The following is a 72089-nucleotide window of genomic DNA, read 5'->3' as shown; positions in this document are numbered from 1 at the left end:
GCCGGTCGATTGAGCTGTTCATTGAATTAATTTGAAGAATGGAGTTAAACATTGTTGAAATAATGTTTTAAATAACATTAACATTCAAGTACAACATGAGATCAAACTGCAGCGCAATTACATACCGTCTGCCAGTGAACGAATTCTGAATTCAATGACTGCGTTCTTCAGGTCATAGAGGGAGAGGATACAGTGTTGAAAAATTTGAGATGGATTACAATGGATCTTACAACAGTTTGATGATGTGATTTCAAACAGGCTCATCGTCGTATACCTTTATGAGTGTTTTGTAGGAATGGAATACACATGGTCAATTTCATTAATTTTTTCTTCTGTTTGCAACTATTTCCAATTCAAGAATAATTGTCATTATTAAGGAAAAGGAAACTAAAACAAAACAACATAAAGGCATTTCATCCATATCAAAGGCATTATTTACCTTTAATTTTGCGGATGAAACCAAAACCCAGCATCAGTGGTTCAAAATAGTTCTGAAATGTGAATTAGGAATAGAACATACTAATGTAAAGATTTGAATCAGTATAATCGCTGTTAAGTACTGTTAAATATACAAAATGTGAACAACAGTTATTATAAAAATGCTTCCAGACTAAACGGTCTACAGTTATGGTTTAATGAGAAAAATAGTGATATCTCCATACATTTTATACTTTATTGCAAAAATGTTATATGGTAGGAAGATAGTGATACAACAGACCTACACATACGCATCAAAAGTATCTTGAACATTATCAAAATCACTGCTCCCAAAGGTAAACAGGACCTTTAAATACAAACACACGTAGTTATACCGTACAGAAAGGGAAACAACGATATGCCTTAAAATGTAGATTTTTAACACGGGCCGAGGAACGATTCTTTTTAGTGGAGAGAAGGGTCCGCCCCGGGGGTCAGCAGGCCCGTAGCCAGGACCTTCGGTACCAATACCAATGATGACACACACACACACACACACACACACACACACACACACACACAATTATATATATATATATATATATATATATATATATATGTTATATTCTTTGGACGACCGAACTACAAAAGTTGTATAAGAATTTGCGCGCGAAGCGCGCCGCAAATTGTGAATTTTGACTGTTTTAATGACGTTTTAGAGTCTCGAGGAAATTTGTATGTTTGTCTGTTGCATGCAATCGCGTTACGGTATTTCATCTAGGAAATAGTAAACACTCATTTTGCCAGGAAGTTGCAAAGTTTAATTGTGTTCGAGACTCTGCGCGCGTAGCGCGCCGCAAAATTGAGAATAGTGATTTTCCTGGCGTTGTTTTAACTTTTATTTTTTCTATTGTATACCCGCGTTAGCAGGCCTGAAGCCTGGTATGCGAGTTTGTCAAAAACGAAAATAAATAAGAAAATTTTTAAAACAAAATGAATTGTAAATGTAAACCATTTATATTTTGCCTCCTTGTGGTAGGACAACTGCATTTCCGAATTTTCAAATAATCATTTTAGATTTAATAATATTAAAGGTAGTAGATCCGATTCGCAAACATCTCCAGTATCAGTCAAATGTTGATATTCAAATCAGTTAAGCCTCTCTGTTTGCGCTCTTAAATTCCTTCACACCAGTACCCCTTTTGGTACCCTAAGACTTCGGAACGCGTGAACAGCTGGCTTGCTGTATTCCCCTTAGTGCTATACTGGCTGGTAATTCTAATTAATTCCAAATTTTCTTTGAATGTTAGTACTTGTATGTTCACTCTTTAGGTTTCCCGTATCTCCTCCGAGGACTCGCATGTCGAGTTGTTCTCTTTTCACCGTTATTCAAATCATACTACTACACTATTGTCAACATTGTTAAATCAACTGTTCATACATCTGCAGAATGTGGTTGTCTGTATAACACTATTAATGTATTGAGAAGATTCTGTTAGTGCACCAGGTATTTTTGCCTTTCATTTCTGTTTCTCCTTATTTTGGTCCTACGTTGCATCAGTGCTCCTCATCTTTACACTCTGTTCAGAATTTGGGACTTACGCTTAACAAGCTCGCTTTTAAGTAGGTTCCGTCATATTTCTTTAGCGTTATACTTAGAACCAAACGTACGATGATTGACCACTATATGTTTTTTATATTCTTACATTAATTTACTGTACATCCAAGCCGGATATTATGATTCACTATGTTTTTATTATATTTGATGTACATTCCTTCATTGAGAAGTATGAAAATAAATTGAAATTGAATTGAAATTGAAATGTCATATTAACCATCATGCTAAGAAGGTTTTCTTTGTGAAATTTGGAGGTCAGTGAAATTCAAAAATTAAACATCCGTTAGCCATTGGAAGAAGTTGAGTGCAAATTCAAACCTCAGGCTTAGTGCTCAGATGTTTTCCTATTTGATTTGATCTGTCTTACTGTGCACACTAAGATACATACTGGAATGGTTATTTCTTATTTATTAAATTATAGTAGCATATTTGGTTACTAGCTGTCTCTAGGCATTTTCGAATTTGGGCTGCAAAGAGATCCACTACATTCAAGTTAGAAGAGAGATAAGTTAATAATGATAAAATAAACAAACAAAAAAGAATGAGTTTCTTTTGTAATACTATCTGACAAACTTTTTACTTCACCATTTTACTTCATAGCTCAGCACTTTCCATTCTCTCTCATACCCTCTTACCCATTACATTTAAATGAAATACAACTAAAATGAGTTTGCGTGCCTGCATAATACTCTTTGGAAATTATAAGTGAAAATGTTCTTAGGTTTTGGCTCACTTTAAAATGAGAACCAATAGAACTGTCACAACATGATAAAATGTATAAGTACACTGTAAAAACATCGGTGTTAGATTTAACACCACGGGTGTTAAATCTAACACCGATCAAACTTCAATAAAGGACCACACCCACAGGTGTTAAAAATGCACTGTGATGGTGTTGAAAAGTGTTCACCTGACACTTCTTGGTGTTAATTTGACACTGTACCTGGTGTTATTTTGACACTGTACTGGTGTTAATTCAAAAATGACACCACATGGTGTTGATTTGATATTTGTTGGTGTTAATATCAATGGTTTAACACCCGTCCAGCTTCAATAAGGGACCACACCAGCTGGTGTTACTTTGGTGTAAATTTATTTTCACATTTTTTCAAAAATCTATTATTTTAATGTAAAATTCTTGATCGTCTTGTTTAAATTAAAAATCAACAAGAAGTGTAGTTACTAAGAAACTCTTCAAAAAACAGTTTAAAATTTGGAAATAACACCCGGAGGTGTTAATTTAACACCATAAATGAGCACCGAAAATTTAACACCAGCTCGGTGTTCACTATTTTACTCCGGACTTTTTGCAGTGTAATAATCAACAGTACATTTCCGAATTTGGCCTGCAAAGAAATCCGCTACCTGTAAGTTAGAAAAGAGATTAGTAAATAATGATAAAATAAACAACAAAAAAGAATGAGTTTCTACCGCCGTATCCAGAACAGAGCCTGAAACGGTGCAGGCTCAAGAAATCGTTTGTACTAATACGTCTTGAAGTACTGTGTGATACTGTTGACTCAGACTTCTACAAAGCTGTAAGTGAGAATTTTAACCCAATCCGGCTCATTACCTGTGTTTCTTATGAAAAATATGAATAAAGAATGTAAATTAAATAACGACGCGTCACAATGCAGTCTAACGCTCTCACATTAATACGCATGATGATCCTTGAATTTGGCAATATTTAGCTCTGAAAGAAGTGGTAATACACTCTGCAGGATTGTCAGATTAGACTAATCTGTTATAATGTGGACGAAAGACGATTCAAAAGGCATGATATCCATATCCGAAAATTGTGAATAACTTGAACTCTCCCACCTTCGTTTCACAGCACAAACACAATTGTTTGTTTACGCACACTCGTCCGTTAGTAGTATATACATGTACCCGTTCGCACCTCGTGGAGCAGTGGAGCTGTGGAGCGGTGGAGCTCCACAGCTAATGAATATTAATGAGCTCATGAATAGTAATGATCATGAATATGTATGAATATGTATTTATGTAAATGTACATGCATTATGTATGAGTGTGAGATATAATAGTCTGTGAATGGGTGTGGCAATAGCAATAATGAATTGTGGAGCAGTGGAGCTCTATGACCTAGCATATCATATTAGTGAGCTTAATTTATGAATATGTATGATTATGCAATTATGTTAACATTGTATAAACTATGCGTACGCGGTGGAGCTATGGAGTTGTGGAGTTGTGGAGCGGGAGTGACTCTCTTGCAACATGGCTAGTGTGGAGTGTATGTTGTGGAGTCTATGATTTTTTGCACGTATACAGTTGATGCGAATATAATTATGCAAATGCGTATAACAGTAAGGTGCGAAGAAATGAACATTATCAATAATAAATTGTGGAGCTGTGGAGCTTCAAGATGACCTAACGTATGAATATTAATGAGCTTAACAATGAATATGTATGATTATGTATTTATGTAAATACACATGAATTATGTATAAGCTGTGGAGCTATGGAGCTGTGGAGCTGTGGAGCTGTGGAGAGTGACTCTTTGCAACTGATGGTATGCCTGCGTGTGGAGTGTAACTTTGTTGTGGAGTCGTATGATTTTACACGATGATATGAAAGGGTAAATTAAATCAGCATCATATGCAAAGATTAAATGTATGACACAGATACGTTTAGCTTGTGAATGGGCGTGACAGTAACGCAAGTGGGCTTAAGTACATTTCATACTACTGTGGAGCTGTGGAGACTTACTTTTTTTTTTTGCAACGGATTGTATGGCTTACAGTGTGGAGTGCATATTGTGGAGTCTAGTTTTTTGTTTTTTGGGGGGTTTTTTTGCTATTTTTTTTGTGTGTGTGTGTTTGTTTGTTTGTTTTTTTTCTGGCACGATGATACGAAAGGTTGATACAAAGTAAATGCAAATGCATTATATACCGGTAACGTATGAAGGATTAAGCATCATCTACAGTGAATTGTGGAGTAGTGGAGCTCCAAGACGACTAATATATGAATACTGATATGCTTTATTCATGAATATGTAAATATATAAATTATGTTTGGGCTAAGGGGCTGTGGAGCTGTGAAGGGGTCTCTTTTTTTCCAATTGATTGTATGGCTGGTGTTGAGTGTATGTTGTGGAGTCGTATGATCTTGAGCGATGATACGAAAGGTTGATATGAATATAGCTATGCAAATTCGTAGGATAAGGATAAGTCATCACCAAAAGCGAATTATGGAGCAGCGGAGCTCCAACAAGATGACCTAGCATATGAATATTAATGTATGCAAATGCGTATCAATGATGTATGATTGTAAGATTAAGCACGCTCAGGTGAGACTTGTGGAGCTGTGGAGAGCGAGCCTCTTGAAATGATTTCTATGGTTATTGCGAAGTTAGGTTGTAGAGTCGTTTGCTTGCACGATAATACATACAGAAAATTTCATATCATTACCGGTATTCGTGTAAATGTGTAAACACGACGTAGGATCATAAGTCGTGAAGCAGTGAAGTTCCAAGATGATGCAAAATGTATGAATATTCATGAGTTGACATCGCATGAACTTGAGGGTTTATGTGGAGTTTATGGTGTGATGGGGTTGTACGCGTTTATATATGATGCAAGATTTTATATGAATTTGCATGACGTAATCTCATGGTGTGAATAAATGACATCAAAGGTGAGAATGGATTAGGATAGCAATATTCCTTTTTTCGTCGTTTCATCGTTTTATCGTTTCATCATTTCATCGTTTCATCTATTATTTCATCGTTTCATCATTTCATCGTTTCATCATTTCATCGTTTCATCGTTTCATCATTTCATCATTTCATCATTTCATCATTTCATCATTTCATCATTTCATCATTTCATCGTTTCATCATTTCATCGTTTCATCATTTCATCGTTTCATCATTCATCATTTCATCGTGTAATCATTTTGTCATTTCATCATTTCGTTAGTTCATCACGTTCATCATTTTATCGTACTAAATTGTGAAAGAGATTTAAGTCAGTTTTCTACACAATGTTGGAAAAGCAAACATGTTGAAACACAAACTTGTATATAGTGTTTACAAGTGTGAAGTAACAGATAGTGTTTTGAACAATAATTGCGGAGTCGTATGTTTACCCGATAATACGGAAATGTGATATCATTGAAGGTATATTCATGTTTAAATGTGTACACACGATTTTCGCAAGATAACGATCGAGTACCCACTGAGCAGTGGAGTTCCATCATGGTGGATGACGCATGAAAGAGTGCTCATAGATGCGACTGTGACATGTGGGTTCTTTATCATGGTCACGACATCGTACATTGACCCAATGAGGTTTATATGCATGGTGTGATCAATAACTTATCTATTTCTTAATATAACGAATAGGGGTTCAAACAACTCGAAGTCTTTCAAATATATTCGTGAAAGAATACGCGGGAAAAAAATTACAAGAACAAAAATGAGTGATTGATGTAATCGACGTTTTGATATTTCCCATGTTCATGATACAATTTCTTTCTTTTGTTTCACTCTAATTACAAGTCGCACCTAGCTTCAATAGTTTACAAAAAAATGTATCTTTTAATATCGTGTTATGTATAGTTGAACTTGATGAACAAAAAGATATTTCACAACAACATTTTGACATCGTAGTGTTTTCTCTCATGCATAACAAGCTGGTACTTGTATCTTGTACAATTTTCTCTCTCCCTCTCTCGTTGTCTTTCTTTCTTTCTCTCTCTCTCTCTCTCTCTCTCTCAAAAAAAAAAAGAAATCCGCAAATCACACGGTCATTAACATGCAATCATGATAATGATATTGAAGACGTAAAAATTATTTGTTGATTTTGTTTAAGAATGTGTTGTACAAATTTAAATTTGTTTTCGGTTTCGTTAAAGTTCAGCATGTTGAATAAACAACAACAACAACAACAGAAGTCGCACACTAGTACATAGATTTAAACAAAATGGCTAAATGACGAATATGAGTACATTCTTGCCTTTAGAGGAACACGATTGAATTTTACTCTCTTAATCGTCCATACACGCATAATGTATACAGCTACGCAAGGAGAAAAAATAAACACATTTAGTCTTTCGGTATTATACACACTTAAAGGCTTTTTAACAAAAAAAAAGTTAGTACAAACTATTTACACATTGAATAGTAGAAATGTTGAAATGAAGAATATTGATAAATAAGTAACATATTTCGATGTCAATATTAATTTTGTCACAAATACAACTTAGAGAACCGTTAATCAAGAAAATGAACATTCGCTGACCATATGGCGTATATATTCGCTATATATACAACCGTCGAAGCTATGTATACTGTAGCTAAAGAACCTCCAAGGGAAAAGAAATACGCAAAACATAGTCATGAAATGGTAACACAAAAATATTAGTCTGGTTTTGCGCAGCATTATCGACTATTAAAAGAGAGACCCTGACCATGAACCGACAAACAGATTTCACCTGTTGAGACTCGTCTGCATGAGTCATAACTCTTACGTAAGAATGACCGATTGCGGAATTCCCCAGTCTAATGACGTCATTGTTAATTTAAGTATCGCTGGCGGGTGATTAGCAATAGCTTGTGTTATGCGGGCATAATATTCTTTGACAAAGAATGTATAGTGAATTAAGTATGTGCAGTAGACCAAAAGTCAGAAACAATCGCGTTCAACGGACTTGTTTTGTTTTGTATTGTTTTTCATCTTGTCATTTTCTAGTTTTGTTCTGTTGTTGTTGTTGTTTTCGCTGTTGAGACTGTGATTCTGCACGTAATTTAGTGCTGTGGAATAAAACGATATTTCATCACATCGAATGGAAAGCAAACGACAAAAGCGATTGATATCCTACAGAAACATCCAAAAATTTTAAGGTATACTCGTTCAAGTTTAAATATAAACTCATAACATTTGCCCACTTTCCGTCAAGGACTTTCAGTGAACACAATGTCAAATGAAGTATAGTCCATTGTGTTCAATCGAAATGAGGTTTAACACAGTCTTCTTTTACAATGGAATCACCTTTTTCGTATTTTTTAGGCTAAATATACCCCCTCTGTTTCCACGTCTATATAGCATGATAGAAATTACAATGTACGTACTTACGTATTTTGAAATATCCCAATGATAATCTGTAACATTGCGTAGAAATAAAAGAACAGTAAAAGCAATTCTCATTTCAGAATTATATTCTACATAATTCAAATCAAATTGTTATACATGACCAAATGACTATACACAAAATAGGAAGTGTTCGTTAACACGATGATACGGACAAGAATAGGAGTCACGAAATGGCGTAACATATACATGTATACAGATATACTAGTCTGGTTTTGCGCATCAGCATCGAGTAGATCAGAAGCGAGGCCGTGACTGTGAACCGACAAACAGATTTCACCTTTTGGGACTTGTCTCTACGAGTCATGTCTCTTGCGTAATACGAACGCACAATGGCGAAATGCCCTGGTCCAATGACGTCATTGTTAATTTAAGTGTAATTGGCGGGTGATTTAAATGAGCGCAATTGGACTTCGAGCTCAGTCAGGCGCTAATCTTTTACGGCGTACACAATAAACCACCTCTCGTCTCTCGTCTTTAATAGCGAGACTCTCCAGACTTTCAAGTTAGGCCTACCCATGTATACTATCTTTTGGAGTTAAGATGGAAAGTTCGATAAAATATACCTGTGAGCTGTGCAGCGCAAAGTTTTCAGCTAGGAGAAATCTCAGGCGTCATCATCGCATACATCATCAGGATCAGCAAGTATTACACGCATGTAAGGTGTGTGGTCAGACTTTCACACGAATCGACAGCTTGAAGCGCCATGAGAAATCCCGGCACCATCATCAAAATATCCAAGGACAGGAGGATAAAACGACGGCCGGAGCTAGGAAATACATTTGCCTAACGTGTAATGCAGAGTTTTCAGTGAGGAGAAACTTAACCCGTCATCATCGCACATTTCATCAGGATCAGCGAGTTTTGTATGTTTGCAATACGTGTGGGAAGGCGTTTGGTCGACCCGACAGTTTAAGACGACATGAGAAGACACAACATCTTTCCAAATGTCATTCGGATGAGGAAAGTCAACGATTGGTTTGTTCAGAATGTAATGTACATTTTACCACGATCAGAGATCTCGAAGATCATAAGAAAACTCATTATCCAAAAGAAACTTATCTCTGTCACACTTGCGGACGAGTATACAATGAATGCAGAAAATTTGTGAAACACATTAAAAGTCATGGGAAACAATCTTCATCAACACCAACGTGTAAGCGGAAGTCTCCACGAGAGAATCAGTCAACAAGGCGAAAGAAGCGTAAGTACTGTATTCTTATTTGAATTTTCTGCTTGAATTAATTCTTCATTATCTCATATTTAAGGTTTCAGTAAAGATTTAGTGTTTATCAATGAAATTACCTTTATCTCCGTTAATGATGCACTCTCGAGAACTCTCTCTCTCTCTCTCTCCCTCATCCTGTTTAACAAGTGAATAGATAACTTAAATTGGAGGGGACATCTTTTTAGCAGTCGCCTCCATTTCCGACTCTTTATTTGTCATGATCTATTCAGTTATATTTTTGTCCATGCATTTCTTCATCTAGTATTATCATTTTCTTCTATCATTATTATTTTCCTGTAGAAGCGCTCAATAAGAAATAGTTATTATTATCATTATCATTATTATTGTCTCATTGTAAACAAATGACATGCATTTAAATCTCATTCTGAGATGTAAAAGTCACGTTGTACTTTATTTCGTTTATATGCAATTGTCATATTGTATACTTTCATCGATCGGAAATGAAATAAAATAAAATGACTGAATAATAAATGCGTATTTTTTTTTGTAATTAGATTATCAATTGATTGTAAGTAGTTTTCATTTGAATGTTATAATGATGAATGTCAATATAATCACCGACTCTACAGTCTCTTAGGCACGAATTAAGACCATTGTTTGTTCGTTTGTTTCTAGCACGGTGCCCTCAGTCTGACCAACAGTCCGACCTCAGTACAGATATCAAGCTGCCCCCGCACGTGGACCCGGAGGGATGTGTCGCCAGAATGTACATGGAACACTGGTACAATATCAAGGACAGGCAATCACAAGGACGAGTACATAGATGGTACAATTTTCACCTCCAATCACTCGACAACACCATCTTGAAAGAAAAGGCTCGAAAAGTGTTTGAACTACAGTCCACTGCCTTTAAAATTAACGCTTCGTATGGATTTGTTTTGTTTAACAACGAAACGGAAGAGTGTAGGTACTATTACGCGAGTAGAAACACAAAGATTTTCAACGAACCATACGTTATCACAAATCACGCTTCGTTTGAAGGTTTCATTAACACATTCATTCACGAAGATGTTCTTGAATATGCCAGGTCCCTGCGCCCAAATTCCAAATGGGTGGTTCAACATATCACGAACGTCACATTCTACGTATTTTCCCTCATTGATCATCCCATCGGTAGGGGAATGAAGCTCCCACTGTACGTGCTAGATAACAAAGCGATCGTATCATTGGTCAAGAACCGAATGACTGGTAAAACGTACGACGACAATTTGTGCCTCTTTCGATGTATTGCTCTTCTTCGTGGTTGCAGTTCAAAATGTCTGGAAACAACAACGAAAGAATTGTTAAAGAGTTACAAACCAAATGAAGAAATAAACAAATTCCCAGGTGTTAAACTCAGCGAACTGAGTGACATCGAAGAATTCTTTCAAATTAATATAATTGTTTATCAGTTAGTGCCTGTAGGTGATGAATCAATAGGTGGAGATTGTGGAAAGGAAGTCAACGATGTCTGTACCCCTACTGTTAGTTCGACTGAAACTGAAAAAGATTTATTCAGCAGTGAACAGACAGTGGCTGCTACACTCATTCGTCGAGGTCTGGATAAGTTTGCCGAGACACTGTACGTTAATCTTCACGACAGTCACTTCAGTTATATCATTGACATCGAGAGGTATTGCCGTAACTATCAATGTAGACAATGCAACAAATTGTGGAAATCTCGAAAATCACTTCACCGACATGAAAAACTCTGCAGCGCAACAGCCACCAAACACGTTTTTCCTAAGGGGCTTGCAACATTTCACAACTCGGCCACAATATGGGAGGAACTAGAGGCTGAGGGAATTTTCGTAGAGGGAAGTAGGAGATTTTTCCCATATTTTGCTACATTTGACATTGAGAGCTATCTTGAAAAATCTAATGAAAGTGAATGCAAATCTGATGGTAGCCTACAGTATACATCTCGACACATACCTTTGAGTGTTAGCGTGAACTCAAATGTACCAGGTTACAACGAGGCTTATTGCATGGTGTCGGATGGAAATCCCCAGACATTAATCGACACTATGGTGGCGTACTTACTAGAAGTCAGCCAACGATCTTTCCAACTTCTGGAACCACTTTATCAAGACGTCCTGGACAAGATTGACGTCAAAGCTGAGGAGATACGAAGTAGATTCTTGACTGATGGGGAAATATCTCCTGTACCCAAATACTTAACGAGACTGCGACAAAAATTCTTAAACTATTTACAAGAGTTGCTAGTTGTCGGATTTAACTCGGGTAAATACGACATTAATGTCATCAAGGAGTTTCTATACCCAACCCTTCTCGAAAAGGATCCTATCAACTACCTAGTAAAGAGAAACCACAATCACATGGCTATCAAAACTCAGCACCTACAATTCGTCGACATTTTGAACTTTCTTGCCCCAGGATTCTCTTTAGCTTCATTCATGAAGGCCTATGGATGCAAGGAAACAAAGGGGTATTTTCCGTACGAATGGGTAGACTCTCTCGCTAAGTTGAATGAACCACAACTTCCACCCATAGAAGCATTTAATGACACCCTTCATCGCACTGCATTGACCCCTGAACAATACAAGCAATGTCAGCGTGAGTGGAAAGACAACCAGATGTCCACTTTCCGTGACTACCTCGTCTGGTATAATAATCGCGATGTAACCCCATTCATTGAGGCTGTAGAAAAGATGCGTGCTTTCTACGAGCATAGAGGTATTGATTTATTTAAGGACGGGATTTCTGTTCCGGGACTTACCATGAAATATCTGATGAAATGTAGTCCCGACGCACATTTCGGTTTGTTCTCAGAGAAGGATAAAGACCTATTCTACACTTTTCGCGAAAATTTAGTCGGGGGTCCATCGATTATTTTTCACCGCCATCATGAAAAGAACGTGACGAAGATTCGGGGAGTTAAAACGTGTCAGAAAGTGGTTGGCTTTGACGCGAACGCTCTGTATCTATGGGCAATCATGCAGGACATGCCTACTGGACACTATGTGAGACGAAGAGCGGAAAACAATTTCAAACCGGAGAGCAGACATCCTATTGCGCAAGAATGGCTCCAGTATGAAAGTTTTAGAAGAGACATTAAAATCCGACACAATGGCAATCACTCCGAAAAAAGAATCGGCCCTCTCCAATTCCCCGTAGATGGCTTCTGCGCGGAGACTAATCAGGTCTTTGAATTCAATGGGTGCTATTTCCACGGGCATTCTTGTCATCTGACCAAAGGGGAAACACTAAACAAAAGACTGGGGAAACCTATGGAAGAATTACGTCAAAAGACTGAGGAGAAAAAGAAATACATTCAACAAATGGGATATCAGTACATTTCCATTTGGGAATGTGAATATCGAGATATGCGCAAGCACGACTCTACTCTCAGTGCGTTTCTCTCAGAACATTTTCCCCAAACCAAGCTTCGCCATGGAGCGTCACAAGCACAACTTCTCTCCGCTATACAGGAAGGACACCTCTTTGGGTTTGTTGTATGCGACATACACGTGCCAGACAAGTTTAAAGACTATTTCTCAGAGATGTGCCCTATCTTTAAGAATACAAACATATCGCGGGAGGATATCGGAGATGTAATGCGGAACTACGCAGAAAAACGTGGCATTATGCAGACACCTCGACGTAGCCTCATTGGAAGTATGTTCGGGAAGAACATTTTGTTGTATACCCCTCTTCTTCGTTGGTACCTTGAACACGGTCTCATTGTTACCAACATCTCACAATTTGTAGAATACAAACCAAATGCTTGCTTTAAAACATTTGGGGAAGCTGTGTCAGACGCACGTCGTGCGGGGGATAGCGATCCGTGCAAGAGCATCATTGCTGATACAATGAAGCTGATCGGAAACTCCTCCTACGGGAAGACAATTACAAACAAGGAAAAACATCGCAATGTGAATGTGTGCGATGAAAATAAGGCACAAAAACAAGTCAATAGCACTCTGTTTCGGGATCTCAATCCTATCGGAAAAGACTGCTATGAAGTGGACATGGCCAAACAAAAAATCAAAATGGATCTTCCGGTTCAAATTGGACACGCCGTGTACCAAATGGCAAAACTTCGAATGTTGCAGTTTTATTATGATTTCCTCGTGAAGTATGTTGATCCTTCTGATTTTCAGATGTGTGAAATGGATACGGATTCTGCGTATATCGCCATCTCTTCGAAAGATTTTGAGGATGTGATAAAACCGAACATGAAAGAGCAATACGAAGAAGACAAAGGCAACTGGTTTCCTCGAAATGACTGTGTGGAAAATGCTATGTATGATAAACGAACTCCGGGTTTGTTCAAAGTGGAATGGGAGGGTGACGGAATAGTTGCTCTTTGTAGCAAGACGTACTACTGTTTTGGCCCAACAGACAAATTCAGTTGCAAAGGCGTCAGTAAGAGACAAAATGACATCAACAAAAACACTTACCTAGAGGTTCTCCATTCAAGAGTGTCGGGCGGTGGAACCAATTTAGGATTTCGTGTTGTGAACAATGGTGTCTCTACATACTCGCAAACAAGAAATGCCTTCACTTATTTCTATCCAAAGCGTAAAATCTTGGATGACAACATCTCCACGACGTATTTAGATATCTGAGTAAAAAAACACGCAGTATCATCAGTCATTGCATACAATTATTTTCCATTCATACGTTTTCCACCCGGTAGTCTAACGAGAGAAAAAAAAATGATACAGATGCCTTCATCGTACACTCAGTTATGATATCATTATGAATGTAATACTGCAAAGATTGTTGTAATTTTCATGCAAAATACTGTTTGCATCTCAAAATATTATAATTTTGGCTTTTTTGTATCTACGGTTGAAGCGAGTTACTAGAGAATGTCTGTTTACCTGTATATGTTTATTGCTAGTCTAGTTGTTATTCATTGTACATATAAATCTTGCACAGTATCAGATTACATACACCGCGGAATGAGCGTATAGTCATCAACATGTTAAAAATGTTTGAATTTGAAGGGGCATTCGAGACGTTATTCATAATTTTACATCATGTAGTACATAAATCAACAGCTCCATGTATAACTTCTGGACTTTATTGTGGCCTTTGAGCAGGAGAGAAACCAATAATCTTAAAATCTTAAAGAAATTACAATGAACAGTGTTGATATCATAGGAGCCTCACATATTTCAGAAATGTAGCAGTGTAATTCCAGTACCGCTTGCTTAACAAGTTCTTAAGTGTAGAATCTATACATGCCTTCTTCTTTTCTTCTGCTTCCTTGAGCCCCAAGTCATGTATTCTTATGGTGAGGCTGTCATATCATCGTCTTTGTACATTGTCATTTGTTGTAAATTTTGAAAACAATATTATTCTTCATCCCAGTCACTATAAATTTTGAAACTCTGTACTCAGTATAACTGATTTATAGTTGTTCAAATGTAAAACTCAGAAAATCTTTCGGAGGTTTCCTTTGATTTAGATTTAGATGCTTGGTACAATGCACGTTATTGTATGAACGTACACATCATGAATATGGATTGACAAACATTTAGGTAGTGGTTTGAATTTTGTCGAAAAAAAAACACACCCAACAACAACAACACATGGGTTTCATTTTATTTGATATGGAGCTGTGTGACAATGATACTGAGCTTTGCAATAGAGATATTTATAATTCCGTGTTATCAATTCAGTGTATATCCACGTTAGTTGCATAAACTTATGTACACAGCAGGGCGTTGCATAATATGCATATAATTTATGTTTGATTTTCTCAACTGTTTAATACGGAGCACGTGTGTAAGAAATTGGCCTTATCTTTTTTCTAAGATTTTTTTTTTTAATTTCACTTGGATTCGACTAGATTTCGCAAGTAATATTGTTGGTAGGGTCTAAATCATGTAACAAACTACTCAGCAGCTTGCTTCATTGTCTATTGTGTAAACTGAAAGTCCTCGATTGGAAGTGGGCAAATATTGAGTTTATATCTAAATTCAAACGCAGACCTTAGTTGGTGGAGTGTTGCTGTAGAATATCAATCGCTTTGTACATTTGTTTTCTATTCGATGTGATGAACTAATACTGAATTTTACAACACTGAATTACGTGCAGAATCGCAGTCTCAACAGCGAAAACAACAACAACAACAACAACAAGAGAAGAAAACAAGAAAATGACAAGATGAAAAACAAAACAAAACAAAACAAGTCCGTTGAACGCGATTGTTTCTGACTATTGGTCTACTCAACATAGTTAGTTCACTATACATTTTTTTTTTGTCAAAGAATATTAGCCCGAATAACACAAGCAATAGCTAATCACTCGCCAGCGATACTTAAATTAATAATAATGACGTCATTCAACTGGAGAATTCCGCATTGGCCTTTCTTACGTAAGAGTTATGACTCATGCAGACGAGTCTCAACAGGTGAAATCTGTTTATCGGTTCATGGTTAGTGTCTCGATTCTAATATTCGATAATGCTGCGCAAAACCAGACTAATATGTTCGTGTTACCATTTCATGACTACTATGTTTTGCGTATTTCTTTTCCCTTGGAGGTTCTTTAGCTACACTTTACACAGCTTCGATGGTTCTTTGTATGTATAACATCGTAATATGTTACTTATTTATCAATATTCTTCATTTCCCACATTTCTACTATTCAATATGTAAATAGTTTGTATTAACTTTGTTTGTTTGTTTATTAAAGCATTGAAGGTGTATATGATACCGAAAGACTAAATGTGTATTTATTTCTCCTTGCGTAGCTGTGTAGAGTATGCGTGTATGGACGATTATAAGAGTAAAATTCAATCGTGGTCCTCTAAAGGCAAGAATAATTGTACTCATATTCGTCAACTCGCCGTTTCGCCGTTTCGTCATTTCGCCATTTTGTCATTTCGCCATTTTGTTTAAATCTATGTACTAGTGTGCGACTTCTGTTGTTGTTCTTGTTCTTGTTTATTCAAAATGCTGAACTTTAACGAAACCGAAAAAAATTTAAATTTGTGCAACACATTCTTAAACAAAATTAACAAATAAACGACATGATAGTCGCGATACTTTACAACTTAAATATCATAATGTAACGTCTGATATGCTTACGTCTCGAAACATGATTGCATGTTAATGACCGTGTGGTTTGAGGATTTTTTTTTAGAGAGAGAGAGAGAGAGAGAGAGAAAGACAACAAGAGAGGGAGAGAGAAAATTGTACAAGATACAAGTACCAGCTTGTTATGCATGAGAGAAAACACTACGATGTCAAAATGTTGTTGTGAAATATCTTTTTGTTCATCAAGTTCAACTATACATAACACGATATTAAAAGATACATTTTTTTGTAAACTATTGAAGCTAGGTGCGACTTGTAATTAGAGTGAAACAAAAGAAAGAAATTGTATCATGAACATGGGAAATATCAAAACGTCGATTACATCAATCACTCATTTTTGTTCTTGTAATTTTTTTCCCGCGTATTCTTTCACGAATATATTTGAAAGACTTCGAGTTGTTTGAACCCCTATTCGTTATATTAAGAAATAGATAAGTTATTGATCACACCATGCATATAAACCTCATTGGGTCAATGTACGATGTCGTGACCATGATAAAGAACCCACATGTCACAGTCGCATCTATGAGCACTCTTTCATGCGTCATCCACCATGATGGAACTCCACTGCTCAGTGGGTACTCGATCGTTATCTTGCGAAAATCGTGTGTACACATTTAAACATGAATATACCTTCAATGATATCACATTTCCGTATTATCGGGTAAACATACGACTCCGCAATTATTGTTCAAAACACTATCTGTTACTTCACACTTGTAAACACTATATACAAGTTTGTGTTTCAACATGTTTGCTTTTCCAACATTGTGTAGAAAACTGACTTAAATCTCTTTCACAATTTAGTACGATAAAATGATGAACGTGATGAACTAACGAAATGATGAAATGACAAAATGATTACACGATGAAATGATGAATGATGAAACGATGAAATGATGAAACGATGAAATGATGAAACGATGAAATGATGAAATGATGAAATGATGAAATGATGAAATGATGAAACGATGAAACGATGAAATGATGAAACGATGAAATGATGAAACGATGAAATAATAGATGAAACGATGAAATGATGAAACGATAAAACGATGAAACGACGAAAAAAGGAATATTGCTATCCTAATCCATTCTCACCTTTGATGTCATTTATTCACACCATGAGATTACGTCATGCAAATTCATATAAAATCTTGCATCATATATAAACGTGCAAAGCCCCATCACACCATAAACTCCACATAAACCCTCAAGTTCATGCGATGTAAACTCATGAATATTCATACATTTTGCATCATCTTGGAACTTCACTGCTTCACGACTTATGATCCTACGTCGTGTTTACACATTTACACGAATACCGGTAATGATATGAAATTTTCTGTATGTATTATCGTGCAAGCAAACGACTCTACAACCTAACTTCGCAATAACCATAGAAATCATTTCAAGAGGCTCGCTCTCCACAGCTCCACAAGTCTCACCTCAGCGTGCTTAATCTTGCAATCATACATTATTGATACGCATTTGCATACAATAATATTCATATGCTAGGTCATCTTGTTGGAGCTCCGCTGCTCCATAATTCGCTTTTGGTGATGACTTATCCTTATCCTACGAATTTGCATAGCTATATTCATATCAACCTTTCGTATCATCGCTCAAGATCATACGACTCCACAACATACACTCAACACCAGCCATACAATCAATTGGAAAAAAAAGAGACCCCTTCACAGCTCCATAGCTCCAGAGCTCCACAGCTCCACAGCCCCTTAGCCCAAACATAATTTATATATTTACATATTCATGAATAAAGCATATCAGTATTCATATATTAGTCGTCTTGGAGCTCCACTACTCCACAATTCACTGTAGATGATGCTTAATCCTTCATACGTTACCGGTATATAATGCATTTGCATTTACTTTGTATCAACCTTTCGTATCATCGTGCCAGAAAAAAAAACAAACAAACAAACACACACACAAAAAAAAAATAGCAAAAAAAAAAACCCAAAAAACAAAAAACTAGACTCCACAATATGCACTCCACACTGTAAGCCATACAATCCGTTGCAAAAAAAAAAGTAAGTCTCCACAGCTCCACAGTAGTATGAAATGTACTTAAGCCCACTTGCGTTACTGTCACGCCCATTCACAAGCTAAACGTATCTGTGTCATACATTTAATCTTTGCATATGATGCTGATTTAATTTACCCTTTCATATCATCGTGTAAAATCATACGACTCCACAACAAAGTTACACTCCACACGCAGGCATACCATCAGTTGCAAAGAGTCACTCTCCACACCTCCACAGCTCCACAGCTCCATAGCTCCACAGCTTATACATAATTCATGTGTATTTACATAAATACATAATCATACATATTCATTGTTAAGCTCATTAATATTCATACGTTAGGTCATCTTGAAGCTCCACAGCTCCACAATTTATTATTGATAATGTTCATTTCTTCGCACCTTACTGTTATACGCATTTGCATAATTATATTCGCATCAACTGTATACGTGCAAAAAATCATAGACTCCACAACATACACTCCACACTAGCCATGTTGCAAGAGAGTCACTCCCGCTCCACAACTCCACAACTCCATAGCTCCACCGCGTACGCATAGTTTATACAATGTTAACATAATTGCATAATCATACATATTCATAAATTAAGCTCACTAATATATGCTAGGTCATAGAGCTCCACTGCTCCACAATTCATTATTGCTATTGCCACACCCATTCACAGACTATTATATCTCACACTCATACATAATGCATGTACATTTACATAAATACATATTCATACATATTCATGATCATTACTATTCATGAGCTCATTAATATTCATTAGCTGTGGAGCTCCACCGCTCCACAGCTCCACTGCTCCACGAGGTGCGAACGGGTACATGTATATACTACTTCCGTTGTCCGTAAGCATTAGCGGGGGAATTGTGTACAATGGACAGCACAAAAGCTCGCACGCTTTAGCAAAGTCACAAGCAGTTTTGTAAAACATTCTTTGATTTGACAAGAAAAGTGCCCTAATTTCTCTCTGACCAATCAAAGCAAGTTATACATCACTGAAGAGCCCAAACATTCTACTTCATTTTGAAGTGCGAGGGTAAACAATTCCACTAAGCTTCCGTGGTACAGCCTGTGATTTATATGGGCATGTCCGAAAATTATGCCTTATTTTGGGTACTCCGCCATAGACAAACTCAAGATTTGGTGATTTGAAGCAGAATTTCAGGGGAAAAGTGCCCTAATTTCCCCAAACCTATTTTTGGGGAAATACACGGAGTAGAAAGAGGGTACATTCTAGTTTCATTTGGAGGGCGAGGGTTTTGAATTCATAGCCATGTTTTTTGTGCAGAGCTATTTTTGTCCCAAAGGAGGGGGATATGATGCGTCTTTTCACGTGTTATAAGCACCGGTGCTCTCGCTCCGGAGCAAATGCGCGCAAGTTTTCCATATGCGTACTCGGGCGGCCAGTGGAAAAAAAAAAAACACCGGTCACACGCACCAAGGGCCATGGCATGCAGTGCCAATATAATAATAGCTCGCACAAGCTGATACATAACATTTGTGTTTGTGTGCATGGGGACGATCCGATGGTTCATACAACAAAAGGGTTTCGTACAATTATTTTTTACATTGTTAAACGTACTCTTCCACATTTACGTAGCATATAATGTGTCTTTATATTTATTTGGATTGTTATCTTGAGAATTGCTAAAAACCGTTATTATGAAAAAGTGGACCTTTCAGAATTTGGGAGGGGGGGGGGTGCGTACGCACCCGACGCACCCCCCCCCCCCCCTGGCTACGGGCCTGTATAGCATATCTAATCTGAACCCTGTTAATGGTGTCACTATGGCACCTGTGAAATATGCTTGTTCCCTACATGACGTCACCAGGACCGTCATGTTCTCTGAACGGCATATTTAGCTGTGGAGGCACATAAATTTCCTATCGAAGGACATTAGAATCGAACTTTCTTACACAAGTTCGAAAATAGCAAATTCATGCCAACCTGATGTACTAATTTAAACTCTCTTAAACACGACAGATTTTTTTTTCATCCAGATTAGGAGTGATCTTCATAATTATTATTCCATTGAATTCAAATCTGAATTATGAATATCTATTGTAATTGAAGATCCCTGAACTGCAACAGAGAAATAAATACACTTCTCTTTTAAATGGCAACGTCAAGGACGCTGGTAATATAGAGAGTAGCCCCCCCCCCCCCCCCCCCCTTATTGCTAAACGATTAATATATCAGGTAGCGATAGGATTCTATTTCTCATATATGTATGTTTTTATTGCATTCCTTGCAGATGAAGATGAAAATAATCCAATAATCAAATCTTGAAAACTCTTTTAAAGGGCATTACCCATAATTCTAACTAGCTCTTTTGGCTGTCATTAAAGCAAATGCAAATATATTGAATTCCGTAAATATGACCAGTCGGTGAGGACATGTCCTCTTAGCGCCTGTAATGTAAAAATAATTAATGGAATGATTGTGACATGAACTATGATATTCCATAGCTTTGTTCAGAACCCCACTTAAAAACTTGTGTAGCCATATTATAACAGGCCACAATTGAAATGATGCAGAAAAAAAAATACTGTAAGGAATCATTAAAAGTGAAATTTAAGGGTTACCAAGCCTTCAAATTTGATTGTGAAATAAGAATCTGAGTAAGATCCCGGCTCAGAAAGGGGTTCTTATTATAATTCATGAGTGTGTAGGCCTACCTAGTGTTTGAAACCTTAACACGAAAGCAGATATTCGTCGGCTGAGAATGATAAGGGCGTTAAGTTGCCACAAAACCCATAGTGTTCAAGACAACTTAACGCCCTTCTCATTCTCAACAGACGTATTGATATTACTCGTGAGAAAGCCCTCCTCTCCCTCTCCCATAGCCCTCAACAACTGTAATTCTATTAGCAGGGCTGATATTCCTCCTATATTGACTATATAGGCAAGCCAGTGGGTGATTTCAAGTTCGGTGCTAGTGCTAGTGCTAGTGCTAGCCCCCGAATAACAGCGTTAAATCGAGCTCCAACACCGACGGTCAGATTAACGAGGCGATACCGATCAAAATTATCGATCACCAGCACTAGGTGTTGGAATCACAGCACCGCGAGCTCCGCGGGAATTGCGCGACGAAAAAAGTGATTGCGCGTGATTACAGTCAAATATTAAAAGATGTAGCCAAAATTGCTTAGTTTTAGAGACATAGTGAGGAAGACATATTAAAATGCCACAGATTTCATCCACTCCCCAAAATACAACTATCTTATTTTTGCTCCCAGGCTCAGATTTATTAAGCCATGTCGAGAGTGTTCGTGTACGTTACGTGGGCGACCACTGCATTAGCATAGACTTTGCACGTAAAACGTGCATCTATTATGGACGTGAATATGAGTCTCGCACGGCAACGCTAACACCAGCACCGAACTTGAAATGACGAAAATGTTAATCCCTAGGGGCTAGTGTTAGTCAATGGCGAAAAAGCACGTAAATCGCTAACACAATCGGCGGAGCTCGGTTCAGCAGACGACATTCAACACCGAGCCCAGCACCAGCAACCGGAAATACGTCATAATTTTGAGGTCAACTCCCAACACTGACGTGATTTCAAGTTCGGTTTTATCGCCGGTGCTAGTGCTGAGATAGCACTAGCACTAGCACTAGCACCAAACTTGAAATCACCCATTTTCTAAATTACCTATTGTGAATATAATGGTTTGACCCCAAATGACCTTTAGGGAGACCTTATAAGGAAAAGTTGACATCAGACAATAAAAGAACTTCAGAATCGAATTCCTTGACCCATAAAACCTCTAAAGCTGACTTTTCAGATTATTGTAACACTTTAAAGGTTTTTTTGTTATGGACTGGCCTTTAAACGTAGGTGGCAGCCATATTGGATTTTGCAAATATGCCGCCCCGGAGGGCGCCCTTCACAAGAAATACGCCTTTTTTTCAGCCGTCGACAACTGCAATTCTATTACTAAGGCTAGCATTCCTGGAATATTGATCATGGGCAAGCCATTTTTTCCAATAAACTGTTATGAATACAATGGCTTGACCCCTAAATGACCTTTAGGTTACCTTATAAGGAAAAATTGACTTCAGACCATAAAAACAACTTCAGATTCGAATTCCTTGACCCGGAAAACCTCTTAACCTGACTTTTTAACTGATTGTAACCCTTTTATGTTTTCAAATTCAAGTGACCTTTAAACCTATATGGCGGCCATATTGGATTTTGCCAATATGGCCGCCCCAGAGGGCGCCCTTCTTGGCGCCCATCAAAAATCGAAATAGTATGGTTTGGGCTACATGTGTGCCAAATTTTGGTGCTTCTGGAAAATTTTGAACCAAAAATCCCTTGCGCCCCCACTATAATGACTTTGGATCCAATCTTATACATGGTGTATTTTGATTGCACGAGCTGAATGTCTGGCCTTTTCATACTATCCGAGAAATGAATATATTTTCATTGTCTTAGATACGAATTTAGTACAGAAGATAAAAACTGCCATTTTCATCTTTTTCTAGAATATCCCCCTTGCATGTTTCCGATAGCTGAATGCCAAACACCACATTCATCAGCTTCAAGGCAGTGACAATTTTTGAGATTACCCTCATGTGATGGTCTTCTAAATTGAGGAGGAATTCTGATGCACGCAAAGTGCCACAGAACTGAGCTATTATTGCTCCTTTGTTGTTTTAGAATCATAGACTGTACAGCAGTAAGCATCTTGGTAGTCTTAATGATTGAAGATGAACACTCAAGGGCAATCAGGAAAGAGGCTACTCATTCCTTATTCATTCTGCATTATTCCAGAAATATATCTAGTGTCTAGCAAATCTAGTTTCAGTTTGTGGCCAACAAACAAGCTTGTGAATGGGGTGCCTGGTAGGGTGACCGTGGCATTTCTTGCCATTGCGAGACTTTTCCTTGTTTGTCTTCAATCTCTCGAGGCAGCATCAAGTTTTTGAAGATCACCTTCAATTGTATCAATGGTTGCTTTTGTACAAATATTTTACTGACTGGGATTAAATGTAATCATTAACGAGGTTCCACGATGCAAAGTGATGTGTTCCCTGAGAGGCAAAAACAAACCGCTTTAGCGCGCAATTCCGGAACCGCGCATATACCCGCCTGGCTATATGGGATGTAACGCTTACATGCTTGCTTGCCCACATGTATGGGACAGGGGTATGCCCCCCCCCCCCCTTGCTCAGTTTTTGTCCCTCAGCATGGCTTGATGACATCATTGGAACCTCGTCCTTACATTTTGCATTTATGGCGACCATTTTGAGAGATGGCTGTCATTTTGAATTGAGAGATGGCTGTCATTCTGCTTGAAATGGAAATGAATTCGGTCTAACTAGAACTATTCTGGCATATTCATCTAAGGCGCTTACAATGTAGTATTATGTGTTTTCTATATAGCAGCCATCTTGAATTTCAACATGGTTACCTGTCTAATGATCCACAATTATGAAACAGCTGTACTGGAACGTTGGACACCACAAGCATGCGCATTCTTGAAAATTTGATGCTTCTACAATAATTGCAACCTAGGATATGGGTAAAAACGCTACGGCGGCCATTTTGAAATTCAGGATGGCAGCCTACAAACTGGACAAAACAATGCACAATATTAGAAAAAGATATATCAGAGTGTCTGACATCACAACGTGGCATTTTGAACCAAATTTGAAGCTTCTACAATGCTCACTTTATGAGATATGGGTCAAATTACAGTTTCCCATGGCGGCCATTTTTAAATTCAAGATGGCAGCCTAGAAATTGTATCAAACAATCCACAATATCAGAAAAAGATATATCAGAGTGTCTGACACTACACTCATACATTTTGCACCAAATTTGAAGCTTCAACAATGCTCACTTTATGAAATATGGGTCAAAATACAGTTTGCTATGGCGGCCATTTTGAAATTCAAAATGGCGGCTGAAGACGTGGTTGGAAAAAATGGAACCAAAGTTCTTTGGATTCAGCACCCCCAAATTGACAAAGTTAGCCACAAAAAAAAATCAATTTTGGCACAAAATCTCACAGGATTACATAGTAGCCTCTACTATAAGCTTGATGGATATGAAATGGAGAATAACCTAAATCTGATAACAGACGAAGACATAGCCTACAGGCCCTTGCTGCGTGCTGAATTGCATTATCCTATCTCAATTTTCAAGTGTCACAACATTACCACTGATAAACCAGTGCATGGAAAATATCACCCCAAATACTTGTGTACAACTAATATTCATCTTTTACGTTAAATTCATAAATTTTAATTGGCGAAAATATTTCTTTTAGCATGCATGTTCATCCAACTAAGGACAATCATTCGACAAGAATGTGTTTTCATCATTATAAGACAGCTCTCCATGCATCAGGTCGAGTTGTCCAACAAGGCCCGTGTGCGAGGTCGAGTTGTCAAGAATTACACTCCCGATGTCCCGATCCCGTAACGATAAACAAAGTATTGCTACCGTACCCCGTACAAACGATCTTCGCGTTAGTCCCACCTACGTATTTTTGGAATGATTTTATGTGAAACACTGAGGTGAGAGGATCGAGAGAGGATCGAGCGAGGACTGTGCGCCAGCTGAGAAATTGCTTCGCTACCTACATGTGACCTACCTGCGACAAGGTCATAAATATATCCATTCAGTGCAACGTCTCAACAGAGATAGACCAGCAGCTCAAACAGTGCTACTTTCATGTATTTTTGTAAGTTTTGTCTTTTGGGTGATTTCGTGAACTTTTTGATTTTGCAATTTCTGTTTGACTTGGCATGTTGCAACCTGTCCCTGAGTGAGCTATGTCAGTGCCAGTGGCTGTTCAGTCACAGTGCAGTGCGCGGTTAGATATGCCCAGCTGGCTTGGGTAAAATACGGCCGGGATCAGGAATAGAATTCTGAGTCTATCTAGTTCTGGGCGCTTGTGTACTTTCGGACCTGCTTGTCAATGCAAATGATCGTCAAACATGCACAAAATGTAAATTTATGGAGGTGTATCCTATTACCGAACGATTTTTGTTTTATTGCTCCAAACGGGCAACATTATGCAATAATTCCGCCAAAAATATCCTTATAGATAACTGAAATGCTGATGATTTTACCTGTACCGAAAATACTTGAAAAATAAGCCAACTTCTAGAAAAAATCTGTATTTCAAATAACCCTTCCACAAAAGTTGTCTCATTTTACCGACGCAAATCATATTGTATTACCGAACGTGCGCCCTCTGTATTGGGAAAATTGTACATTGTATTTTCGGTCAATGTTTATTAACGCAAGACAACGTACATCGAAATTTTAGCAATTATTACGTAAATTTGAGGTAAATTACGTTTTGTTTTGTTTTTTTGCTGCAGTTTAGCAATTTTCGGCACTGGCTTCCCTGTGAGATAACAGCGCGTAGTGCAATGAATGCGTATTCGAGTTGTTGTACGCGCTCCATTGACAAAGTACGCGTTCGGTAATAGGATACCGTTCGGTAATAGGATACCTGACTATCACTGGCATAGCCAGGGGGGGGGGGGCGATGGGGGCGGTCGCCCCCCCTAAGATTTGGACCGGAGATTTGGGAGGCGGAAAAAAAAAAATGCGTGTATACTGTATGCATGCACATGAAGCGGGTCTCCTTTGCAACCTTTCATCAAATAAGATATTTTTTTGAATATTTCACTCAAATTGTGCACCAGATCGTTGAATTTCAATTCAAAATATGCAAAATCTCTCGTGCTTGGGAGGGGAAACCCCCTCCCAAACCCTCCCCCTCTGTGCCTCTTTCCCTAGCTTGGTACACTTTTTAGATTTGCACAAAAATTATGAATAATTCTGAGTGCACAAGACTTATCACTTATATTCCGAAAACTCAAGGTTCCCTCATGTATAAGGGGAGTTTCCCCTTTTAATCGACCCTTTCCTCCCTCAGTCCCCCCCCCCCCCCTCCCCATCAGTTGGGTTTTTTTTTTGTGATTTCCCAAATGTTGATTCCATCAAATATGCGTATACGAGATATCTCAATTTCAACCTCAAAAAGGCAAAAGCTCCATCGGAAGGGAAGGGTTGAGATAACACTCGCCCACGCCTTCTCCCTGCTCGCCCGCCCCTCCCCCCCCCCTTCCGCCATGCATAGAAGTAGACTGTGGCTATACCCAGATCGCTTTATTTCAATTCTAAAAACGCAAAAGCTCCGCGAGCGGGAGGGGAAATCCCCCTTCCCCTAAGCTCTACCTCACTAGACTTTATACATACACACAGATGGTGCACATTCGGAATAAGAGCTAAATTCCGTGATTTTAACACTTCGATGAAAAAGTATTGCACCAAAAATTTGCACCAGATCGCTGAATTTCAGGTCTGAAAACGCAAAATCACGTTCGTGTGGGAGGGAATATGCCCCTATCATCTACACCCTCGTGTGCATGCTTTTTCTGTTTGATTGCTGAACAGACAGCGTTCATGATATTCAGTGTAAGAATTAATACAAGAAGATTATTTAAATGATACCATTTTATAGGCATATTGTTCAATAATAATCTACACTAAAATATACTGCAACCTTAAACAAGTGGGACTGTTTCAATTTGTTAAAACACGCAAAAACATGCATCAAATTGCACCATTTGCAACATCAAAATGCAAAAAGTTCTCCCACACCTTCCCCTCCCCCCTCGCTCGCTCCGCTCGTTCGGGTTCAGTCGCGTTCATGATATTCAGAGAAAAAAATTAATACAAGAAGTGTATTTAAATCATTCCATATTACAGGCTAATTGTTCAATGATAATCTACATCAAGATATACTGCAACCTTAAACAAGTGGGACTGTTTCAACTCGTTAAAACACGCAAAAACATGCATCAAATTGCACCATTTGCAACATCAAAATGCAAAAGTTCTTACCGTGGGAGGGGGGACACCCCCTCCCACACCCTCCCCTCCCCCTTCGCTCGCTCCGCTCGCTCGGGTTCAGTCACGTTCATGATATTCAGTGAAAAGAATTAATACTAGAAGTGTATTTAAATAATACCATTTCATAGGCAAATTGTTCAATAATAATCTACACCAAAATATACTGCTACCTTAAACAAGTGGGACTGTTTCACGTCGATAAAACGCGCAAAAACATGCATCAAACTGCACCATTTGCAACATCAAAATGCAAAAAGTTCTTACCGTGGGAAGGGGGACACCCCCCTCCCACACCCTCTCCTCCCCCGCGCTCGCTCCGTTCGCTCGGGTTCAGTCGCGTTCATGATATTCAGTGAAAAAATTAATACAAGAAGTGTATTTAAATCATGCCATATTACAGGCAAATTGTTCAATGATAATCTACATCAAGATATACGGCAACCTTAAATAAGTGGGACTGTTTCAACTCGTTAAAACATGCAAAAACATGCATCAAATTGAACCATTTACAACATCAAAATGCAAAAAGTTCTACCGTGGGAGGGGGGACACCCCCTCCCACACCCTCCCCCTCCCCCTTCGTTCGCTCGTTCGCTCGCGTTCATGTCGCGTTCATGATATTCAGTGAAAAGAATTGATACTAGAAGTGTAGTTAAATGATACCATTTTATAGGCAATTGTTCAATAATAATCTACACTAAAATATACTGCTACCTTAAACAAGTGGGACTGTTTCACGTCGATAAAACGCGCAAAAACCAAGCATCAAATTGCACTATTTGCAACATCAAAATGCAAAAAGTTCCACCGTGGGAGGGGGACACCCCCCTCCCACACCCTCCCCTCCCCCTCGCTCGCTCCGCTCGCTCGGGTTTCAGGTCGCGTTCATGATTCAGTGAAAGAATTGATACAAGAAGTGTATTTAAATTATACAATTTTACAGGCAATTGTTCAATAATAATCGACATCACAAATACACTGCTACCTTAAACAAGTGGGACTGTTTCATGTCCGATAAAACGCGCAAAAACATGCATCAAATTGCACCATTATACAACATCAAAATGCAAAAAGTTCTTACCGTGGGAGGGGGACACCCCCCTCCACCACACCCTCCCCCCCTCGCTCGCTCCGCTCGCTCGGGCTCGATCGCTTCGCTCCCTCGCAGACTAACCGCCCCCCCTAGATGAAATCCTGGCTACGCCGGTTGCTGACTATAAATGACGTACTAAAAAAACCGCAATGTTCAGTTCAGTTCACGAGTCCTGACATCTAGCAAACAATTCGACTAGCCTACATGGCTCTAATTAAACTTACTAACGACATAACGTTTATAGGCATCTATTAAACGTTAAGCGTAAATTTAGACCATAAGGCTTCTACTGTTGAATGTCGTATTGACAGGTCTAGTCTAACCTGTTATAGCGACCGTTTTGAAAATGCTGGGGGCTCATCTAGAAAAAGTCTACGTTAGGTGAGGGAGAATGGAGCACTACACTACTTCAGTATGGAGATAGATGCCACAGTCATTAGTTTTTCAAAATATCAGAAATAGAATTCTGACATTTATGCAAATAATGCAGTATTGTATACCACAACTAACCCTAACCTGTAACCGTTCTAATCCTAAACATAGGTAGTACTAGTAGTATGACCAAGCGTTGTGTGACCGGACAGGTTGTGGACCGGACGCATATTGTAAGTGCGTCTGTAATGAAAATGACGCACCCAGGAATTCTCATGCCGTTTTCAGAGTACAATGTATGTTGTCTAGCATATATGAGGAGTCTATATCAAGTCTTTGAGGTAAAATAGGTAAGTTTTCACGCGGTGAACGTACAAACTTAAGTGTCCGGACAACCCAACCCCCCATCATACACCTAGTATGGTAGGTGTTCAACCCACCGACCAGGTCCATAACGACCCGACCGCGCGTTATAATGGCATTGCGCGTACAGAAAGAAAATGTACGCATGGGACTACGCGCAACGGTGTTCGATTCTTCACTGGGCTATGCTACCGATTAAAATGTGGCAAAAACAACTAAGTATTCCCTCTAAATAACGTAAATTTAGCAAAATCGAATAAGGTTTATCGTGCAAAAGTTCTACATATAACTAGGCATAGGCCTAACTTTGCTGACATCGTTGTGTAGATGTAGAGTATCCTTCCGTAATAAATTTGACGATTTTGACCGCAAAATTGTCACCGCCGCTTCTACGATCGTGCACACATGTTACACATACACATGACATACACATTTTGTCGCCCGCTACGACCGTACGAGTTGATGCAGAAACGAGAAATGAATGTGAAAAAACAAACCGACTCGTCTAATTTATTTCAATTACGATGAAAAGTTTCCTAATGAAAATCAAGTCAAATTCATCAAACAGTCCTTCAAAAGTAATATCGAAGGATTCAAAATATATTCAAATATTATTGGGGAAAAAATGAAGGCTAGAAAAAAAAACAGCGGCCTGTCAAAAAAAACGCATTTAAGTGCCCTTTATACGTATTGTCAGGGTGGTGGGTTGAAATGGAGCAGGGGCAACTGAGTGCGAAAAATGACACCCCACGCGTTCGAAGCCGCCATCTAAGAGCGCGTACCTCAGATCGCATTTTCAGTGCGCGCTTGTGAATCCGGAGTATTTTCTCCACACGTGAGTAAAATTTCAGGCAAATTGTGAGATTTTTCACGATTCTATTGATAGAAAAACTTTAGGTGTCCGGTATTACAGTATGAACACCCCAACCATACTCTAGGAGTAACTAGACAGTAGGACTGAGGAGTTTGCCCATGCAGGAATTATACAGCCTGTACGTGTATGAGATCCAAGGTTAGATATCATTCACGTTCACTACAAAATCACAAAGTACCAATTAAGATTTAAGTACACCAAATAATTTATAAAGTAAAGTGTGCATGTTGTTTCCATTGCAAAATAAGCAGTGCACATGTATCTGATGTTCTATTGCAGGTCAATAAGGTAGCAATATGAGACTTCCCATTCAAAGACTGTCTCTATACGAAATTGTATTATACATTTTATCAACTGTGAAATAAACAGTTTCAGCAGACTACCAAACAATCATACTGATGGAATTTCATTTATTCATTTCCAATTGTTTTGTCAAAATTCACACATTCTTGTCATGTCACTCATGTGAACAGTTTTATTCGTGGAAGGTGATACCTCGCAAGTAGTTTCAAATTAGTTGCTAATTAATTAGACATTTGACCATGAATGCGTAATAACCTAACAGAGCAGTACACCTTTCATTGTGTGATCATTTGTTTTTCTGTGCATTTGAATTCTTTGCAATCAGAATTATTATCACTCTAGCCACACACTGCCATCATGCCTCCATCGAGAGGGGTCAAGAAGCCAAAGGAGGACAAGAGTGACCACAGAGTGCTGGCCAACCGCTACAGGGTTGAGAAAAAAGCTCGGCAGCGGCAACTTCGGCACAGCATTTCTTGTGTTTGACATGAAAGGCAAACCCAAGCAAGGGAGAGGAACAGTGGTAAGTTCAATTATGTGAGAGAGATTTGTATCACTGACACCGTTAGGAAAATCATGTCCTGTGTATACAGAGTGAGATTTTTGACATGTTATTGATGTTACAGATGTTGGTTTCTGTTCAAGTGCATGTAATAGATTAGATCAAAGACAAATCATCATTCAAGTTACACTGCACACAGATCTTGCTGTTTCCCCCGATCAGATTTTTAAGTGAAAACAACGACTGTCTTTCTAGTTCATGATTGAATTGGGTCGAGGTATGATGTACAAATATTTCACATAGAGATGGCTTTCCTAAAGTATATTAAATGGAATTTTACCAAAAGAAAAAGAAGAAAAGAAATATTTTTACACTTGATATAATCTCCAAGAACTGCCAGTGCAATGGTTGGATTATATTAGGCAACACTACCGGTATGTCAATTTATTTTTTGGTTCTTTGCTTTTGTGTTTTTTTGTGATCATTTAAGGTTTTTATTTTTATTTTGATAAACAATGATGTGTTGATTTTATTTGTAGGTCTGTTGCATAATACCGCTGAAACAACATGATGACTTTGGAAACTGTGTATTTTTTTTAATTTTTTTTTTATTTTTTTTTTTTTGGGGGGGGGGGGGTTAAGATTTACCCAGCAAGTCATTGTTAGATGGTACTAACTGCAAAGTTGAGGAGTAGGAGAAACTTAGTCATAAACATTGCCATATCAATGATGTTATTGGAGACTCCTTATTTAAGTTTAAAGGGAAAAATTTTCTCCCTTACAATTGCCCAGGAAAGTGCTGAAGGAAATATCCTGCGGTGACCTAGCGCCGGACGAGACAGTCGACGCTATGCCCGAGGCCAAGCTCCTGTCCAAGCTGCACCATCCCAACATCGTCAAGTTCTATGACAGCTTCCTCGACGGCGAGTTCTTCTGCATCATCACAGAGTATTGTGAGGTAAGGGAAAGGAGAGAGCTTCCCTGTTGTGGCTGCTTGCTTGTTCTGCCTGTTCTTTTATACATCCTAAAGATACATTCCGAATGATAGCATTTTGCAAAATGAATATTTTAGATAGATTTGAAGTAAGTTTACAGAGATAGATATCACGGAAGCAAGTGCAGTGTAACATTGGCAATTGAATGTTTCATGCACCTGGTAAGGTTGGAGAGTAAGTTAACGATTGGCAATAACAAAATGATGTGTATCGGCTGTAAATATTGAAAGTACAGCTAAATAGAAAAGGAAAACCAAATTTCACTATGAACACTGTCCCGTAATCATTTTTAACTTAACAGGATGTTTTTCATCCATGTATAATGTAACTTGTGTACACACATTTTCCTTCACAGACATAGCATTTTGCAGTGCCCAGCGGGTGTGTGGTATAAGCGGATATAAAGATGCTTTATGTCTGATTCCTCTTTCAAGGTTTGTTCAAGTTTATTACTTCATTTGCCTGATAGGGAGGAGATCTGGATGAAAAGATCACAGCTTGGAAAAAGGGTGGGAAGTCATTTGACCAGAATGTCATCATGGACTGGTTTGTGCAGCTAGCTCTGGCAGTACAACACATGCACAGCAGGTATGTCACATGACCTGGGCCCTGTTTTGTGAAGAGTTAGAATTGATTATATAGTTGATTGCAACTGTAGGTCTATGGCAGCCTGTGTGGTAAAGGAAATTTAAAATCGATTTTATCTGATGCTAAAACAGGGCCCCCGAAAGCAGAATTTACCCCAAACATGTTGGTTCATGTTGATTCAGTGAATGCAGAAAGAGCTATCAAAGAGGAGGCTTCAGTGAAGCCTGAGGAAATTTGGATTATCCTTTCAAAGTTATTAGTTCTTATAGGTTTGTTTGTAACATTATCGTTGGATGGGAAGGCTACAGTAATTTAGAATGACCATAGAATGATATCATGGAAATATGAAGAAAATTCCACCCAATTTTGTTTGTTATCGAAGTAATTTTTTTTTTCAACTTGTAACTGACAAATATTTTGAGTTATATTCTTTTTATCATCAAATTAACTCCTTATATAGACTGTCCCAATTTCTTCAGTCTTCGCCAATGTGCGTTGCTAACATGTGTGCCGTCACTGAATCCACATGTATGTTCCGGATAAATTTCTGTGTAGTCACTCTCTTATTCAAAGCAACACGCTTGAGGTACTGTAATAGTGGATATTTTCGTGTGAGTAATTCTTCACTCTCAACAAGTTAAGATGAGTTTCATGTGTTTAATTCTGTTGAATCAAGACATGAAATTCCTGGAGCATATTAAAACAAGCAAGAATATTCGTGTACTTTCATTTTCGCACTAATTTCTGATTGCTTGAAATATGCAAAAATTGCAACACCACAGAAATGTCTACTTTTTAAAAGTAGTTCTTGCTGGGGAAAACAAAATGATGAAATGGTGTTATATCAATCGTGGGACATCTCTTTACCCTGATCACTAGGCGAGTGCTTCACAGGGACCTGAAGACCAGAAACATCTTCCTAAAGAAGAATATGATCAAGATCGGCGACTTTGGCATCTCGCGCGTTCTCATGGGCACCACCGACATGGCCAGCACCTTTACAGGCACCCCGTACTACATGAGTCCAGAGGTCCTGAAACATGAAGGGTACAACAGCAAGTCAGACGTCTGGTGAGTGTGTGATTGGGGTTGGGGTGGGTGGTGCACACACTATACTGTCTGTACATCATCCTTTACCTCTCCCTCTTGTGAGAAATTAAAACTTTCATGAACATTCAAACCAAAATTACAGCACAAGTGATTCAAAGGCAAAAAAAAAAAGAAATAGAACGAGAACAAGAAAAACTAGATGTGACTCATTATGTCTGGAGCACTATCACTCACTGGGATAATAGTTTTGCTTTTGTTTTTCCTTTTATGTACATTCATGCAGCTTTGCTTATAGAAGGAATAGGCAAGTCAGAACAAGACACACTCTAAACTTTGATAGTAGGATAATTCACTGTGTGTGATGATATACCATACCAATTGACAGCACAATCTCCACTTCCCTGTGAGGTTCAACATTTGTTACCTCCGCCAAGGGAGGAGGTTATGTTTTCGTTACCGTTGGTTTGTTTGTTAGCTGGTTAATTAGTTTGTTTGTTTGTCTGTGTGCAAAATAACTCAAAAAGTTGTGACCGGATTTGGATGAAACTTGTAAGAATGGTTGAGAATGACACAAGGAACAGATGATTGAATTTTGGGAGTGATGCGGAAATTTTTTATGGGTTTTATGAAGAATTTTTGATATTTTGCCATGTAGGGTCAATGAACTTGAGAGTTCAAGCTGCTTATTTTTGAAGTTTACATGCACGCGCTTAAGTGCATGCTCTAGTTTCTGCTGGGGCAAGGCGTGCCGCGCATCTGAGGGTTTATGACGTAACAAAGGCTTCTATATTGGGAAATCGGGCGATTTTTCAGTGGTTGGAAATCACTGATCTCTATGGAAGAGCAAGATCATCGGAAAGTAACTGCTTGGCGGAGGTCTGCGCTCTCAGAGTGCTTTTCTAGTTTTGTTTGTTTTGTTTTTGTGTTAGTTTTTTTAATGTGAACCACTTTGCAAGACTTCTCACTCATTCTATATCCAAACAGGTCGATTGCGTGCATCCTGTATGAGCTTTGTGCCCTCCAGCATGCATTTGAGGGTCAGTCATTGATGGGGGTCATGTACAAGATTGTGGAGGGGAAGACGCCAACCATTCCACAGCAGTATGACAAGAACATCCAGGACATATTGAATGTGTGAGTACTAATCACAGTTATTGCACCAGCAAACCTCTTGTATCTTAAAAGCAAATTTATTCATCAAACTGGACACCAGAGTGCAGACAAGGAGTTCATATTTTCTCTCTGCATCCGTATGGTACATTTCGTTTTCATTCGTTGTTTGGCTGTCTTTTCTTTCTCATTTTCTCACTTTGTTGCTGTTACTATTATTGCATTATTATAGAATGCTTAACAGAGATCCTGCCAAAAGACCATCGGCTGTGGAGGTCACCAAACTTCCCTTTGTTACACGACACATAGAGGTGGGTTTAGACACTTACAAATTATTCGTGATTCGGATGTGTGTGTATAAACTATCAAACTTGAAATGTAATACAGAGGAATGTGAAAGTCTTCTAATCTGTCAAACGAAGCCGCTTTAAAATGTACAATTTATCAGCCAAAGTGATAGGTTGTGATCGTTTCATTTTGGTAATATATTATTAATTGACAGCAACAATATCTACTTACATGTATGTCTATCCTAGTAATCTTGAAAATCACACTTTTCTAGAGCTTTCATATGAAGGCACTGACTCGGAGGTCCCTTTCTAAAGAGATACTGTTTAATCTCCTTGTATTGAAAATTGTGGGGTTAATTTTGTATTTAGCAAAAGACCATGTTTATCTTCCCAACGCAAGAGACCTGCAATCAATAGAGATCAGTCAAATCATGGACATTCAGACAATGCTCAGTTTTACTCAAAAAGAATTGACATTCTGCACTGACAAGCCATGCCTAGGAAGTTAGTAAAAGTCATGCTAAAAACATTAGTCCTTAGTAGCCATGCTAAGAAAGATAGTTGTTTAGTGTAGCCATGCCAAAAGAGATAGTCATGAACACGTAATCTTGTTGGGTTGTTATCACTATGCATGTGTACCAAGAACGCCCAAGATAGCAGTAGTCATACCAAACTATGAAATTTCCTATCTGCCACTCGCTCTGTATGTTCCCTCACAGAAAATGAAGAACAAGATGGCGGAGTACCGCGAGCAGCAGGAGGAGGATGCACGGAAGCTGAGCGAGGAGACGCAGGAGATTGCGGCGATGATGCGGGAGAAGACGCACTACGAGGACCTGCAGAACGAGTCGCTACGGCAACGGCAGGAGCCCGCGGGTCTCTCGCCACCAGAGGAGGATGACTACCTGAAGAAGCTGACACCCAGAGAGAGGATGCAGCTGAAGAAAATGCAAAAAGCTGACCAGGAGGCTGCTAGGCTCAGGTGAGCTGAGATCACATTCTCTTCTTTACCCTCCTCTTTGTATATAGCTATCCATCTCTCTTCTGTCTATCTTTCTATCTTTCTATCTATCTGTTTATTTAGCCATCCAACTTTCTATCTTGCTGAATCTATCTATGCATCTATATTGTTACTCTTGACATTAAGATCTTTTAGAAAGAAAAAAATTAATAAAGATGGCTTATTTTAGCTTTCTCCACTTGAATCACTTGCACATGTTATCTGTTCCAGTTCTGCTACATTGACTGCAGTATGATTTTCTTTAACTAATGTTCGTCGGATGAGAATGAGAAGGCCATTAAGTTGCCATGAAACCCATAGTTTTCAAGACAGCTTAACGCCCTATTCATTCTCAGCTGAAGTGTTGTTTTATTTCACAGGGTTTTTTCTCTTTGTGCTTATTATTAAAGATATAGAATTTATAGAAGTGCAGAGTAAGATACTAACACCTCAGATGAAATCTTAAGATGCCGATACAGCAATGGTAATTCCAGAAATACAATTTATTTCATGTTGAGTTGTAAGCTTTAACCCTAATCAGGCTGGGCTTTTTTGGCTATGCTATATCTGGGGGGGGGGGGGATTCCGCCCCCCCTTCAGATCTCGCCTATGGAACGCGCGATCGGGCCGAAAATCGGCACACGCGACGCCCGCGACGTATTCTATCAAAATGTATGGTTGCTTTCTCCGAAAAATTATTCTTATATTTTATATTAATTAATTATTGTAATTTATGCATAAAATCAGTTTTGGGCTCTAAATCACTTATTAATGCTCCAATTAAGCTAATTTCTTTTTTAAAATGTTTCTTGTATCATTCTTCTGAGACATAGGATAAAAAAAAATCTGTATCGAAATTGATTTGTTATGTATTTTATTGTTTTTTGAATTTCTTATGTATTTCCTTGTTTTTTGACCTTTTGTTTTTGTTTGTTTTTTGGCCAAAATTTGTCACAGACATTTTTCGAAGCATTATTATGCTAAAATAAATTAATTTCGGCCATTCTAAGTGAAGATATGAATTTTTATGTGAATTAATTGAAAAAAATTATTAGTGGAAAAGTGAGCAAAGAAAATGGGATTCCAATCCCATTTTCTTTGCTCACTTTTCCACTAATAATTTATATTCTTTCTGGTCAGTTTATTCTGTCTTTATTAATTGAAAAAACACAATTTGCATTGGATTTGTACACAAAATCACGTTTTGGAGCAATTTTGGGGTTGACAAATTTTTTTCGAACAGGCGTCGCGTCAAAACGGTACGCGCGGGCGCAACAATTTTGGTCTCAAAAGTTGCGCGATACTTGAAAGAAAAAAGTAATGAAACATCGCAGCGGGAGCTTATCGCGTTGCGAAGATATTGCGCAAAACGTCGAGGGGGGCGGATTCCGCCCCCCCCCCCCCCAGCCTGATTAGGGTTAATGCTTTAGTGTTGGTATTATGAAAGACCATGTGCTCCTTGTCCTCCTGTCACAGCATGCATGCAAGGAGCAACCTGGCAGAAAACATAATGCGCAAGGAGACGCTGAAGGAGAGCCGTGGAACACGGAAGATACCTGCCTGGCAAGGGGGAAAGGGTGAGGTAAGTCAAAATTGGATAGTATGGGCACATGAAAGATGCCTGCCTGGCAAGGGGGAAGGGGTGAGGTGAGTCAAGATGGATAGTATGGGAACATGAATGATTCTTGCCTGGCAAGGGGGAAGGGGTGAGGTGAGTCAAGATAGGATAGTATGGGCACATGAAAGATGCCTGCCTGGCAAGGGGGAAAGGGTGAGGTAAGTCAAAATTGGATAGTATGGGCACATGAAAGATGCCTGCCTGGCAAGGGGGAAGGGGTTAGGTGAGTCAAGATAGGATAGTATGGGAACATGAAAGATTCTTGCCCTGCGAGGGGGAAAGGAGTGAGGTGACTCAAGATTCAGATCTGTTTAGAACTTCTTGTGGATACATTGATAATTTTTGTGACTATCATCCTCTGCTAGCTACATATTAGTTTGGAGAAAAAAAAAAAGTTCACAGTAGCAACTGTAAAAGAGCACAAGCAGATGGCAATCTTTAGATTGATAAAACCAATGCTTATGTAGAGTTCTAGTGCAGGTGGATTGCTGGTCACGACAACAAAGAATCTACTAAAATAACAACCATTTTCAATTGTTTGTTGGCTGTGACAACAAAGAATCAACATTTATATACTGCAGTTTGAACACCAAGGAATGTGGAACCAAGATACATGAGGTGTATTGATGAGATTCATAGTAGTCAAACAGGTGGTGTACAAAATAACCCCCCCCCCTTTATAAAACTAATCGACACAAAGAAATAAACAAACCAGCAGACAAAAAAATCCACACAAAATATAAAGAGTCAACCATCTTTTGTTGCTGTAAAACACAATATTTTTGCAGTATGAAATTTTCACTAATTGGAGCTGACAGCCTTTTATGCGGCATATAATTTTTGCGAGTTGCCTGCGAGTCTTAACATGTAATGCATATAGTGTAGTCACGAACTTTCGTAGCATATTGGTTTTGCAAATCTTGCCTCGCTAAATTCGTGAAATTAAAATGCACATGAATATTCCTTGTTTTACAGTGTATGAAAAGTCTGAGGTTCTGTGGGAGAGTAGAGAAACTTCTTGCAGATATCGCCCATCTTGTCTCACCATGTTAACGTCATGATTTTTCCTTCTTGTCTAAGATGAGGGTCCCCTGGGCGCATGACAACCCCCAGGTGTACAATGACCCTGTCTTCAGGGAGAGCAGGCTTCCACAGGCCCCCGACGCCTCGGTGTACCTCAACAGCAGCCAGACAATGTACGAAGGTGGGGAGGACCGGTACTGGGACAGAGAAGACATAGGCACAGTCAGAGAAGGTATATAGTAGGAAAGGGGGAGGGGAAGGGTTGGATCAGATGGGGGGGGGGGGGGGGGGGGAGGGGGCAGGAGGGAGTTTAAAGAAGTTGCTGCATTGAAGCCTGTCTGCAAGCACCACTCATAGGGTGATGGAAAAAGTGATCTGTTTGAGCACATGGTCTATAAAGGCAGGTTCATTAACATAACATGTACAAATGCTGTGAAGGAGAACAAATATGGTGAAATCCTAATAGACAGGTAATCTTGACTGATATGTAGTCACTGAAGCAGGTTAGGTTGTATCAGATCTTATTTGCATTTTTGAGACGGTTGAGATGAGATTCTAAGAAATGGAAATACTATATAAGCTGTTATTTTTGCAAGGGTTTAATTTTCGCGAATTTCGCGAACCTCAGTTGGATCGCGAATTTAACAGCACGCAAAGTTGTCAGTCAGTCCGCAGCGCGTGAGATAATGAGGCACGAACAACAATTTTATTCAGAATCACGTTTGCGCAGTTTGTGCCCTTGAGACTGACGAGATTTCGCGATACTTTGCGAAAGTTTTTGCAGAGGTCGCAATAACAGCTTTCATAGCTTTCGCAGTGCATTGTTTGACCCTGGATGGTTGGGTAGGTTATAGAGCTGATTATGCTCATTAATTTGATACCTAATTTCCCTATTTTTGATCTCAATATAGTAGTCCATTTTAGCATCAAAGTAAACGATTATTTTGCCAGTGTTCAAGAAGCTTTTAGATCATAGTTTGATGTTTTGCTAGTTCCTGACTGGTATTGAAAATAGATCTCCGTAATTTCTTCGATTTCACAATCGTGAAACTTGAGCGAGTATGATCAATTAAAAAACGAAGAGGGGCACCATTTTTAAGGTTGTGAATTTTCCTGTTGAAAACAAGGCAAATTATGTTTTCTTACCGAAAGTGGGGAAGTGAATGAACACGCCTGGAGTGTGTTGTTGATACCCAGACAATGGTCGTGGACAATGACCAGGATTGGAATGCTTCATGAGGAATTCCACTATCGCAGCTAGTCTTTGTTAATTCTGAAATGTGGCGTGTGCAAGCACATGGAAATATGTGCTTACTTCTTTCATGTGCATGCATTTCACCCTGTGTCAAGAATTCAGACTAGCAGTGCTCAGGGCAATCCACATGAATAATTGATAAAGCATTCATGTGCCTTGCAGCAGAGCTCGGGACAGGTGGCAGCTAGGTCCATTGTTCAGGGTCATTGTAAGTGCACACTCACATACACATCATTGGTTTCTGTGTAAAGTTCAAGTTTTGTATAGAGAGTGAAAATTCGATCACAATCTGGAACCTAACATTTAAAAAAAATCATGGATTCATGAAACTAATATAGGCTTTCATTTTCAAATTACCTCCAACTCAATTGTGCACTATTCAGCTATTACTCATATCAATGACACTTTTATCTGATACATAGTTTTTGAACTTACAGCATTGAGTCAGCAGCCAATGGATACTACGCAATGCGACACGCCGCGTCTTGCGACAGATTTCGACCAATCACAGACCCGGAATTCCGGTGCGAACGCGAGGATAATCTTTTTAAACTCGACGCTAGACATGTCTCTGAATTTTGCTAGTTCCTGACCCGTATTGAAATGAAGATGAGAAAACTTGCCCTTATTGTGATACTATATACTTTAGCAGACATAGTCTTCACCATATTTTAGAGGGGCATGAAAGATTTCAGGTTGGTTTTTTGGCGTCAAACGTGAAGGAATATTTTTGAATACTATACCGAATTCGAGAGATATTTTGATATTCTATATTCTTCTTTTCCGTTTTAATTTGATCATGAGCATATTTGCTAATGTTTTCTCTTTCAGTCGATATTAAAAATGTCGAAAACTGACAAGAAATACTCGTTCTACACGGATTTATTCATGACCATGTATCTGCTCATTACGTATGCAAGCACCGCTCAGCCGTGCATACGACTTGAATAAATACATGCGTTTTCGCTCGCGCTGCGGACTGACTGTTGTCTCCATGCGCTTTGTTTATAGAGCATTTACGTAAGCATCCGCGTCGATTCGCGAAAACAACATCTCGCGAAAATGTCTACTACCTCGTCATTCGCGAAAATATGTGTACGCGAAAATAACAGCGTATACAGTATCATAATTTGTCAGACTTTGTAAGCATAAAGATGTGTCTCATTCTGTAAAGGAAAAAAATAAAGAATACATTGCATTTGATTACACATTCAGTCACAGAGTACTTGTTTGTCTTAAAAGAATAATAGTCGTATTCATATTGATAAAATCAGATCTATTCTAAATCTTTCAGGTAGCTACATTTTTTTTTTTCAGGGAATTGTTATTTCACTAAGTGAGCAAAATGAGTACTGGTATTATGATTTTGTTTTCATGGTTTGTTTGCTTATATTCTTTTTAAACAAAGTCAATTCATGTCAATGTTCTGCAGTGCTCTAATACATAATACAGGTATATAGTAAAAGTACAATATGTCAAGTAAGACAATGACATGCTGTGCAAATATCTTTTTATTTTGCTCATATATCCCAATGCCTTACTTCATTTTTTTTGTTTTTGTTTGCTTGCTTGTCTCAAGTTCCAGCCAAATCTCCATCACCAAGATACGATGCCAACGAAGACCGACCGATTAAACCAGCCGCTGTGCCAAACCCATATCTTAATGGTGAGATCTTTCTTCTGGTTATACATTTCTTGTTCCTGGTGTCAGAACTTAGACACAGAGTGTGCGGGTAACTGTCTTGAGGCAATGCTATGATGGTAGTTCAGCTATTAAAGGTTCAAATAGTTGATATTTTTTCAGCTTATGCTATTAGAGAATATAGAATTTTCTCCTTATTCTCTCCCAGAAGGAAGAAATTATGCACACATTATGTACAACTACATTTAAGTTCTTAAGATTATTATATACTTGTACACACTGATTTCCTATTATCAAGGAATGCCATTTTTTAGTTAAATGTGGACAAAAACTATGTGACTTTGCTGACCTAATGACAAGAAATTTGAGGTATTGTTGAGATGCTGCGAGTATTGTTTGAGTGAATGTGATATTATTTGCAGTAAGAGCCGTTTCCTTTTAATGGTTGTGTGTTTTCCAGCTGCAGATAACACCTTAACTCCAGGCAATCCTGACAGCCGCCCTATTACCCCTCTGAAGACACCCATTAACCTGGACGATCCAAATATCTCCATGGCAGTACCCCCTGGTGCTGCTCCCCCGTCTTCAACGAGCAAAAAGCAGCCCGTAGCCAAAAAGAACTCCAACCCCACCCAGAAATCCAAGCAAGCAAATGCAAAGCCAAAGAGTGCCAGCCCCAAGAAGGGAGCTGCAGCACCAGCGAAGAAGGCAGCCTGGTCATCAACCTCCTCCTCCTCATCGTCATCCTCCTCGTCATCGCCGACCAAAGCCACCAAACCCACACGGGCACCGCCCGTTGCCGGGGAAGAGCGGAGGACACCTTCCATCACAAAGATGGAGCGGAGGACATCGATGGAGGAAATGTGTAGTCAGCTGGAGCAGTTGGCGACCGAGATTCCAGAGGACATGGACGCGGCCGACACGTTCTACTCCCAGCACGAAGACTTTGAGTCTGACTCAGATTCAGGGGTGAGTAAAGGCTACTGGTGGTAAAGACATGCTTCAAACATAAGTGGCATTGGATTACAGGAGACAAAAGAAAACTGAATATAGACAGGGTCAGAATGAATGTATATCGTATTTCAAAATTGCACTATTAACTAGTGTGTTCTGGCTATTGAGTAGTTTAATTTTAGACATGAAAGGATGCTTTGACTTTCCTGTCAAATTTTGGATAACATTTCATCATGGTGTATGGACATAGAGTGCTTCATAAGTTGAGAATGGTTTGTATTATGTTATGTTTTGTTCTGTTTTATTCCACAGAATGAAATGGATGACTATTCAGCACTTATGGGATGCATGCAGGCAGCACTGGATAAGACAACGACTGGTGAGTAAAGAGAATTTAACCCGTTGAGGACAAGTCCCGAGTGTACTCAGACATGTGTCTATGGGAAATGCGTGTTGTAGCAAAATCAGCCCATTCTCAACGGGTCAAGTGCATACTTCATCAATCAAGCTAGTATGAATGTCTCTTATGATGAAGCATTTATCAGTGACTTGACCTTAAATGGCTGATACAAATGTATCAATTTTTGCAAGTCATGTACAAGTAGTTGCTCCATGAGCATGCTGGGTAGAAGTGTACTTAAATGCTTGTTAAAGCTTCCATGTTGTCTTTTGTTTGTAAAAGGAAGAAAGTAGCTGTCACAGGGATGATTTGCAGATTGCATTGTAGTATGCATTAGTTTGTAGATGCAGAAATAAGTCATTATTCATATGATTGACCAGTCATGCTATGATGTGATTTTTATTTTAAACGATTTTGATAAAAGTGATAATATCTCCACATTTTATCATCAAACCACTGTTGGCACTGACTGCAAACAGAGTCACAGTTCAGAGTAGACAGGAATTCTTGCAAGGAAGACATTTGGGCAAACCACAATACCATGATTAGTGTTAGTGAGAATTCCTGACTTGTGCATACTTGTGTGAGCGTTCACTGACCAGTTGCTAATGGTCCTATCTCACACGCTTTAAACAAGTAGGTGAATCAGTATTGCAGATTTTTACTGCGTCATTCTGTAGCTTGAATATATTTCACTATGATGTGTGTTTCTCTTTTCCACACACGCCCATCCACCACCTGGTAGACCAAAATGCTACGATCACGGATGACACCATTGGTGCCTTCTCTCCTGCCGTTCGCGACAAGAAGATACAGAATCTCCGAGCGTATCCTTTACTCAAGGTCCCAGTCTCAGACTTTCTTGTAAAATATATTTTACTTGAAGTTAATGTGACATTAATTTATGCCAATGCCTTGACTAACAGACAGCAATGAAATATTCGTTGTGTTGTCTTGAGTGTATTGTTCAGGTGGTGAAACACCGGAAGTCAAATTTGCAGTATCCTTAGTGAAATTTGTCAGTTGAAGTTGGAAGGCTTGGAGATACTGTTTAGCATGAATGCCCACTTTGGTTGCTATCTATGTTTTCAGGGTTTTTTTTAATGTAATGCATGGTCCTTACTGTAAGGACCATCAATGAAACTGCTACCTAGGATTATACTCAAGTGATTGATTTTATTTCTGAACTGTGTTTTTTGATCATGGTTAAACTGAAACACTTCTTTCCTGTACTTGTTGAAATGGCTTTTGAGTCCAAATGAGTTCTTCCTTTACTGCACACCACCCAAAATTACATTTTGCTCGACAGTGAATGCGAAAAGAAGTTTGGTAAGGAGTCCTTTAAGAAGGCCTATGCGTTCCTCAAGGAGGCACGCTTCGGCGACATGAGGGAGACATTGGACGACTCCACCATCATGAGGAGGCTGCGCGACTTTGTCCCCAACGTCAGCGACTGTTTCCTCATTGACCAGCTGCTGTTCCTCGAGGAGCAGGCCAAGTTCACTGGCTACTAGGGTGGACATCAACGACCACCGTGACCACCAGGTCCAACCGTCTTTGTTTTGTCTGTCTGGTATGTGCTGGAAGAAGCTTGAAATTTCAATACAGTGGAAACTCAGTATAACAAGATCCTTGAAACCAAGACAATTTGTTCTTTATACTAGTATCAGATTTTTTGTTTTATCAGTAGTCAAACAATACAAAACAAAGGAATAAATTCATATTAACTGGAGAAATAAGTGTGTTATGTCGGGAATTGTGTTGTATCAGATCTCTTTATATCGAGTTTTCACTGTATTTGAAGATCGTCATTTGATCATTAATGGGAGTGCTTCAAAGTTAAACCCCATGGCTGATATATGCGATAAATCCCAATGATATGCAAACATCTTTGTATCACTAATGTATTCATGTTTATAAATTTATGTGTTTCCTCTGAGAACATAGTGACAAGCCATTCCACCCACCTATACATACTCAATGAATTTCAGTATTTTGAACCAAGTTTTGCATGCTTTAGTTGTTGCATTATCAAGCAAGCATTGAACTAAGTAGAGGCCATGAACATTAGTAAAATATGCTACTGAACTGCTCAGCTGTATATTCTGACATTTATCGCAGTAGTTTATCATCGATCATGAATTTTACAATTAGGCTCTCAATGGCTAAAGTTACAATGTTAAAAAGTATTGACCCAAAAAGAAAAAATGTAACACTGGCCATAGCAAGTCTAGTCTGGGCCCGGCATATCCTTAATCCGTTTAGGATGGGCTGATTTTCCTACAACAAGCATTAGACACCTGCCCAAGTATACTCAGGACTCATCCTTAATGGGTTAGAATACAGTCCTTTTTTTCTTTTTTGAGTGAGAGATTTGACCTCATTCAAGCAATGTTTGAGTGAAACAGTTTGTCCAAGAAGTCACAATTCTTTTCAATGTTTTGTTAATTTTTTATTAATATTAGAATACCACAGAGCATAAAATTAACAACTCTCAAAAATTTCTGTTCAACTGCCATTCACAAAAATATTCGTACGCAAAAATATGAGACTAGTGTGTATGGTATTCGATACTGCTGCAGAGTTGAGATTGTGAGAGTATGAGTGACATAACCCCAAAATGCATGCTCAAGTTCTCACTTTGGTGGAAAAAGAGATGTGGTACATGTGTAGGTATGGGTTTGAGCCGAGAATTAGTCTTTGTTGATTATGTGAAACCTGAGCAAAGGTTTGAGCAGATGGTATGGTATTGTTGAACTCTGAATCAACCACAAGTTTTCTTGTGCTTCAGGAGGATGTTTAAAAAATGTACTTCAAAACATGTTTATGTATATGTTCTTATCATCATTTATTAGGATGCATTTCTATGCCTCTATCATGAAGAGTGCCATGGACATTTTGTTAAAGACAAAATTGTGGTCAGTGCCTACAGATATGGTCTATTATCTCTCAATATTACCAATTCAAAGTCTTAATGAAATATCCGTTTTGTTCTTTATAAAGTTAATACTTCCCTTGCTCCAGAAACAAGGGTACACCAACACAACATTCACAGTGCTAAAGCAATGCAAGTGGTGTAGAATTAGCATCAGCATGCTTGACTACCAAAAAGATGAGTGTTGTATTTATCTGTTGCATAATATGTGCATAGCCTTTTTTGTCCCCCAACATAGATTTGTGTATGCATAATTATACATTTGCAATCATTTGTACTGATTCCCATCTCAAATAAGCTGCATGAAACTGATTTTTGAAAAGTTTTGGACTGCCAAAAGTTTGGAGTTGTGCCCTTCTGTGTGGGATGGATGCTTGTGTTTGTTTAACATTTGATGATCTACGGCAGGACTTGTTTCACATTTACCTTATTTCCATGTAAAGTCAACATAGCATACCCAGTTCTTTTCTCCAGCCGTCCTTTAGATGATTGTATTCAGTGTTGTCATTCCTTTCATGTACATCGTGTCAGTTATTACCAGCATTCTTTTGTAATGTACCTCCTCAGAATCCATGTTCATATACACAGTCATGAAAATGTACCATTGTATTGTACTTATCATATGTACTTCTGTGTTGTAAAACAGTGATTTTACTAGGAGAAAGTCTGTTCCCTATAACACTTAGAATCATGTCAGAAAGGTACCATGCTAACTACAAATAGACTTGAAAGGCAATCTATTTTTTTCTTTTTATTCCTGGATCACTTATTGAAGGTGGTTTTAAAAGCAGTTCCAGCAGTTTTTGGCTCAGTATTAATCCAGGCAGTTTGAAAAACATTATGTAATTGTCTGAATGCACAGCATGTGAGTGAATTTCATGCATGAATAGAATGAAACTTTTGTCTGCAGTTGTACATATGTGCTATAGGGGAAACTAAATGTGTAGGCTGTACACAGGGGTTTCTGTCCTGCTTTTCATAATGGTTCTTTGAACAGTCCATTTTTTTAAATTTACCTATTTTATTATTATTATAATTATTATTATTTTTATTTAATTTTTGTTTGCTTTAGTAGACAGAATACTGTGAAATATGCTGTACAGTCTCCTACTTTGTTTGCCTGAAGTGGGTTAAGGTCTGGACAGTATATGAAAATGGATTTTGTTTTGTTTTGTTTTGTTTTGTTTTGTTTTTTGTTTTGTTTTGTTTTGTTTGTTTTGTTTTGTTTTGTTTTTTTTTTGTTTTGTTTTGTTTTTTTTTTTTGGGGGGGGGGGGCCAAAGCATGATACTGTCCCAGATCCAGGAGTGAACCAGGCTTCACTTGTGGAAGATGGAGTGATGACCTTTCAATAGCATGGTACATTTGCAAAAGATATGAAATAGGGTGGATGCTTATTGTCTGGTGTTGAAGTATTGTGTGTATTGTGTAATAAACTGTATTTTAATGTATATGTTATCAATCATGTGATTCAGTGATTGTGGGTAATGATGACTTTAACCAAAACAGCTTCAAAGATGGAAAAGAAAAGTACTACAATTGCAATAAGTTGGTCAAGAGTAGCACTTAGTGCCTACAGATTTTCTCATGCCTGAGGTAAAGTGTATGTAATTACCTGGTACAGCAAATTCATATATTTTTCTCAATTTGTGCATGTGAAGTGTGTCTTAATATTGTATGATATTTTTTAGTTTGATGTTTAATCAAAGTGTATAATCTTGGGAGCAGAGGGTCACAAGTGTGTTTCAAGCCTGCTGCTTCATAGCATTGCTCTTGACAATGTCAAACTTTGCCAAAATTATCACTTGTAAGTGTTTTGTGGATATTATCATTTGATAAATTATGGCTTCATAAGAATAGTAAATGAAGTGTAAACTTTACTTTCATTTCAGCCTGTTCCAGTTGTTCTACCGCAACATTCCAAAGAATGAATTCCATGGAAACCTTCATTAACTCCCACAAGATGTTTCTGAAAGGATTCCAATATCTTTACTTCACACATGGATATTTTCATCACATTTTCATTGTGTTTTAAGATTGCATATTTTGATTCTTCACTGTATAGATATATATGCACTTTTTTTTTCTTCCTGGAAACCGTCCATCCAATCACGTTCATCACCTTAACATTGCAGGAATGTTCTTGTCAAATATAATCAGTGTGTGGTTTGCAGAGTAGAATAATCATGAGGAAAAAAGTTTACCTCTATGCCTGTGCTTGTATATATTTTGCTCACATAATTAGGAATATTTGTACAGCTACTGTGTAGAGCTGTTGAAAATTTATCAGCTATGCTTCATCATCATTTTACTCTTGTGTTGTATGGTACAATATTTAGAAATCGTCATGTACTCTATCAGAATATCAAGAAATCACTGCTTCAAAGACATAAATAGTACTTATGTGTACAATTGGCATTTGTGGGTGTTTTTAACTTATTGTCACATGATCACTGATAGGTAGATTGAAATTTGTTTTGTATTCAAATATAGTAGGAAGCAAACTATACAAAATGTGTAAATCCTTTTTCTATGTTATGTATGCAGCCATACATTCTAAAATTGAAAAAAAAAAAAGTTTTGCAAATGCCAGTTTTACTGTGCTCATACCAGTTTATATGTTTAACTATGCAGAGCTGTTGCATCCAAGTGGTAAGACTATGTACTTTTAATCATAGAGTCCCTGGTCCACATCCCTTGGCTACAGTGGTCATGCCCGTAGGCAATGGTCTTTGTTCGGATGGGACTCAAGCCTCCTGTCCCGAGGTTGCTTGTTTATGTGCATACATTGCTTCCTTGGCATTAACATTAGCGAAATCAATTGAAATAAATTACATCAAATACAGGGCTACAGCACTTTTTGAACTTGTCTTTGACTAAAAGAAAATATGGGGCCTTATCTCATACGACATGTTTGGGTATCCAATGCAATGTCATCTAATATGATGATTATAATCAGGTCAACAGATATGATATGATAATGGAGCTCATGATATGATCATTCTTGTTGAGGGCTTAAGAGAGAAGAAAACTGGTGTTTATCTGATACTCGGATAGTGGCTTTTTGCTGTCTTTTTGTGTATTATTGTCGTGTGTTTCGAACAAGTACCGTAAATTTGTGTGAACATGCCTTGAATTTGAAATCACCTTGAAATTCATTCATCTAATGTGTATACTAATACAGATTTGTGAAAGTATATCATGTCGCTATGCGAATAAATGAAACTGATGGAAATGAGCTGGCGGATGCACAGTCAACCAGAGATCAGTCAAAGCGTGTCATGTTTTATTATTTCTGACTTTTGCTTTCCCATTTGCTTTTGGAGTTTGTTGCAGTATTGGAATGATGAAACATGGCAATTGTTCGGTGTCTTGTTATGATGCTTTTATTACGAAGATATCTAAAGAACCATCAAGGCTGTCAATACTATACAATCATCTATTGAGTCACATGTGTAAAGATGTACACATGCTTATGATTTTTGCCACCCAAGTACGAAATCTGTTTTGATTCATTCCTGGAAACTCAAGACACATTACATTAGAGATGTACATATTATTCAGCATTTAGAGATTCATGCAAATGCAACATTTCTGTTAGATCACATGCAAGCAAAATCTTGGCCAGATCACAAAGGCAATGAAGTCAGTCACACGATAGCATCACAGTTATAAAAGGTATCTGTATTTGGGTACTACAAAATGCACAATTTACGTCATGGGGACAGTCATTTTTAAAGAAAATCTGTGACATAGAAAATACATTTGCAACATGATTTCTTTCATACGAGATGATTATATTGTGTTCCAAGTCTGTTACTTGAACATACACAGCATTAAAGACATAAACATTTGTCAGTCAGGAGTTGATTGAGTAACAACAAACACTGACAGAGTAGAAGGTATTTGGTACCTGCATCTATCATTATTTACAGGGCAATTGTGTTCAGTGTATAGTATCCCAATAAGGGGAAATTATATAATGAAGGACTAGAAACCATTCCAAACATTATTCTGGACAAAGAACAGGGCAAAAATATTTTCTTGGGTTTTTTTATTTAAAAAAATAGCAAAAAAACCCCAAAACCAAATGGGTAAAAGGAGGGGAGGGTTAATATTTCAGAGAAGTGATAATTGCAGATCAAATCAACTACAAACTGCAGATAGCAGCACTATATTATGCTCAGGGTGAACACTACAGAAATTCAGTTGTTGACATAAACTCTGAAGAATCTCATATGTAATTAATGAGCAAAATTTGATGGCCAAGAGATAAAGGATGCTATCATTGCTTATTTTTACTGTTCATGTCACTCGCATTTTTGCATGTTTCAGTGAGCATGCAAGTAAAGCCATTCTTTACAGCACTACAAATTTATAGAAAATTTTCCCTGAGGGACAATTAACAGACAATTCAATCTACTTGTTCCTATACAATATTTCAATAAGCTATACACTTGTACTTCTATCAAATTCTGGTTATCAATTTCATGACTTTTAATCAATGGATAGGCCCTACTTATGGATACTTTTCCCCACACATGATCTTTAAAATGAGCAATTAATCTACTTGTCACTGTGAAATCATCAAATTGGTTATTTTTGTAAAATGTGTTTATTAATTTCATGACTTGTATTTCATGGATAATTTTCCCCTAGGACCTACCAATTAGCAATTCAATCCTCATGCTCCTATGAAATACATTGTATTTTAAAGGGGACCTCTGGATGATTTTCAGACTTTTACATTTGAACTAGCTAAACTGAGCTAAACTGAGTACAGAGTTTCAGAATTTATAGTGATTGGGATGAGGAATGAGAATGTTTTCAAAATTTATAACAAATTGCAATGAACAAGTATGATGACATGGCAGCCTCACGTCGTACCATAAGAATGCATGAGTTGGGGCTCAAGGAAGCAGAACAAAAGAAGAAGGCATGTATGGATTTTTCACAGGTGAACTTGTTGAGCAAGTGGTATTGTAATGGAATTACACTGCTACATTTCTGAAATATATGAGGCTCTAATGTCATCAACACTGTTCAGTGTAATTTGTTTAAGATTTTAATTTATTGGTTTCTCTGCTCAAGGATCACAATAAATTCCACGAATCTATACATGGAACTGTCGATTTATGTACAACATGATGTGAAATTATGAAAATCGTCCGGAATGCCCCTTTAATGGCTATTTCTATCAAATTGTGTTTACTGATTCAAAGACTTGTAATCTACTGTTACTTTGGGTACAATCACTGGGGACTTATTAATGAGTAATTCAGTTAATTTGTTCCTCAAAAATATTTCAATAAGCTGTATATTTTTAAATCAAACTATGTTTATTCATGACCTGTAACCTATGGCTACTTATAGATTCCTTGCCCACATGGTCTATAAATGAGCAATTGAATCCAGTCGTTCCTATGAAATTAACAAATTCCTATGCTCAGCAAGACTTCAGCCAGCTTTCTGGTTTAGTAGGACAATTTGTTACATATGGAGGTATGGGCTTATATAATTTGAACATCTCCAAACTAGTGCATTTTAAAAGGTATTTTGCGTCATTTAGCTGGGTTAAGAAATCACACAAACATCAAAAGATTAGAAATCAGTTATTTCACATATGCAGATAATTGAGTGTGTCTGTATGTGTGTGTGTTGAAGTAAGGGCTAAAGTGTATGTGTGTTGTGTTTCAGAGAATATATAATTGCTTGGTAGTGATCGATACATTTACATTTTTCTTTTATTTCTAGCTACTCTGCTGAGTCCATCAAATCAGAATTCACATGAAGTTATAGAGATGGTCAGTTTGAGCCATCACAGCATAGGATGTGTAAGCCTCCAGTTCAAATTTCAAAGAACAGCAAATGGTAATGAAAACCTGATCTCAATTACACACTTTTACACACTAACACTTATATGTCAGCGCGAATGATAATTTCTGTGGCAGCTGGGATAGCACAAAGTCTGTTGATATGGTAAATGATGAATGTGTCACAAAATATCATCAACACCCATCAGCATATCACAATGTAATACTCATAATCAGCCAGATGACATGTGTAAAGAGACTCCAACTGTCCCGCTTTCGACGGGAGATCTCCCATGGAAAGCCCATTTTTGCAAAATCTCCCGTTCTCCCGCTTGAGATTTAATTTCTCCCGCCCTGGCTCTGTGTCTCCCGATTGAAATGATTTCTTACTCAGTGTCATCATATGTTGAAAAATAAGCCTTGGATAGCATGAGAGAGCATCTAGCACCCTACAGCTTGGACCCAGGCCACAAGGAACTTCGCGCTTTGCGCACATCAACTTGGAGTCTCCCGTTTGCTAGGGGTTTCAGACGGGAGAATCTCCAGATCAGAAGGTGCTTGGGGTTGGAGTCTCTGTGTCTACCAAATGTTCGTGCTCTATCTAACACAACTATATGCCCATTCAAAGTCTTACATGAAGATAAGAGCCAAAGCATGAAGTGATTGACAACATTATGGTTGGAATTCACATACCTATGTCCTTTAAATCTAATACATGGATTATGCAAATTTTCACCTGCAATTATGCGGGTGGCAGATCATGCATGCCAAAAAAACATCCTAAGATGAACATGCACTGACATATACGCACATGTACAATATATGTCTATAATAGCACTTGTTTTGGTCTCTTAATCACACCACGGATGTAATTTTAACTGCCTTTGTGAATTAAAGGGTCTATCATTCATTGAAACTATTTCATATTTGGCATGAGCTTTCTGCAAATTTAAGTTACAGCTAGGAAGCATCCAATAGAGTGGAAGCAACTGTTACAATGAACATCATAAAATGCATGCTAACTTCACAGGAAAATATATAAAAACACACACATACCCTCCTCATATGTAATCTTACTGTAACTAGCATAATACTTCTGGAGTGCAATTCAACACCACCTTCACATTGATATTGAGTAGAAACATGTGAAACATGGTTCATATATTCATCAAAATATGACAAATTAATTAAAACAAAAAGCTGAATTTTTTTCAATTTCACATTTCCACTAAGCAATTAAAACCACATATTGGAATCAGCTAAGGTGATTAAGGATGAAAATATCTTAAATTCATCATTTGGATCTACTTTCAAAAGTAAAACCCTTATTCCTCAAAAAGTCATCATCACTATGTAATTGCAACATGTAAATTAAAATGTCAATGATACGGTGTACCAGTAATACTTCTCTTGCTTGGGATTAATGTCAATTAAACATATGGCCATGTAATGAAGATTTGTGTGTATTACAGATCAGGGGAGACATGACATCATTTTTTCACTCTATTTGCACATGTGGCTGCTACTGCTGCCCTGTTGTTTATATAATTCAGACCATCAAATTTTATTTTTGGGACATCAAAAATGAAATTTAATGATTTTATCAGCAAAACAAAAACAAGTAATTTAGTGTAGTCTATAATGGTACAGTGTATATGGGACCACACATGTCCCTGCATATTTAGCTGTTTATTTTTTATTTTTTTCGGCAGTCATAACATTATTAATTTATACTCATTTACGCTTAAAGGGGATGGCTAGTAACTGATCAGTGGGAATGCTGGGGGATGATTGTTCTAATCCTTGGGGGATTCATTTAAGAGTACATTATATATCTATTGTTGTGTGAAAGGTTTTTTTTTTTGCTTCAGATTGGTCTCGTATTCAAGTAATGTGCAGTTCAATGTTTTCAGGTAAGCATGACTGTACAGTGCTGGGCTGTTAACAATCGCCCCGACACTTTACAGTCATGCTTTTTGGATCAGTCACTCTTTTGGATCAAAAAATCCAACAAGTCCCATAAAAGGAATCATAGCAACAACTGTCTTCATACAAGGAACTGATCAGCAACAGTGTCCCTTCACCTATGGAAACAGCCTTCAAGAATTTGAAAAAGAGTTCATGCAAATTTTGCAGGACGACTGTAATGGCCAGCATTTCTTCACACTTGTTGATGTATATATTCAACATGGATGGTTAAGAGTACCCAATGAAAGCTACAACTGGGTCCATGATAGACATATTGACACATTATTTGCCATCCATCGCCTTCCTTAACTTTGTTTCAACCAATGGACCACAGTTCATTTCTGCCCGATTTGCAGAGATCCTGAAGAATAGTGTGAACCACACTAGAGTTCCCCTTATGATCCTGCATCCAATGGGGCAGTGGAATGTTGTGTTCAAACCTTGCACCTAAAGACATAAATCCTACTTGCAGAGTAGACAGTCAATCCAGCAGCAGACTGCCAATTTTCTCTTCGTTTATTGCTACACACCACATTCACCAATTGAACAAACTCCAGTTGAGTAAGTACTGGTGAGACAACCACGTACAAGCACAACCCCTATCAATCTTCCTTAGTACAAACTATGGAGAGCAAGCAGCAACTTAAGGAAAATCCATGTGTAATATCATTAAACAGCACACATCTTCAGCCTACAGGCTACAGAATAGTGTAAATGATAGCAATCACCTCTCACAGATGTAATCAATACCTTTGAAACTCACATTGTCTTTGATAATTTGTAAACATTGTTAAGAAGATGTCGGATACAAATGTACATTACATGATTATCACATTTTTATTTCCTCAAGGATATTGAGACACACTTAAAACAAATACTGTGTAAAATGTTACAGTCTACAATACCAGAGGTGTTTCTGCACCTGAAAAGGAGTTGGACATAGATAATGCAGAGAATCATTACGCAGGCATTATGAATTGGCTAGAGCTCTGTATTTTCACATCAAATTAGGAAATATGGAAGGCATGCCACGAATGTAGATGTGATTAAACTGAATGGGGGCAATGTCAGCATGTCACTCAATGTTTACTGGCAGTCTGTGTGTATGGAACCACAACAAAGAGACATTAAAACTCATGTAATCACAAGACTTAATGAAATAGTGGACTCTAATTGTCCACTGGGGGTCAATGTTCAGTGAATGGCCCTTCCATGGTACAGTATGTCTTATTTCGGTCCGTTTTTTATCGGATGTTTGTGCGGGACAGAGGTGTCATCAAGATTTACAGAGTCAAGACCCATCAAAAGAGGTCATGCTGTATGATCATGTATATTATTACCCAGTGGAAATGTACAAAATTCTGCAATTCAGCCATTTGCATGGCTGCAAATGAATTTTCAATAAACCATTACTACTACTTACTGACCACTGAAATCAAGCAAAAGGTAGGTTAACTTATCACTTCATGTTTGCTATGTATTTCAGTTTGACATTCTGTAATGACAAACCAAAAGAAAAAAAAAAGGGACAGAAAGAGAGCATTCCAGAGAATAATAGACCATGATGTACGGAATCTTCAGTTGTTAAACAGTTAATATCGTAGAAGTTTCAAGGAGGTATCAGAGAGAGACTAGTGCGTGACGTGCATTTAAAGACGTGAAAATAATGCTCAGATCAAGGGAAGTTTATATGTATTTTCTTGTCAGGCCTTAAAAAGAAAAAAAAAGAAAAAAGGAAGATGTGCACTTTTAAAGGTGCCCCCTGCAAAGTCATGAAGACTTGGCAGCTCTATGCATTTTCACGGGATGCATATCACCTACCCTCTTCACTACATCCCACAACTGCCTACAGTTTTCTTCGAGACATATTATGGTAATACAATACTGAGGCTACAATGTGTACACTCAGATGTTTGTTTTATCTGGCTGAGATCTGCAGTCCCACATACTTCCTTTTTCCCGCATTCATCTTTTCGATCAGAACCAAGAACAACATGTGTAGAAAGCTTGTATACCATGCCATGTTGTGTAGTCACACCTCAGCAAGATTTTGCCGCTCACCATATCTTTCGTCAACTGAAATAAATGCCCCCATTCATTTATTTGTTTCAGATGAGGCACTGAAACTTCTATTCGTCAGTCTAGATCATGAAAGCAAGATGAAATTATGTGCACAAAAAATTTACAAACTAATTGTGAGTTTTACATAGGTGCATGCAATGATTCCTATGATCACCTCATTGTACAACAAATGCAACAGAATATTATGCAGGACTTACAACACTTCCTGGACATTTGTACACCATGTTCTGAGGTCTGGCCCAATTTCTTTTTCAAATGGAAACTGTAAAGTATATTCTTGACACCGTTTACTGGCAAAGTTTTGCGGCTTGGACACCTTTTAATCATTATCTTAAAACATCCCCCCCCCCCCCCCCCCCCCCCCCCCCACGCAAAAAAATAATAATAATAATAAAAATAAATAAACAAAATACAAGTAAAGAACAATACTATCTCTTGATAATAGATTTTAAAATCTTGAAATCTTTGAGCATATGAAAACTTGAATGATGAACATTGGTATTAGCACCTTCAAAAATGTTACAACTATAACAGTTGAATGATGTACAAGTCTGTCTTTGTAGAATGATATGCATGTTAGTCCAGCTTAGCTTACTTATAAACATTGCAAGTCAGTAATGCTTGCATAAACATTATTGCATGATTATGGGAGTGGAAAAAATTTGGGGGTTTTTAATGTTTATCATTATGGAATTGTCACACCATCTACTACCCCATACTATGATTACAAAATCACATATTTTCATTCTACATCAATATTTAGATAAAAATACTTCCACTTGCAATACGAATTTGTATGAATAGGTACAAAAATACTCATGGCTTGTTTCGTCTTTTTCGCTAACACTCAATATTCTCCTATCATCAATAAGGGAAAAATAAAAATCAGTTAATAGAAAGCGGCAAACACCATCTGGGACCTTTTCCACAAGGTTTTCTCATTGGTAACTCTATGAACAATACCTTTCAATTTGAATGTCACTTTTTTTTTCAAAGACAGCTATTTTGAATCATTCAACATGTAACAATATCAAATTATTCGTTTGTTTGTTCCTGATACTGATAACATTTTATGGCAGCTTTGAGGCCTATCAAACAGCACATACTGTATACAGCCTCATTATGACAGTAAGACAATTGTGCATGCACAACACAGTTCACTCATCTCTATTTCCAGTTGGAGGACTTCATTTGCATTGAATAATGCATGTTTACAAAATTGTTATGCAGTTTTCATTTGCACACAAAAACAAAGCAAAATAACCATACAGCCACATACAGTACATTAAAAGAAACAAACAAGAAGAAGGGGAAAAAAAGAAAGATATGAAGGGCATACCACAGTGCAAAACCAGAAACATTTGAAGGCTACATTCAGTAATGGGCCAATATGACACTATGCGGACTATAATCATGTGATCAATTGCATTTTGTCATGATGAGGATTTCAATATTTTTTTTTTAATTTATTCATTTACTTATTTTTTTAATAAATGCACATTTATATGCAACAACATAACTTTGAGCACCTTATTGCGGAGTAAATAGGAAAAGTTTTGTGTTTGCACCCTTATCACTCTTTTATCTCAACCCCCAGCCATGGGAAGATAATGATCATTCATAAATTAGCAATTCTCACACGTGTATAACTGTGTGATTCTGATTGCCTTTTACCGACAACTGGCACTCTGTTCGCCCTTGTGTTCCAACACTCACTCTTCTATGCAGCAAAGGCCCGCTGAATCGACCGGAAGCACAAAACATCTTTGTATGTACTTAACCCTTATAGGCTGACAGACCTTACATACTGTAGGCAATACTGAAAGGAAGCTTATTCTCACAACATGTACATTCGCCAATATCAGGAGCAGACCCTCTTTTCCCCAACATAGAAAGCATCCCAATCAAAAGAGGCCATAGATTTACAACACAATCTGATGGGTAACAATAGGGACTAGGCTTAGGGCTCAGCGTACTGAAGGGCTACAATGGTATGTAGTGTATTGCTCGGCCTAAAATCTCATTAAAGCTACTGTTGAGCATGCCAACCAATAGATGAATGACTGAGTAAAGGTTGTTACATTCACAAAGCTCCATTTTGCTGTTTATTTACTGAATTTTCCACCTGCATTAAGATGAATTTTGTATCATTTTGTACGATTTGTATGAATATCTCTATTTTGTACGAAAGTTTGATGAGAAGTGCATCTCATTTTAACCAAAGTCTCATCCCTTCAAGCAGGAATTTTAACTTGGCTTGGAAATAATGCCTTGATATGGTCCCGACAAATCAGTGTTCCCACGCATCCAAGTCTTGTTAAAACTGTGGCAACTGCATTTTTTTCCCACAGAGGTGCTTACCCTCAAGTGAAAAATGGCCAAGTCATTTCACATCTTTTTTTTTTTTTTTAGCCTCATTAATACTACACCAAACATGAGGAACAGGAAGCTGGATTCATTAGATAAATATCAAGCCAAGATACAGTACAAACCAAAGGGATTTTCATGTGACAGACATGATATGAGTCTTAACAATAACACAAAATCTCTTTCTGCCCACTGTACAGAACAGACACTCCACTCAGCTGCAACATCTGAAACTAATCTCGGTTTTGAACGTGGAAACGCAAAGACCGAAACACGCAGGTGGTCACAGGCTTCCCAAAAAACAAGTAATGAGCAACTGCCGTATTCAAGCTAATTCATTCTTACACAACACATTGCTTTTACGTTTCTTAATTATACAGCTGATGATTATGTATTTGGCACAATGTAAAATATACGCTCCTTCGTGGCTGACAATAATACAGTATTTCAAAATAACATATTGGGGAGAGGAGACTATAATAATATTTAAAAATGGATTAACTACCTACAATTATGTACAAATGGCATCATTTCTTAAAGAAATATAGGTAGGTAACTAGTAAAAACTGGTCCGTCACATCTATGAGGTCATGGAGAAAAAGTCCAGGCCTGCTAGGCTCTCTGGCATGAAGCCCTGGTAGCTGCCCCCCATCGGCCGCGCCTTGCTCCACCCACCCAGGGCATTGCTGAGCTGGAACTGGGTGGCCGGAGTGCGCAGGTGGAGCGGGATGGGCGGGGTGGGGCCCTGGTGGTTCTGGATGCAGTCCTTGACGCGGCTGTATGCCGTGGTGACCTGCTGGGACTTTGGCGCCTTCGATAGGTAGGTGACGCAGTGGGCAAGATTCAGCTGGCAATTGCAGGTACATTGTAATCGGGAAGAATAGAACATCATTTTACCAACTCTAGGAATTATTCCCAAGGAAATAAAAATTTTAATGATCAGACAAAAACAGTATGGCCACTGCTATACACACAACAGAGATACAACTCATTTTTTTCAATGAAGAAATTATCCTAACAATACACATGTCCATACTGACTACTGCTACAAAGGTTAGACATCTCAACAACAACAACAAAAAAATCAGTATTAAGTGCCCTACTGTCTTTTTAACCTGATATTCCCTTATAAAATGTATGTACTTTTAAGTAAATACGGCACTTAGCAGCACTCAGAGAAGTCTAAAAATCTAAAAATCTGGGCTTGTGTGCACTTCAGCAAACTTGTTTGATCTATACCATGGCCCTCCTAGCAATTTTTCACTCCCCCGTGTATTTGATTTACCTCCCATTTGGTCTCTCAAGCACATAATTAATTTTCACAAATTTCAAGAATCACTGTTGGACCTGACATGCCCATGCGAGTATGTATAACTTTAAATGCATCCCTCTTTATAGGACTTATTGACAAAACCTCAAGCACGAGAGAGTGCAGTGATCTCGGTTACAGTAAAGTGGCAGAGTTTACGGACAGGCATCAATGCATTATGATAGCCTTGGTGTCAAATCGCAAAAACAACATCTCGCGAAAATGTCCATGACCTCCTCATTCAGGAAACATCTGTTTGGAAAAATAACAGCTTTTACAGTACTAAAGCAATCCTATATCTGAAGAAAGCTAAACAAAAACATGGGGATGGGAGAATGAATGTACTCACCTCACATTCGGGCATGCCGATGGAGTGACAGGCTTGGTGGGCAGCCATAGCTACAACCAGGGCCTGTGAGTCAGCCATACCTGTGGGGGAAGGAGGAGCAGATGTGGGAGGAATAGAGAGGGCCAGAGAGAAGATGGTTGAGGAGGAGGAGGAGGTGGGGAAGAAAAAAAGAAGATTAAAAAAAGATGGAAAGAGAATATCAAACAGAAAATGAATGTATTGCCCAAGTCAAAGACAAGAGCAATACAATTCTAGTGAGAGCAATTAATGCCATATCCCCCGAAAGTAGCCAGTCTATATCATTATCATTACCCATTTCAGGCATCTTGAGCAGTAACATGAATTGTTACAATGTAAACTTTTAACAGCTTCCCAATAACAAATTTTCACTCTGCGCCAGCTCGAGTGCTACGTCACTGCAACCATACCATGCATGCACTCACGTACAGATCAGCTACATCGTATGCAGCGCACGTAACAGCCATGCCCGCACAGTTACACACAAGCTAACACACAGAAGGCAAATGCAGTGATCATCCCTAATTTTTACATGTTAACATATGGAAATGTGCCCACTGTCATGAAACCACTCTGCGAGAAACTCTCATCAACAGCAAATTTTCATCACCAGGAGCTCAAGAGCCCAGATGGCATATTTCCCTCTTTTTTGAACACGTATATACCATAGGCATTTGTAAAAGAGGGGGAAATAAGAAATTTGTCAGATATGAATACATTTTGTCTTCACATAAGACAGACAGTCACACACACAGTGACACATACACATTTTCTGTTGAAAACTGCTACCAGAGAGTATCAAAAGTCCTCATCAGCACTGCCATACGTGGTACACAGCATGATGTCTGCTATCGTTTTACTTCTGCATTTCACTGAGCAAACAACAATTTTCGAACAAACAACAAAGTACGATAACAAACATACTTTTAATACCACAGGTACCATCAAAACAAAATGTCTGGCAAAAATCATGTTTTTGTGTCTTAACCCGTTGAGGACGGGCTGATTTGGCTACAACGCACATTTCCCATAGACACCTGCCCGAGTATACTCAAGACTCATCCTCAACTGGTTAAACTGATGAAACCTCGAAATTTTCTCTCACCAATGTCCTCGCTGGCACAAACAACCAGTCTTCTGGCCACAAACATCGGGTCCTCTCCACCAATAAGCATGCGGCCGAGCCAGTAGAGGGCGGCATTCGTGTCCGATGCACGGATTGACTTTTGCAGGGCAGAGCTACAATTGTAATGCTCCTCACCTGTGGCAAGCAAAAACACAAATCTTATAAACTCAAGCAAAAAATAAATCTTATAAACTCATCTTTGTGAAGTGGTTTCCTCAAGCTATCACCAACTGTTTCACAGATTTGCTCTGCATTTACTGAATCCACCTACAATGTATAGTGTTCTAAGGAACCTTCCCCTTTATGAAGGCACATGTAAGTGGGCATACATAAATGTATGTCAGACAAGTGATCATAATGCTAGTTTGGTTGGACTTGATTGTCATGCGTCTGTCGCTGCACGTCAACTACTGTATATGCCGAATATTTCGCGAGTTTTTTTTTTGCTAGTCAGGCGCTATTTGCAAAATTAAAGACAACGAAAAAATTGACTCTGATCCTGATGTGAATGTCCACAATCATGAATTTAGCCACTCGCGAAATCGTAGGAAATTCCCGATTCACGAAAATTTAGACTTGCAAAATATATAGTGTATACAGTATGTTAGTGGTCATTTGAAGGAGCAAACATAAGCTTGGCGGCAAACTTGCTCCACCATTCTGTGGCATATCACTGACTGGTAAATTCATGAGAACCATTGGTTATGCACTCAGTGAGATCCGCCACGCAACTCACCTGCCCTGTCGTACGCAATGTGCGACCTCTGCAGCGAGTCCTTGATCATGTCCGCCGTGATGAGGTGCGTTCGTTTCACCTTTGGACAGGGCAAGCTGCTGGCCGGACCCCTTCACGGCATCCAGGACTCGCTGGAGCGAGTTGAGGGCAGAGCGGGCATCACCGTCACAGAGGTTGGCAAGAAGGAGAGAGAGCCGATCTCTCAATGTACGTGCTGCTCCTACATTTTTTTAAAAAAGGGAAAAAAAAGGGGGAGTTGGTATCATGTAACTGCAAAGAAAAATACTCCTCATTTTTTTCTTTTCATTGCACAGGAGGCACTCAGCTGATCTAATGCTACGTTCACACCATGTTCCCAGCAGCCACAGCAATCACATCTCATCTACCCATGATGTACTACATTTTGAGTAAGCAGGACTGCCGCGGCCACCAGGAATATGATGTAAACATATGGTAGCATAAATACCAGATACAAACATCTGGGCCCCATTTCATTAAAAACTTGTTATGATAGCAACTCTTCCTGGAATGGCAATTGTAATGGTAACAACAAGAATCCAGCTTCCTGATTGGCTATTGCCATGGGAAGTTGTCATTCCAGCAAGAGTTGCCATCCTCTAACTTCTTTTATGAAATGGGGCCCTGATCTACGTATATGATACAAATAACATGGAGACTCAACATTTGCAAGCACATGGATATCAATTAAGTTAACAATACTGTCGTTCACTCTCACTATTGTAACACTAGTACCATAAATTTCTTCATATATGACCACCAAGCTGAAAATCCATAAAAAGTAGGCCAAAATGGATTTCCTCTTTTCTTCATAGTTTTATAGAGTAAGCTCTAAGCTTTAGAATGATGATAACATAAGTTGTTAAAATTGGACCATTTTAAACCATTCCAAAAGTAATTGAAGTAGAGACTGTTAGGATGTGCAGTTTCAGAGAAAAGGGAGAAAAGTGGGGTCACTCAAGCATGCTATGCAGAAGGATCAATGAAAACATAAGTGAAAAGCATCGCCTAGGTGCACTTGTCCAGAAAACTATGGTTACGAAAAATTGCTATTATTTTGATTATGGTTTTGTTTTAAGCTGCCAAATATTGACAGTAGGTAGAGAAAAGATTACTCTCCCAGGTAAGACATGCTTACTTATTTGACTTGGTCAACCCAAATGGTATATTTTGGTCTGTTACAGAGAATCCTAATCAGCTACTTTCTGTCGGTTTTAAGCTGGGCGGTCACATACGCTTCTTTCCCCACATTATACTGACAGGAAAATTATGCAATCAATTAATGAATACTGTAAACGAGAAATGTTCGCTGTGCATTTTAATTTCGCGAATTTCGCGAGCGCCAAGATTCGCGAAATTAAAATGCACGCGAAATTTCTTATCTACATTATATGCATTGAACGCAAGAGGCAATTCGCGAAAATTTCTTGCCGCGAAAAAGGCTGTCGGCTCCAATTCGCGAAAATTTTCGTGCCACGATATATCATGTTTTACAGTAAGTCCAACAATCTATCAAGCAATCCACAATTCTCCTGCGATACACTTATGCATCTATTCATTAACGAATACATTATCTACACATAGAGTAGATACATGTTATCTGTTACTGAGGTATCACCTATGTGTTTCACCATAAAAATGCGCCAATCAAACAAGTGATTGAGGAGAGCATTGGTGAACATTCATTCATCCAACAAATTCAACACACAAATCATATGAATGGTAGTATGCAAGCCAGCTTGAACATGAATCACTCAGTCCAGTCTAACAGCTTCCCACAAGACATATTCAGTGCAACATGTCAACCAAGAAGACATTTGACTGTCTTCAAGTGATTAATCCTTATTTCATCTTGTTAGTTTGTCATTCCCTTCACCTTTGCCCCAAGTTGTTAGTTCATCCATCACTTCGGGCAATCGATCTCCAGGTCACACAACAAAGTAAAAACAATCATACGAGAAGGTCTATTGAAAGATATCCAAACTGACCCTTGACCTGGGCCCCCAAGGCTGCCACCTCTACTGTCGACATCCTGAATGGTGACCTGGCCCACTCTTTTAGCGCCCTCTCTAGGATAAGCATGACACTCTCGGGGCTGAGTTTCTCCAGCACCACCACCCGGCAGCGGCTCAGCAGGGCGGCGTTCACACGGAAGGACGGGTTCTCCGTCGTAGCCCCGATCAGCGTGATGGTGCCGTTTTCAACGTGGAGCAAGAATGTGTCCTGAATAGAGAGTGATGCAGGTGTGATACGTCATTACTATTAGTAATGTTCTGCTCTCTGACAAAATATGAGCATGAGTTTGATTCAAACAAAGAGAGAGAAAAAAAAAAACAGTGTTCATAGCATGCTCTCCTTTATTGATACTCCTGCCACTGACAGTAATACGTGTTCAAGTAAAACATGTGATGACAGAGTGAAATGCTGTAACATTGTGTAACCAAAACTGACATCAGGACAAATCAGTTACTTCCACATTGACAATTTCTTTTTCAAATTTAGTTTTATAAAGGGTACATGAAAGCATACAAACATATGTCCATATACAGTGTATACAAACTGCATACAACTAAAAAATGCTTCAAATAAGTCCAACTGCTGTCTGTCAGCTCCCATCAAAATACACCTTCCTAGAAATCAACTCAGTTAGCAGAAATAGAGTTGCTCTTCTGTACTTGTGAGACATGGGCTGTGACTTCATAGCTCTACACATGATATATGATAAGGCAGTCTACCAAAAAAAAACTACTGGCTACCTGCTGGGTCTTGTTGAACCTGTGGATCTCATCGATGAAGAGGATAGTCTTTCGTCGGAACATCCGCTGCTCGTTCCTGGCGATGTCTATGGCGGCCTTCACGTCCGCCGTGTTGCTCGTGGTCGCAGAGAAGCTGATGAATCGATGCGAGTTCCTCACCTTGGCTTGGCGAGCAATCACATTGGCAAGTGATGTCTAGATGGTGAAAGATGAATCAAGAAAAAAGTTGGCGAATAATCACTGCTTTCATGCTGTCACTTCCATGCATCTGTTACAAACAAGCAGATATCATAACTTGAACATGATACTTGAAATTGCTACAGAATCAGTATGAAGTTTCTACGATTCTTTTTCTCACACATCACCTTGGCGATTGCCAGCCTCATCTTTTATCTGCTTAAGAATGACCACTTAAAGAAAGATTAGCAGTTAATTGGTGCAAGTCTGTTGTCAAAAGGCAAAGTGTATACATGTAGACCTGATTATTTGCAAAGAACAGTAGCAAGAGAAAAGGTGTGACAAGCATCCAAACTGCTATCTAGATTTATTTGCAAACATCACACACTAGAGAGAAATCACAGTACATGAGAAGACTTGGAGGTGTAATACCTTGCCACACCCAGGTGGTCCCCAGAAAATCATGGATGGAATGTTGCCAGAGTCCAACAGCCGCCGGAGAGCAGTCTTGGCCCCTAGTGCCTTAGTCTGACCTATCAGAGTGTCCAAGGTGTAGGGTCTCATCCGCTCGGCCAGCGGCCGAAAGTCTGGGCGAGGTTGTGCCTGTGTTGGCACACTTGGCTTTCCAGTGAGGCTCGGCTGACCGAACGTCTTCCCCATCTGTGGGGACTGGACACTGGGTTTCCCTGTCTGAAAGCTTGGACTCAGCGACTGACCACTGGTTTTCTTCCAGAGAGACGGACTCGTCTGATTGCTGGATCCAAGAAGAGATTCACTGCCGGGCGACTTGATGGGGGAATTTGGCGATGTCGGACTAGATCCAAATGGGCTAGGTTTCTTTTGTGTGGACATCACATTTTTATTATTGTGCATTTGAACATTTGAAGGTGTGAGTGGTTTGAAAGGTGATTCTGTCACTGTCACTTTCTCCTTTACCTCTTTCTCCTCATCTGCAGCAAAGTCGAACACATCCTCATTACTCCGGTCTTTCCGTTTCTTTTTATGTTTCTTTTTCTCACCCTTTTGCAGTTTTGGGCTCTTCATGCTCTTCTCGCTCTTTTTGGTTTTCTCGCTCTTGGCGCTTTTCTCACCTTTCTCAGTCTTTAGCTTCTTAGGACTTTTGCCTTCACAAGTTCCACTACTATTTTTCTTCAGCTTCTTCTTTGTCTTCTTTTCTGTCTTGAACTTCTCCTTCTTTGTGGATGGGGGACTGGTGAGAATGGCAGCCCACTCTGAAGTGAGCTGACCAGAAGGCTTGCTGACGGACTCTGTCTCAACCGTAAGTTCTGTGTCCAGCCTCAGCTTCTTTTTTGGCGGCGGGGACTCCTCTTTGGCCAGACACTTGTCCAAGTGGGCATTGATGGACTGGACACTACACTGGGTTGCACAGATGGGACAAGGTACTGAGTTCTTTGGGGGAGTACAGGCACTCTGCCTCACAGGTCGTGGCATGATGCCTCCTTTCCTCTTCAAACTTCTGACGTCAATAAGGGAATCCAATCTGCATCCCTCTCTGAAAGAGCATGAAAGAGAAGTAAACCATTCAAACTTTGGAATAAAACTACTGACTGTATGTAGGCCCTACTACAGTCCACCGAGTCAGACTTGTCAGCGGATCTCCCCCCTGAAGGAGAAGGCTGAAGCTTTCAGTCTACAGTAGTGTACTGTAGTATGCTAGGCCCACCTCACACCTCCGATACAATGACAGTGTTAAGCGTTGATCATACTGCATTGGTTGGGGGTAATCGAGCCCTATTGTATGACAATAAATTACATGAATAATTTATGTAAATGTGTAGGACTCAAGTTTTGGTGCACTACCATGTATACTCAGTTTACAGTGTGTCACAACTACAATGTAATGCTTCTGCTCAAAGCAGCAAGCAAGGTTTTTGTTGCTGTGCCATTCATCTGAATGAAATATTCATCAGTCCCATTTTGACCACTGTTCGTTCTGCTGAATGTCATACCATGAATGTAGAATCCAGTAGAGAGAACATGCATTTGTCTGATTTGCCTATGTTGGTAGTATAGTTGCACTTTAAGGCAGTAGCGTACATTGTAGGTAGCAGAGGTGGAAAACTAGACCAGCTCGCTCAATTAGGTCATAAATTCCAATTTAAAAACGGTACAAAATCACCTTTTGAAACAGTAACACCCAAACCTACAGTTATACTCGAATAAAAGCATTCTTTGTGAGGAGCTCATGGCATATATGGTATTCGTGATATCAATACGTTCTAAGCTCCAGGTCCTGTCATTCACGCTTTGGCATTTCCAAAATAGAAAGTGGTCTCTACACACACTGATTTACAGGCGAAACTTCGTGCAGTGATAACACGCATTTCGCGGCCGAGAACACCACAAATTATAGAGCGTGTGGGACTAACCCCAGGTTTAAGTCATACCTATTTTCTCACTTTATCATGTACTTGTACACTCTTGACATACAATTTTCATGAAACCAAATAGCCTCAATAATATCAACACATAAATTGCATCACAGCTGAGATAACACGTAGACATTAGAACACATCACACGAAATAAAATCCATATTTCTCACCCTCTTGTGGAGTCTTGGAATTGCTCACGGTTTGACTGCGCGCAGACACCAACGTACATAAACCTCATACTCAGCGCTGCCGCGACAATACCAGACAAAAGAACGGAAGTGGATGACCTGACGCCCTCAACAAGGGTGGGAGGTGCGACAAAGCGCTTTTCCTCTTTTCCAAGTTACTAGTGTCACGGGATAAACACACTGATTACTGGGAAAGCGATCTCCGAGCCGAGGGAGAATAAGATTAGATAAATGATCCAAGGAATAATTAGGTCGTATATCACCGATATGAATTCTTTCAAACAGCGTTCTTCTTCAGGTGTGAGTTTCTTCATTTGCTGATCTGTAAATTAACAAACATGTCGGAAAAATGTAGAGGGAAACGAATTTAAGAAACTCACACCTGATCACCCCTCTGAATAATATCTTTCTTATCAGGTCCATTTATATTCGATTATACAATTTGATTTTCAGTGTCATTAAGTGTAGGCCCTATAAATCTTGAATTATTTTTTTAAAGCACACAAATCAATAATTCTCTGTTGCTTTGCTATGATACACTAGTTCCAACATTCACTGCTAGTCTGAGGCAATGGTTCCTGCGTTCTATATAGGCGCTAGACATTTTGGTGATATACGACGATTCCTGGATAAATTTACCTACCATAAGTCAAAGAAAGAAAAAAAAATGTCCAGATGTGATTGGTGTGTGCTGAAAGGGTGAGTCGCGATTCCGAGGGGAGGGCCCTGGGAGGTGGGGTGGGAGTGGGAGGTCAAGGAGTGGGGCGGGGGGGGGGGGGGGGAGGTGCGGAGGACGATTGAAACAAATAGTATACACTGTACCTGTTCGTGTCGAATCCGTATAGGCTACAAAGCACGCAAAAAAACAAACAAACAAACAAAAAACCCTGATGGCGCTCGTCCTGGGGAATGGACTGTTCGACTGAACACAATAATAACTTAAAGGGAGAAAAGGCACAGCAATCGAAGAAATCAAGATGATAGGTGCAAGAGCAAAAAAACAAAAAAAAAAACAAAAACAAAAACGCAGGGCCTATAGGCTCCCCCCCCCCTCAAAAAAAAAGAGAGAGAGAGAGAGGGAGTTGTAAGCCTACATGATTTTCCTATTTAAAGTCTATCTGTAAACTAATGAGTTTGTCATCATTAACTCGAGAAGTTCTGTTCAACTTAGCTTCAGCAACTAGTATGGCTTACCGGTACTTCAATATCGTGTATTATCATAGACCTACGCTTAATCATTCACGGAATTTTGCTGTCAGAAAGTACCTTAGTAAATACTTGTCTTTATATTTCATTATGCACTCACTGTCTTCTCTCGCTCTCAGCAATGTAATATTGAAAATTATTTCGGGAAACACCAATCACCGGGATGATGATCCTTGAAAATGTTGAGCTCAATAAGGATGTTCAGGTAGAGGTATCCACGATCAGCAAGACGCCATAAAGATTCATGAATATTCATAAGCTTTACGGAGGAACCGAAGAGAATACAGAGTGAAAGCGAATAGCTCGGCTTACCGTCTTAAAACCCATAGTTAATATACGATGCTTATCAAATTGGGACTTGCACATCCTCAGGCGGTCTTACGGGCAAAACGAGACAGTGTTATCTCCCCTCATTAATGATTCTTCTGTCTATCTTCATGCATAAGAAAGCGATATATATCTCATGTTCGGCTTTGACGAGATGCAGTGTGGCATTTAAGGCATTATTCGAGAGAGACGGAAAACGGGTATAAAGATGGCAAGTTTGTTTGTTTGCATGTTTGTCTTTGAACTCACTTTATCAAAAAGAAGATCACAGCGTAGAAAATATCTGTGAGCACTGTTCCATGACAATCATTGTATAGTCCATAAATGAGACCAACTAAAATAGTTGAAACAACATTTAGAAACCATGACATAGAGCATGCTTAATGATAATTAATGTTGATTATGATAATATTAGTGTAAACACATGAACAATAATAATAATAATAATAATAATAATAATAATAATAATAATAATAATAATAATAATAATAATCCACATCATCATCATCATCATCATCATAATAATAATAATAAATCATCATCATCATCATCATCAGAAGAAGAAGAAGAAGAAGAAGAATGACGATAATAATGATAAGCTGCTGCTGACGATTTAGGATTGCAATGATAACAGAAATAGATAGGGATGATGATTACACTGAAAGTTTGTATACTGAGATGATTACACTGAAAGTTTGTGTACTAAAAGTATTGACTGAAACAAAGCAGACAAGAATATAGGAAGAAAAATTAAAGGAAGGTAGGGAAGTGGATAAAAGCTTGAAAGCTTATAGAATCGTGAACCTCGGCACTATGTTAAAAACAAAAACAAAAACAAATCAAAACAGGAACAAGGGGATTAGGGGTCGGCCTCTTAGTAGCACGCGTTCAGCAGGTAACTCACGCGAAACTCGCCAAAATCCTTGTCCGCTCGCAGATAATTATTATGCTTGCTGGAAAATCCTTACACGCAACAATCCCACATAGCTTGCCCGAAAAAAAAATTGTGACAGGGCCTTTAACGTTATAGCATAATCTATGACTCATTGAAACGTATTGTAAGAGAGAGAGAGAGAGGTGTTAAAAATGTAAAGGCGGGACCTCTAAAGGATTCCAAATATTCATACTTTTAACAAAATTAATTTCAAAGATTTCAATTTTAAATGTATTCCTCTTCTTTCCTCAGAATATATTATCTTCTTTAACCATAAGTTTGTCTGTTTTGTTTTCACGAGACGGTTTACACATAATGGTATTGATAAAGAACTCCTCAAAGTATATCGTCTTAAAATTAAAGTCTTAAAATCAAACTAGAATTTACTCCTGTCGTATAGATATCAAAAACATAGAATCACACTGATTTATCGCCATGAACATAGGGCAAAACAAAAAATCAAACCAAATGAAACAGAGAGAAACATTCTTTTCCGATGTCAAAGAAAATCTAAGCTAACCACTGACTCGATTCCAATTCATTGCACTTAATGATATATCTTGAGCTGTAAATGATTTTTAAAAGGTTTGTAAAAGAGACCTCCGACCTTTGACCTGTAGGCAACGATGAAATCTGTGCTCCCATTGTAAAGTCCAGACTTTGGTGCCGGAACAGATTAATAAGAATATAGGATCCCATAATTATCTTAATAATGATAGCATTGCGCTCAAGGCTGCAAGCATACAGTCGTTACGTCCCGACGCGTCGGCTTCATTAGTTTCCAAATGGGTTTAGGATAGCCATAAAGTACGGATAGAAGAAAGTGTTTATGGGGTTTCTGGCCTCTTTATGATATATCTGTTTATCATAGCCCCGTCTTTTATGACGACAATGTTTAACAATGTCTGAACGCGTCCACTGTGTCGGATCCACCTGTCACTGGATGTACAGACTTAGAGACCCAGTTTTAGGAATGCTGCAGGTGCCTATACATCCCTATACATCCGTATGATAATTATCTTTGAAAACCCTTCTGCACTTTTGTAGTGCTTGATATCATAGACGCAGGGAGGATGTTATTCGTTTGCTTGTTTGCAGATACTTCTCTGCATCTATTTCCAAATTAATGTTTGAAAATATTAAGAATTGATGTTTAAATAATGATAATGAATAGGGGCCTAGATGACATAATAGCGAAGTGATTCACAACATTCTTATATGTACTGTATAAGTACATTCAAAACAAAATATTTGAAAAACAAACTTGTTTCATAAAATCGATACAATTTTGATGTATACAGAAGGATATCATAGGCAATTGTTGGAAGCCACAGTAGCCCCGAAATACAAAATACAATCATAATGATTTGGCACTTTGAATAATTTCAGAGGAAATTCCATACATTCAGCCCTCTTCAACGTAATTAAGACTGAAGATAATTGTGTGTGTGTGTGTGTGCGTTTGTTTGTTTTTTTATTTTGAACACTTTAATCGTCTCTGCAGGAAAATATTTACTGGCATGAGACCTGTATTACTTTGAATCTCTCTCTCTCTCTCTCTCTCTCTCTCTCCTACAAGGACACACTCACACACACACACACACACACACACACACACACACACACACACACACACACACATCAATATACAAGCACACATTTACTTGGTCTCTATTCTGAGTAAATGTTATTTTATATATGTGTCCGTGTGCATGTGCGTGTGCGTGTATGTATGAGTACGAGTGCTTTCCTCTGACATTCTCATTCGCCAGTTAAAGCTTAGCTGCCACCCATTAAAGCTTGAAGTCAAAACGAACCGCGGAATTGTAAATCCGGGCAATATCACCATGGAAGCGAAGCCTGCCGAGCATGCGTAGCCTTCAAAGAGAATACCGGCGCCACCGCCGAGCAATATCTTCTTCATCATCGCCCTTTCATAAATAGCACCAGTTAAAAAAGACAGTCTTGCCATTTAAAACTTTCTTCTGTTGATGAATTCGGCAGTGACGTCACAATCGATGCTGAGGTTGGGTATGTGTCTTCTCAGGGATAGCCCTATATTAATTTTATGGCATTATAATGACGTACGTGTCCGCCGTGATAATATTATGGTGGTATATCATTTTCAACAGCTTCATCTCTGGTTAGTGTATCCTGCAAAGCATTTGACCGATTAGTGGACACTAGCTGAAGATAAGATAATCACATTTAGAAATGCATTTAATGGATAGTCTTTTGTGTGGGAGAAAAGCATTACTATGTACATTCCATCAGTGATTGGTTTTTTTTTTCACAGCATTATATGTAAATATATATATATATATATATATATATATATATATATATATACATATATATTTCTTCTTTTTTTTTGAGTGGTGGTCTGGCTAGCTTCTTGAGGGTATCCAGTAGAATATAGTTCCAGCAGTAATAAGTCAACAATGCAGTCTAACTGAAAAAAATCTACTCTCTTAAAAAAATCGAGTGAAAATATTCACTCTTGAAGGAGTGAAAACAAAAAAGAGTGAATTAAGAGTAAAAT

At 38.5% G+C, this 72089-nt stretch overlaps 1 protein-coding gene and 1 pseudogene across 1 annotated transcript; one reads left to right on the top strand and one right to left on the bottom strand.

Annotated features, from left to right (window-relative positions):
- The first annotated feature begins 24946 nt into the window (after window positions 1-24946).
- Window positions 24947-44682, top strand: LOC139731665 (uncharacterized; annotated as a pseudogene).
- Window positions 44683-56689: 12007 nt separating this feature from the next.
- On the bottom strand, window positions 56690-66006 carry LOC139731664 (ATPase WRNIP1-like). Its single transcript, XM_071642555.1, is given in 8 exon segments — window positions 56690-58856; window positions 59668-59747; window positions 60791-60946; window positions 61548-61629; window positions 61631-61767; window positions 63554-63788; window positions 64322-64516; window positions 64931-66006. Coding segments are annotated over 8 exon segments (2172 nt in total). The 5' UTR covers window positions 65951-66006; the 3' UTR covers window positions 56690-58589.
- Between the last annotated feature and the right edge of the window lie 6083 nt (window positions 66007-72089).

Source organism: Diadema antillarum, unplaced genomic scaffold (genome assembly GCF_040938485.1).
Source record: "Diadema antillarum isolate AM-2024a unplaced genomic scaffold, OU_Dant_1.0 seq00000382_RagTag, whole genome shotgun sequence".
Taxonomy (NCBI): Eukaryota; Metazoa; Echinodermata; class Echinoidea; order Diadematoida; family Diadematidae; genus Diadema; species Diadema antillarum.
This window is presented reverse-complemented; position numbering and strand designations above follow the sequence as displayed.